This window comes from Cheilinus undulatus, linkage group 8 (assembly GCF_018320785.1).
Source record: "Cheilinus undulatus linkage group 8, ASM1832078v1, whole genome shotgun sequence".
In the NCBI taxonomy this organism is placed as follows: Eukaryota; Metazoa; Chordata; class Actinopteri; order Labriformes; family Labridae; genus Cheilinus; species Cheilinus undulatus.
In genome coordinates, this window is record NC_054872.1 from 39843558 (window position 1) to 39911005 (window position 67448).

Consider the following 67448-nt stretch of genomic DNA (forward strand, 5'->3'; position numbering starts at 1 on the left):
ACAGATTTGTTGAAGTTTTAAATCTAAACTTGTATTCAGATTGCTTGAAAATAGCGCATGCTACTTCCTAATGAGCAAATAAACCAAACCCTGGACCCTCTTAAGTTTGAGCTTATAGCCCCGGATATCAAACACTTCTAGCTCTGTCCCGTTTTCAACCTTGTTTCAGTTAATTTACGATGTAGTTTTCTACAGGTTTAAAATAAATATCCTCACACTGTCCTTTTTATTCACTAATTATTTATATATAATAAACAATACTTCAAGTCTCCAAGCATGACGGACAAAGTGAGGATTAATAATTATCAGAAAATTAGCGGTGGACTGACAGGACAACTGTCTACATCGCATGGTGCTTTGTTTTATTAAAATAAGATAACGGGACTTTAGAAATAGTATTGTTTTTAAAACCTCTCTTCATATGCCCCTTTAAAGGTATTTTTGCCTTCTTAGGACACAAATAAAGCAGGCACTGTTCTGTGAAATAAGATGAGGGGCGCGGCCTCACGTGCACAACCAAAGCCGGCACAGGTGAGCTACTCACGCGCCCTGCTGACAGTGGGCAGACTGCTGGAGAGAGGAGAGGAGGATACACAGGCAAGGACAGCAATTTAAAATCAGCTCCTGTACTCTGACGAACAATTCGTCTGTCGCTCTGTCTCACTAAAATGACGTGGCTTCATGAAAATAAGCGATTAAACGCTATTTTTCTGCTAACTTTATTTGCCTCTGCTTTTCAAGGTAAGATATACGCCTCATATCTGGGTTTAAGTGAGATAAACGTCTCCTATTGTGCTTTGTGTTGTTTAGGATGAATTTAGGTATATTGGGGATCTTCTGAATGTTTATCTTCCATTAGCTCTCATGCTATGAACTTGAGAAAAGGTCCAACACGTTTCTGTAACACCGTCAAAGATAGGGTTATCTATTTCAAGAGAAAGGAAAATTCCATCTGTTATTAAGAGGAATTGCCAACACTTTTGAGGAAACTGGTGTAATATTTTTCTGGTAATATTCAGTTGGTTGGGACACAGTTAAATACTGATGAAGGCTATTTTAAGCCTCATATAAGATACTGTATGCCACTGAGGCAAAGCCAGGTTCCTGTATTATAACAAGCTGTATTGTGAAAATAGACAAGATTTTATGCAACATTTTAATGCAAGCTAGCAGCAAGCAAAAAGGCAAAATCCAGGGTTTCCATCACTGTTTCGTAGTTATTAAAGGGTCTCGCTTTAGATGTTTGGAACCACTTATTAGGAGAATAACAAGCAAACACAAATGTTTTTTAATTCAATGTTGATAATTTTATTCATATGATAAAGATTTTAGTGCTGTCCCAAATTAGTCAAAATGATGCTGTCCCATTCACCTATGCCATATTTGGCTGGATGGGACATTATTAAAGCAACCTTAATGCAAAAATAAACATGGACATGAACATTTTTTAATGGTTTTGCTGCAGAACTACATCCGTTTAAAGCTAGATCCTTGCTCCATCCACTAATAATTCCCATGAATAAGGTTCTGTAATTTTTATGATGTTATATCTCAGCTAGAGTTTTGGGGTTAAACAGTTTACATCCTCATTTATTAAGGAAATTGGGAAAACCATCCCATTTTGTTTACCTGTCCCAATCAAGCTGAATTTACCCTGTCCCATTACAGCATTTGTCACAAATACCCATTAATAACAGAGTTTTAAGACATGTTATTTCCTCTTTAATTTCCCTTCTCCACACTGATAGGTGCACACTCTCAGCTGACTGTCTCTCCTGCTGGTCCCACTCTGGTGAATGCCATTGCTGGCAGAAATGTGACTCTGGCTGTGTCCTTCACTGGGGCCTCTGACCCTGCAGTTGCTTGGTCCATGATAAACCAGCAGAACAATCTACAGGTTGTCACATGGGTTATAAACTCAACTTTTCCTCCAGACATCCCAGAAAGCAGAAGGAATGTGCTGAAGCTTGAGCAAGATGGATCTCTTACATTTATGAAGGTGCCACTGGAATACACCACTAACTACACCTTTGAAATCACAAAGTCTGGAGTGGGAAGAGTCTCGACTACCTTTATTCTGAGGGTATTTGGTAAGTTCCTGGGCAAGCTGTGAATATGATGGTTTATTGTTGTAGAACTCTGGATTTATGGCTTCTTAAAATTATACATTTTCATACTGCATCTTTTTGCTTTGTATTTTTGAGCACACTGGTGCAAAATTGGAAAACAATAGCTGAATTTTGTATTGTGGGATCAGGGCTAAAATATCCACATATCAACATCATGCCATTTTGATATGACACGATATGACAGAGCTGCAGTAACTCTGCAAAATCTGTGTCAAGATGGATTTCCTCTGGCAAGAACAAAGCAGAGGGTCAACCATATTGCACAGCATTGCATACAGATGAAGAATATGTCCTATGTATCTTTTAGGAGCACCTAAAGTCACAGTTGGGTGCTCTAACTCGGTGGATAACTTTACTCATGGTGCAAATGTATCTCACATCAAAAACAACAACAATCCACTGGAAACATGAGGGGAAGAACCCCAACAAGGGTCCCTGCACAACAGGCAACATTCAACCACATCTTAACATTCTGCCCAAGGGCATGATGGGAAACTCCACCCACATATCACAGCAGATTGAAATCACAGTGGTCAAACCTTTGATCGATCGACTCTTTCAGAAGTTGATCTAACACTGGTGGAGCAATGCTGTCTATAACTCCATAACAGACAACCATTTCTCTCAGTTAAAGGTACACTTTGGGAGTTAAGATCACCTCTGAAATTTTTAACCCTGGGATATCAACACTCCAGTTTCTGCTGTTTTGGGATGTGATGCAGAGTCATTCTCTCAATGCGCTACTGTGTTGTCAAAAGAGCTGGAAAAAGTACAAGAGTGTTAACCTGACACACCAGATGGATTTGTTTCACACATCCATCTGGGAAAGCTTCAATCGGAAACGTTTGAAAAAAGGCAGAGGCTTTGAAAAAAACTCGGAGTATGATTGGGTGAACGTTCTGTCTGTCACATCTCTATGGGCCAATCAGAGCAACAAAACACGTGACGTAGCAGTTATCAAGCTGCGTGTGCGCAGCTACTGACAAATAACGCGACACATGGCGACTACAGACATGTAAGTACTTGACTTTTGTCGTTTTTGAAAGGAAAACATCTCACTGCTGATCTTTGTTCTTCTTTTAACGAAGAAATGTCGTCAAGTTCTGATAGAACTGGCGCTTTAGCAGCATCCACGCCAATCTCTTCCTCCATAACTGCACCAGCTCTTGCTGCTGCTTGTTTACGTCAGGACTCTGCTGTGCCTAAAAGTACTGCCCCTTGTCGCTGATTGGTCCTGTCACTTTCTTACCGGGCCCAAACGGTTCAGATGGGAGCTTTGCGAGATAAATTCGCCAGTGAAAAACAAGGAAACGGGCGTATCCACCTGCTTTGCAAGGTTACAAGAGTATTGTACTCAGGTGAAAGTACAGTGACTCTGGTTGGAGCTTACTTAAGAAGAAGTGAAAGTACTAATTTCAAAATGTACAAAAAAATGTGCAAGTACCCAAAAAGCTACTCATATTCAGTAATTTGAGTAAATGTAATTAGTTACTTTCCACCCTCTGGTTACCCTGTAATTTCCTCTAGATACTGTAAATATTACATCGTGTCTACAAAATAGAGATGGAGTTTGAAAAGAGTTTGTCTAAACTGTGAAGACAATTCACATGTAATGGACTTATGAAATATTTTTGGGAAACATTAAGAAGATGTTTAAGGAGGACATCCTCTTCAGAGTACATAGATTCAAACAATGATTTGGCATTATTCATCAGAAATCCTTTAACTGTTATTAGGAATTCAGGCATTGCAGTTTCTTTATATTGAGTGAGAGCATAAAGAAAAATAGGAAACGTGATAATCTCAAGATGATGCCTTACTGTTTTCTGATGTCTACAGGAACCATCCATAAACCAGTTACACAGTTGTCGCTTCAGTCCTGAGTAACATGGGTTAAAAAAGGCAAAATAAATTACTTTGGCATCTTTCATGTAGAGTTGTTCTGATCCATGTTCCTCTATTGGTGCCAGATATCAACAAGAAGTTAATTCACCAATCTGACACATTAACCAGCTAGCCATTAAATATAAGACAAAGTCAATATGTGACAGTAACCAAACTAGAATTTTGATTCTATCAGTAAGAGCACTGTTGGAAAGAAAGCAAAAACCTTAGCAGCTACAAATATTATGCATCTTTTTAATTTCAGCATTGTCTGAAGGTTTACTGTTATTTTTCAAAACCAATGTTGAATTATTCAGAGGGAGAAAACTTCATTTGTACATCTCAGCTTTTCTGTATAAGAAAATGAGTGCATTTAGTAGGTAAACTGGGCAATTGGGTTTTCCCCCACACTCTAATTTTTAGACATTTCTGGTCTCTCTTCTGCTGTCCTATGAAAAAAAAACCCTCAAAATTAATTTTTATGGTAAATTAGGTAAATAACATCATGGCTTATGTTGTTAATTCTGCTGTCCTCTCACACCATGTCCTCTTCCCTCACAGAAATCATCCAGAATGTGACTCTCAGTGCAGATAGAGATCCGGTCATTGAGGGGACCGATCGCTTCACACTGGAGTACAACATGCTGCAGGGAGTGGTTGAGCAGCAGACATGGCTCTTCAATGGCAGAGAGATAAAAACTAATTCACACTACTCTGCAGTGAACAACAGTCTTGTTATTTGGGGTCCGACCAGAGGAGACACAGGGCAGTACTCGGTGCTACTGACCAATCCCTTCAGTAATGTGACAACTCACATCAACATCAGAGTTCTGTGTAAGTCTAAAATAATTTTTGCAGGCTTTATCTTTTGCATTTTTTCCTTGTTTGATTTTTGTTGTTGTCTGTAATAGATGGACCAGATGAACCCAAGGTCGTGGCCCATCCTGCTCAGCCATTCTACGTCTCAGGAGACTCTCTGAACCTCTCCTGTCAGGGCGAGGGGTTCCCAAAGCCAGTTGCTCAGTGGCTCTTTGGTGGTCAGAACATTTCAGGCTCAGAAGTCCTAAATCTGACAAATGTACGGACTACTCAAGGAGGTGTTTATACATGCAGGCTGCTTAATGAGCAGACCAAGAAAGAGCAGCAGAAGAACATCACTTTAAATATTTATAGTAAGTAGAAAGCCGGGGTGTTCTTCATGGGGATATGCCAAAGGATTTTTTAATCAATTTGTTGATTGATTTTTTTTCTTTTTATTTATACCAAAATTTTAATGAATCAACCAAATTATTGAAGCAAAACAAGTGGAAACAAAATCAAAGAAGCAAAATAGATTTATAGAAACATCTTACAAAATTACACAGGAGGTCACTGGAAGTTGTCCATTAAGCAGAAATGTCACAGGTTGCAATTTGAAGGTCAGTGGGTTTTTAAGTCTCTGCTTTGACCAACCTTTTTATCTCCTTTTTAAAAGATCTTTTTGTAAAAAAATCCAAAAATGTCTCTGTATACTCCCCAACCTTCTTCCATACATGTTTGTAAAACATGTAGAGGCATTACAGTCAGTGCAGCCCTGTGCAGCTGTAAAAGCTAAAAATAGCCGCATGAATGCTTTTCCTCCCACACATTTTTCTGAATATTAAATATGAACTCGAAAAGCACTCAGAGAGCACAGACCTCCGCCATTAGCCCTATCTCCCAATAGTAAAGAATCCTTTAAAAAATTCCTGGATCCAGACGGTGATCCAGATCACTCCCAAAATCTAATCAGTTCTTCCTTATGCCATTTCTGACATTTCCTGAAAATTTCAGGAAAATCCGTCCATAACGATTTGCATTATGTTGCAAACAAACAAACCAACAAACTAGCAAAACCTGCCGAGCACATAACCTCCTTGGCGGAGGTAATAATATAGGTCCATTATTAATAACTGAGCAGTCTGCTTGTTTCTTAATTTCTGACTGATCTTCTTTTTGAACAGAGAGGCCATCAGGTAGCCCGGTGTGCTCTGTCCAGTCTGTGAATAACAACAATGGCCTGCAGTACCTCTGCCAGTGGTCAGGGGGGACTCCACAAGCAAATCTTTATTTCCCTGTGCTCAGCAATAGCAGCAGTGGATCAGAAAACTTCAGCCTGACTGTCAGTGCTTCAGAAAACCTTGATGGAAAAACTGTCACATGTTTAGCTGAGCACCCAATTGAAAAGAATAAATGCAACATCACTGCAAGTAAGGTTAAGAACTTTCACGAATTATTTTATAACAAAGGGACTTGTGAATTCTCATTAACCTGTCCTTTAAAACCTCATAATGCTGAAGTTTTCTTTCCCAGGCAGTCCCAGGAAGTTCCTCCCCTCTGTGAGAACCATGGTTGGCTCTGAGGGCAAAATAGTGGTAAGCATCCACTGCGTCAGTGAGGCGTCTCCTAAAGCTGTGGTGTCGTGGTTCAGAGGCAGCCAGGGTGTCACCAACGGGACGACACACCAGATCAGCAATGACACATCACAAATCCAGACACGTGATTTCAACGTCAGCAACTTAATCTCTGAAAACTACACCTGTACCAGCAGAAACCCCCTGGGCAGCCAGAGGAGAGAAGTTCAGTTAACAGGTATAAAACCATGAAGCAGAGGTGGAATTTGCTAGCCGTCAAATGTATTTTGCCCATCAGCAATAAGATAGATTATTTCCATAATGTTTTAGTAAATTTAACTATTTAATTTTTCTCCACAATAAGGATTTATTCTAAGGTGAACATGAAAAATTTTAAACCAATACAGAGCAATTATTTTGCTGAAGAGCACAACTTTCATTAGAATCAGGAAGAGAAGAGGGACAGGAGAAACAACAAAAAAACAACTTGAGACAAATTTATAGCAGACCCGTAAAGTAAACGGAAAGAATCCATGAAGTTTTATGAAAAAGTTACAATACTTTATAATGTATTAAAATTATGAGAACTCCATCTCAGATTTTTGTTTGTTTTTTAGAGTAGCCCAAATATAATTTCATACAATTCAATTAGAGAGCGTTCTGATTTTAAAGGATCATTCATATGCTCTAGCTTTATGATTAAAATACTGCTGATAGATAATAACCTGTTACCCTGAATGGGATAACTATTAATTAATTTAGTATTTGTATAATCAATTAAACAGTTACCTCCTGATTTGTCCTATCAACAGTGAGGATTTCTCTCCTCATATCCTTTATTATCCAGTGCATTTATCTGTTTTTACTTTGTGTTTGGGTCCTTTTTAAGTCACAACATGAAACTTTGAGAAGTGCTGGGATACGCTTTTGAATTTAAGGTTAGCATCTTTGACGTCTGCTTATATATGAAAAATCAGGAGCTCCTTTTTTTACTGATATCATCCATTTTCTCACTTAACCAATTTAGAGGGAGTTCTTTGATTTAAGTAACTTTTAAGTAACCACTTTTCTTTGTTTATTTCCATATTAAATATGAATTAACAAAGACACTTTTTCATTAGAAATATTTTAACAGGCTCTTAATACTTACTCATCAGAATATGTGGTATCCATCAGCCCTACAGTACAGTACTGTGATTATTTTTGCCTTCTTGTAACCCCTCTGGGCTCTGCTAGCATTACCTAAAATAACTGGCCCTTTAGACACAGAGTTAAGTATGCCTATGCCTACTTTCCCTTTAAACAAAGCTCTCCAGTCTTGGTGTACTCTCGCCCCCCTGGCCTTCTCTTGATCTCTCCCTCACTCCCAATCCCTCTCTTTCCAGGACCATCCATCTCAGATTCCAGTTTGTTCCCTAATCAAGATGGAACCATCGTCACGTTGACCTGGGAGGTCCCGCCTTACTCTCTCGTTACAGGTAAAAAAAGACATTAACAAACGCTCTGCAGAACTCCTGGTTGGGTTATTCTATTATCACAAGAATGTTTTTAAAGATCACACCCAACCGTCTTGTTTTGAATTTGACGTCTCAGCAGAAAGCGGACCGTGTTGAAAACAGAAACTCAGCTCAGCAGATAGGGGCGTAAATATTGTGTAATATGTAGACTCTGTAGGTCAGCACCACTGTGTTTTGCAAAATAGATGGTAGAGTTTATTGAAATGTAAATGTTTTGCTGTTATGTTTCTTTTGTCATTTTCTGAATTCATAATCCAGCTTGACCATAATATGATCAGTCTTAATAAGACATCTAGAGCTGCACTGAGAGCTGTATCATACCACAACAACAAAAATAGGAGTCCTAGACACCCAATGCTGGGATTTTTTTGTCTCCAGTTGTCACAAATTTGCAGACAGACTCACACAGTGTCTGAATTGTACAAAAACACTGACAACATTTCTGTATATTACTGTTGTCAAATTTGTCTTTACTCTTAAATGCATTGCACTTCAAAATGATAACATCTCCACTATTTAGATGATCTGTTGTTTGAAAAAAGTTAATGAAACTTGAGTACAATTTGCACGGGAGTACACCGCGTTCCAAATTATTATGCAAATGATATTTTTCTCCGATTTTCCTAAAGAGTCGATGCAAATGACGGTCAGTATAATTTTCAAGTCATCAACCATTAGAGCATAATTAAGATGTTATTGAACAAACCTCCAAATGATAAATATTTTCTTTAAAAAGAACAAAACAAAATAAAACAAACTCAAAATGCACTGTTCCAAATTATTATGCACAACAGAGTTTCAAAACATTTTATAGGTTGTAAAGAACTGAAAATGGTCATTTGTTGAATTTGCAGTATTAGGAGGTCATATTTACCGAAATCAAAAGCTATTTCAATCAAAAACATCTTAACAGGCCAAGTTACATGTTAACAAAGTACCTCTTCTTTGATATCACCTTCACTATTTTTGCATCTATTGATCTTGTGAGTTTTTGAAGAGTTTCTGCTGGAATTTCTTCGCTCTAAACGTTCTTAACGGGGTTAAGGTCAGGGGAAGATGGGGGCCACACCATGAGTTTCTCTCCTTTTGTGTGTTGTCATGCATGAAGATAATTTTGCTGCGGAAGGCACAGTTCTTCTTTTTGTACCATGGAAGAAAGTGGTCAGTCAGAAATTCTGTATACTTTGGGGAGGTCTTTTTCATACCTTCAGGGACCCTAAAAGGGCCTACCAGCTCCATCTCCTTATGATGAGTAGGTTTATGCACAACTGCAAACATCTGGAGGATCCTACACCTTGAGGTTCGTGGGACTCCAGAGGCACCAGCAGCTTCAAATACCTGTTTGCTGCTTCGTAATGGCATTTTAGTAGCTTATCTCTTAATCTGATGAATTTGTCTGGCAGAAACCTTCCTCATTGTGCCTTTATGTGCATGAGACAGTCTTGCTCTGAATCAGCCACAGATTTCTTCACAGTACAATGATCACACTTAATTTCTTATGTTTTCATACCTTGTCCAAGGCATTGCACTATTTGATGCTTTGATGCAGCAGAGAGATCCTTTTTCTTTCCCATATTGCTTGAAACCTGTGGCCTGCTTCATAATGTGGAACAGGATCACCTGGCAAGCTAATTATCACAGGTGTCAGAGTTTGATTTCAGCGATCCAAAGAGCCGGTGCAGTGCATTCGCACAGGATAAGAGAAGTCTATATGTACAGGAAAACATCAGCAGCAATGAAAAGGCACAATACTTTTTTATTTCTAAATTCTATACAAAAATGCAGTGTTGTTTACATTATGTTTTATAGGGGACGTTTCCCTCATTTAGCTTATACAAATGCTGTTTTTGAAAATATTTTTTATTAGCTGTACATATGCACTAAACAATCTCTCCTTGCTCTCCCATTTTGCATTGATGTCACGTCATTTACCTGTGTGTATCTGCAGGAAGAGGACTCAAAAAGAGCGAATTAACATCCCTAATGTTACTGCATAAGAGAGTGAGACGTCTCATGTTAAATATGAACTGCTCTTGTAAAACGTTTTCTGCAGTTGACGCTGTTGATGTTATTCTGCACCCTATTAATTTGAGATCATTACACACCAAAAACAAAACCAAAAACATAAATTGTTTTATGCATGAAATGCTCAGCTAAATAATACTGATACAAGATCAGGCACAGTAGACAAGAAGCTGCAGGAGGCAGAGGAGAAGTGCTGTACGAGAGGCAATGCTTGATGCTGTGCTTGTAAATGTTAGTGGGTGGAACAGGTGGAACACTTAAAACTAAGTGTTGTGCTTAAGAAAACACAACTTGCCTTACTAAACAATGAAATCAGAATAAGAGACTATCTTCACCCTTTATCTCACTGAAAATAAAACAGTATAGCTTAAAAATCTTGTGTATTTTGCCATTGTTTGACTCAGTAAATTTTGTGAAGGGTTTGATATCCAGATGAAAGGACCAGACCTCCTGAGTGAAAACCAAAATGGCACAAGAACTAAAGGAAACTCAGACAGATTTAAAACCATTCAGCAGAAACCTGGCCCTGCCCGGAGTGCCGACATCTTCGTCCTCGATCCCAAGTTGACCTACAGGTTTCGGGTAATCCCTAAAGCTCGTTTGACTGAAGGAGAGCCATCAGAAGTCCACAGGATCGGTCCAGGTAAGGTCAATTCCTGGATTACGTGAGAAGGAGTGTTATTTTATTTTAGGGTCAGTTATGGTGCCACAGCCTTAAAACAAGACCATACTGCTTGTCTTTGTCATACCAGGTGAAGGGCTGAGTGGTCCGGCTATTGCTGGAATTGCAGCAGGAATTCCCTGCAGCATCCTCTTCCTGATCCTGCTGGCTGTCTTGATCTACCTCTGTGTCGACTGGCACAGAAAGAGAAGTAAGTGAAGCATACTTGTTGGATCAGTTCAGTCAATTCTAGTTTAACTGGCACCACATCACAGTTGAAGAAATCTGATACTGTCTGGGACTTAATACTAAGGCTTCTGCCATCAGTGTGTGAATGTGGTGCGAATGGATGTGAGTAGTCAGCAGTCTATGCAAGTTTAAGTCTGTTTACTATTCATGGCACCTAATTTAAGCCTTTTTCACATGTGGTTACCTGGGAACTTCTGGTAGTAGGCAATAATCATGCAGGACAAACATGAACTTGATGTTTTCACTCTAGTTGATCATTATAAATGTAGCGTTATGGTTAAGTGGTTGTAAAGGATGGCAAGTGTATTTTTCACTACCAGTAGCAGTTTTAACATTTTAATTTTGTTTTGTAGGTCGACAGACCAGATATCCTGTTTCCAGAGCTGTTGAAAAGGTAATAAAATAAATGTTAGTGAATTTTCAGAGTGGTTGTGCTGTTTATAGTTGATAAATAGCTTACTGAGAAAATTAAACAACATAATTGTCATACCATCCTTCAGATAAAGTGTATCTTATTCCTTATATTTCACAGATATATACATGAGGTTGATGGTTTTAGCTTTTTCTTGTCACAGGCAATAACAACCCAGATAGATTCAACTCCCCAGAACCTGCTGACAGGAAGGCTGAAGTCCCCACCAGACTACAACAAATTAAATCTGGTATTCTTTCTTTAAAACCATACCTTTAATAAGGACTACTTCTTTGATAACCTACATCAAATTATTTCCCTTGTTCGTGTTTTATTTCAGACTCCCTCTGAAAGATCAGTGGCTCTCCCATCCTTCGTCCCTCCACCACCAACCAGAGTCGCTACAACTGTCTAAATCTGATTTGATGTTTGATAAATTATATTCTCTGTTTTGGTGTTTTATTTTAATGAGATTTCTATATTTTTACCAGTTTCAACTACTAGTTTGGTGTCATATTTATTTAAACTTTATCACTTTCCCTGATGATCTATATCTTATTACTCCATCATTTTACAAGACTATTTATTCATAATAAATCCAAGACAAACAATTTCTAATAGTGTCTGTGAGAGCTCTATAAAGTTGTTTAAACACACATGAAGCCCTGTTTTCCCTGGGTTGTTGTGGTGCATTGTTTGAAAGTAGTGTACAGTTGTCCCTCTAGGTGGCAGTGAAGATGTGCACGACTGCCACCCAGGGTGTCTTCAAAGATGAAAGGGCCCTAAGAGGTGGTTTTCCAGTGAAGTTCACACATTACTACGGTATACCTGATGTCCTTTAGTTTTTTTTCCTCATTCTTCAAACAATGTGAATCTGCTGCTGATCGGAGCTCACCATTATCCTGCAAAGTGCTTGATGCTGTATAGGAGCAGCACAGTAAATGACAGCAGCATCCGCATATGAATAAAATTTTGCATTTGGAAAATTTTGACATATACTGTTGATATAAATAACAGCAGTCCCATGACTGAGCCTTGAGGCAGTCCATTTTTAACTTAAATATGTAGAAGTGAAGCCTTCAGTTTGTAAACTACAAGTGTGCTTTTTTCTAAAACCTGACTGATAATCAGATAAAATATAGTTGGTCATCAAAAATTCTTAAATTTGGTCACTCATGAGTGATCAAAGTATCTTGGCAAAGGCGGACAGTTCTGGTTCAAAGCTGTTTGAAAGAATGGGGTCTCCTGTAAACAGAGGCAGCATGAAGAAAGATTTCCAAACTTGTAGAATTAAATTTGAGATCAAAGACAGATCAAGTAGACATGTTAAAGGTTCAGCAATAAAATCAGCAGCAAGATTTAAAAAGACAAGGCTCTGAGTTATACTTGTTTATTTACAGAATTAGCATAAGAGGTACAATACAATAAAGCACAAGCTTCATGCACTAATGTGGGCCATATTTCATTTTGTTTTCAGAATTTGCTGCAGTCCAATCAACCCTGTATAATCTGGCCCCCAGGCCATAGTTTGGACACCCCTGACATAGAGGAGTGTAAAGTGTAGATAAGCAAGCAAGTAAATCCAGTGGAATAGAGTCAAAGAGAAAATTAAATAAAATGTTTAAGACTAACATGGACCTGTTTAGTGTATACTGGTGCAGCAGATGGTGCTACTGTGCAGCAGGTGGCATGAAGATTTTGACCAGTGGTTGATACAATGTAAGCAAGGAGTATCTTAGAGTCACACTGCAATGAAAGAGTCTGTTTTTCTGTCTTCCTTCAAATGCAGAATTTCCCTCCTATCAGAGATGAAAAGACACAGGACTGGAGAATGGTCCCCTAACATTCAAACTGATTGGTTTAAAGGTAACTGTGGACAAAAGCTCAACAAAAGGTCATCTTCTGTTCAGCTTCCACTTTGAGGAAGCGGCCTTATCATGATGAAAAGAAGAAGCTCACGTATGCATGGAGCAAGGTGTGAAGTAACAGATAAAGAGTTGAATACCCCGCAAAAAAATGCTAACCTTCTCTGCAGGATATGTTATCATTGCTTTTGCACCATTTGGGTTATTTTTTCCTCTTTCATCCCTCTGATACATGCTGCACATTAGGGAAGAGCCTCAACAGGGTAGACAGTGCAGAGTATGAATACTCTCTTATTGACTTTATGAGCCTTTATGTAAAGCTCATTGCATGTTTCCATATTTAAATGCACACCCAAGCTATTGTAGATTATGTAACATTTCTGCATGTGTGAGTGCTCTAGCTCTGACAATGTAGCTCTGAATGTCTAAATGCAGCTCTCTCTCTCTCTTTCTATCTTTTGACACAGTCTCACTCAGAGACGAGCATCTTTAGTACTTCATGTAAGTTTGTTACACTTCCTATAAGCTGCTGATGTTGAGGTATTAAGCCTTAAATGGAAGAGTTTTGTACATTAATATTTATCTCTATACTCTCTGGTGTAGATGCCCAGTATTGTTGAAGAGACAAGCTCATTTTTGGTTATAGCTTTGATTGAGACTCATAGCACATTTATGGTAGATTAAACTAATGCCAGAGACAGCGGACAGCGCACAAATACTCTGTATGCTGAGGTCACACAACATAACTTTTTTTCAAAGATGCCCACTGTATCAGATTTGGCAATTTGCTGAAGTGTGAGGGGCTGAGCTAGATGACACCCAGAAAGAAGACTGTAAACTGTTTTTCCAAAAGCCCATCCATCCATACATACATCCATCTATCCATCCATCTTCTTCCGCTTATCCGAGGTTGGGTTGCAGTGGCAGAAGGCAAAGTAAGTCAACTCAGACATCCCATTCCAAGCAACGTTTTCCAGGTCCTCCTGAGGGATTCCAAGGTACTCCCAGGTCAGATGTGACATATAACCCCTCCAGCAAGTTTTTAGTCTTCCCTGGGGTGTACTCCAAGTTGGAAGTGCCCAGAGGCAAAAGCTCAAACCACTTCAACTCAACGGCTCCACTTCAAGATCCCTCAAGTTGTCTGAGCTCCTCACCTTATCTCTAAGGCTGAGCCCAGTGACCCTCCTAAGGAATCTAATATTGACCTCTTGAATCCGCTATCTCATTCTTTTGATCTTAATCCAGATCTCATGACCAGAGGTGAGGGTCTAGACGTAGATTGACCGGTAAATTGAAAGCTTTGCCTTCCAGCTCAGCTCATTCTTCACCGCAACTGTCTGGTATGTTGCCCAAATGTTATGGTATGATAGGACAGGGGTTCTCAAACTTTTCAGCCTGCGACCCCCCCCCAAAATATGGTGCCAGAGACTGTGGACCCCCACTGTACCTAGAAGTGGTTTAAGTATACTTTAACACAGTTGTGCACATTCAAATCTATTTCTATGTATCTTTGTAAAAATGGGTAAAATATGCTATTTAAAATCATTTAAAAATGTTCTTTTCGAAGGCATCTGCGACCCCATTTCAGTGTCACATGACCCCCACGCTGAGAACCATTGTGGTTGCATAAGGTATGATGTGTTATGTCCAAATGTTACGATGGATGATCCTTTAGCTTGATGCTAAACTGAAAGAAGTGACTCATTTGTTGCTTTTTCTCACGACTTTTATCTTTTATCCATCTGTTGTGGTTGTTTGATGCATCACAAAGCCGGGGGATGTTGTCAGAGCTCATAAAACTTTTCTGTCTCATCGTCTTATCTTTCAACGCCAGCTTCATCATTCTTCCTTTCTTTCACATCTGCTTTGTTTAAATGTGACTGCTGCGTGTGCAGAGCACTGTGCTCTTATTGGTCAACTCCTCTGACATCACAGAGCAAACTGTAGAGGTCAGGACTAAGATCAAGCATGCCAGACTTTGTGTCTGTAGGTGGTGTGTGGTGTCTCAGACATGTTGTTCATTATGATGCACTAGATGAGGTGAAACTACAGATTTTTGGGGCCAACAGGTTTATGAATAGACCATAATCATTCTGAAACATATGGTCTGACCTCTGCTTTAGGGCTTTCCTACCTGGAGGACAGTTGCTCAGCCTGTGAGGACTTGGGTTGGGAACCTTGGGGTAGCTAGAATGTAAAGGATTGCCTGTGAGGTGCCAATTCACTTCATGTGACTTTATACGAGGACTGAACTCACAACCACCTCACTGACTCTCCATCAGCGCATGCCCATAGGGTCTCGGCTGTGCATATGGGTTTGTGTTTCCCAAAAGTATTCCTTAACCCTTCCTGAAAAGCCTTTCTAAAAAAAGCCTAAAGGTCTGGGTAACAAAATTTGATTAAATTTCAGAGCAAATTACCACCAATATTTCTAGTCAAATTCCCCAAAAATGAGAAATAAATTCCTATGAAAATTATGGAAAAATTCCAAAAAACTTCCCCCCAAACTTCTAAACAATCCTAAAAAAATCCATGAAAATTCTGAAAAAAATCTAAGGTAATTCCTCACCCCAATTTTCAATCAGTTTCCCTAAAATTTACAGATTACCCAAATTGCCATGATTTTTTATTTTTATTTTTGGGCTTCTTATGTCGTTATTGGCAGAGGAGGATGGTGGATAGAATCAGAAACAGGGATGAGAGAGCTGGGGAGAGACATGCGGGAAAGTGCCACAGGCTGGATTCGATTGTGGACAGACTGCGAACATGGGGCGTCCCTTAAACCACTAGGTCACCTGCGCCCCAAAAGTACCTCAACTTTAAAAGCCCCCCCCCACCCATTTTTAATAAATCAAATTTAAGAATTTTAATAGCAGAATTGTGAGAATGCCAAAATGTAAAGTCCTCATGTGCATGCAGGGTCTCATGAGGTCAACAGGCAGTAAAAGATGTTCAACCATCGCCTGCCACTTTCAGCTTCACCGGTTACAAAACAGTCTTTGTAATATCTCTGATCTCTTCATTGTAGGAAGTCTCGATAACACAAACGAGAAAGCTGAAGTGAAGGCTTTCCTGAAATTTGATTGTGTAAATAGCAACCAGATAAACATAGTGACATGTCAGCGTATTTCTTCAGGTTTGCTACCACTACAGTGTTAATGGAAACCTCAACATCTATGTGAGGTTTGAAGGCAATGCTGATAAAATCATAGTGACACAAGATATTCAAAATGGAAACTTTGGGGTTTTTTATCTTGTGAAGGGGCAGGTTGAACTGAGGTCAATCCAGAAATGGGTAATCAAATATAAGATAAAGGCAATTTCGTTTCAAATAAACACTTTTATGGTCCTAATGGGGGTTGGGCGTGTGCCTCATGAAGGGGCAACCTGTGGGGATACCTGAAGAGATGGGGGATAGTCATCAGGAGGCCAGAGCAAGACAGGGCCAAGGTTGATGTGGTGAAGTACCAAACCAGCATGCTTCCGTACCATGACAGTGACCTTTTGAACTTTTTAACTCAAGTTCTACTCAGCTTCTACCACTCCTGTTAAAAAATGTGTTTTGTCTTTCCAACAAAAAGTACCAATAAGGACTCAGATCAATAAAGAGTATAGATTAAGATATTATTATCAATAAAGCTTAACAATCTCCATCCTTTCTTTTGACTTGTCCTCTGAGCTGTCTGTGAGTATTTTAGAGTGAAATGGGATGTTAAGGCACAATGGTGGACTTATTTTTCATGACTGTGGCTGCAGTGGTTTAACCAAAGTGTGCTGAAATATGGACTTCAGTATTTTTCCCTTAATTTATCAATGTTTTGTTGCAGCTGGGAATATTCAGACAAAATGTCTAACCCTTGTGCACATTATGAAAGCATCCTCCATATTTGCCGTACCTAATATTCTGAACACTTATTTTCTCTTGTGTTCTATCAGACAGCCTTCACTGCAGTGTCTCACGGTGTCATTACCTATTAAAAGCTGAACATCTATAGCTCTCTGTGTATGCAGGGTTTAATTTTATTAGGCATCTCTATGGTTAAGTGTCTGCTCTGAGCATGTGCGTCTGTCTGTGAGTGAGTGCCCCCCCCAACCACACCCCAGCCATACTGAAAGAAAGTGTGCGCTTCAGCATGTTCCATTGACCGCGGCAGTACTGCAAGCCTTTGCACATCCACAGTTCCAGAACGCCTCATAGAACAACAGACGTGGACTGTAGCGCAGCGGCCTCTCATCCCCATCCCCCAACACCATCACCCCTCCCTGCGCTCTCCCCTGACCCCCCAAAAATACTCCCATGCAGCCCAGTGTGAAAGAATCACGTGGCTTGTTGCCCACCAGCTCAAGTTCATTTGTTCTGTGTCGATTGTTTTAAAGGATTTTGCCTCCATCGACAGAAAAGTGGAGGGGATAACTTTTTGGAATTCAGCCTAGGGCTTCCTCTTTGACGCTCACTCCTGGCTTGCACTCTCTCTCACTCTTTCCCTGAGGAAAGCTTGATACTTAAGAGGGTTGACCTGTCCTGAGGAATTCAGGTAAGATGATGTCAGAGCTTTTGGTAATTGCTGATGCCACTCAGAGCGAAGGGCTTAGTGGTAAAAATGGTTGTGTTGGCATGCATATCATGGTGTGGTAACCAAACCATCTCACAGCTGGATCGAGGAGGCCCTGCTGAAGCTTTTAGCATTTTAACCTATCGTTTGGACCAATGTGACTGCAAATCAACAATGTCAAGCTAAAGTTGTAGTACTTCCAAGGCCCCAGTCTGTCATAGGTCAGTGGAATCATCTTAACTTTCTCAAGCAAATGTCTTTGTAGTTTTTTCTCTTTTATCACAGCTCTACCGTGTACTGGTTTTCACTTCACAGAAAAATATGTATCACCATCTCAGAAGATTTCTAGCTAAACTCTAGATTCAGGCTTTGTCAGCTTCCTGTCATATGTGCATGAAAAGTGTGTTGCTCAGTCTCCACCTGAAAGAGTATGATGTGCTTACAGCAGCATTTACTCTGCTTGCTTTGCATGCTCTACGCTGACATGCTGGTAACTTTCTATCAATTTTTTGTCAGGGAAAGCAGATTGCGGCTGATTACACACTTTTCCACCAGAAACGCGGTTAAAATTAAAATCTTGGCATCTGTATTTGTTTGATTGCATGTCTAAATGATCTTAAACCACTCATCTTAAGCTACAAGTCAAAATATAAATCTTATCTTAAGATATTGCATGCAAAAATGAGGCCTGACTTGCTGAGTTTTGGTTCAAAGTAGGTCACTTAAATAATTAGAATTTTCAATCAGTTTCAGAGTGTCTAGATCAGTGGTTCTCAACAGGTGGGTTGGGACCCAAAAGTAGCAAAAGGTCTGTACAAAAGCCCTAATTGGACATACAGTAAATTTCACTATTTGTCTTGCGATTTCTTCTTATTAATGTGATTTTCTTTGGATAACACAGCTGTTATTTCTAAGATAACTAGAACATTCCTTGAGAAATTTCCTAGTCTCCATGCAGTCTGAGAAAAAAACGGTGAAAATACAAGCATGTCTTTCTGTAATGACATGTCTGTTTCTCCTGTCTCTTTGTGTAAATTATCAATTTTTTTCTGAAGGACCCAAACTGCAACATTTTTTATTAAATGGTTGAACATTTCCAAAAATTTGGGTTGCCATTTCTCTTAAGAGAGTGGTGGTGGGTCTTGATGCCTTGACCAATTAAGGACCACTGATCTAGACAATCACAATTAATTGCATCCCTTTTATTGCACTTTGAAATTCCTCTATTTTGCATTCAAAACTGTTTTTTTTCTTTTTTTTTTGTCATTTTGGATTTTTCTACCATCATAAACTAAGGGCAATTCACTTCCTGTTTGGATACAGACCTAGATCGAAGATTCTGGCATGAACTGAACCAAGAAAAAGGAACTTGTTATGGATTGGAAAGGGAGCATTTTTTTTTTTTATAACACAGTGTGCAGATGATGTTTGTGAGCTGTCTGAGTTTTTTAAACTGTAATGAGACATTAAGGAGCAGTGGTGGACTTCTTGTTCATCACTGTGGCTGCAGGGAGACGCTGCAGTGGCTCAAAGTGTGCTGAAAGGTACATTAAAGCATGCGATTAATCAAGATTTAAAAACTGAATGCACTCAAGTAGATCTTAGCTGGTGAAGATTAATGCATAAACCCTCTGAGACTGATGTTGTTGTATACAACAAGAGGTGACCCGGTTTATAACACTGGAATAACTTTTGAACTATAGCCTCTTACTTTTTTCCATTGGGGGTCAACATTGTGCCGTTCTAATGATGGTATCCATGCCTTTGTAGCCCTTATCTAAGCTTTTTAGGGAGCCTGGTGGTTTGGTGGCTTTCTGGGGTCTCTGTAGATTAAATTCACACCATTAAGTCTGATACTTGACATATTTTAATGCACTTTAATCATTGTCTAAAATTGTTTCTGCTACTTGCAGCTTTGATAAGCAGTATTTTGTGTATTTTGTATCCCAAAATGCTTTGTGAATGAACTGCGACAACCGATTGCAGGCTGTGTGTCACGTCATAGTTTGTCCGACTGCACAGATCATGCAGGAGATGTCCTGAATAGCTCATAATGGAGAGAAAGAGAGATGGGAGCCTGCAATGTGGCCCTCTGTGTCACTGCAGACAGGAACTGCTTTGAATACTAGCACAAAAAGAGCAAAGACAAAAAGCACAATGATTTTTGTGAATTTGCAAATACTTTGAAGACTTTTTGTCACAGAATGATCCTTTTTTTCAATTTTTGGTCCCCAAGAGATGGGCAAACAAGTTTATCCAAAAAACTTAGTCTTTATTGTTTCCTGTGTGCCACCCATTAGCCCCTTAAAGGCAGATCAGATTGTATTCAGAAGTTTTTTATTGAGTAATTTATTAAGCATATTGATTGGATAGAGGTATCATAAAAGTATGTATTAAATATGAAACAACAGGCTTTAAAGGTTAAAATCTTTGAATTTTCATTTCCATTTACTTTTGTTTTTATAGTCCAATAACTTTTTTTTTTTACTCAAGTGACATTACTGCGGCAAACAAATACTTAAAGTCCAGACTGTCCTGAAAAAAAAAACAAAACAGACGTTTAGACTGTGTGTGACTGTGCAACACAGGGATGATGTTTTACAAGCTTTTTAATACAGTAAGTCCAGGCAAGACTAAAAGGTTAGAAAATTGCTGATGGCTCAGAGGGTTAATGCTGACAGGCTGAGTTAAAATGTGTTTATATGCAAGCTGGGCCCCTGAAAGTCTCAGTAAATAAGCCCTCCCTGATGTCATTTAAGAAAATCAACACATGGACATTTGATCTGCTGTGTTAGCTCTAGCTTCTTGGTCAACATTTGCTGTCTGGACCTGGCTTCAGCAGCTGTTGGGTTAATGCAAAGAAAAAAAACAAAGGATAATTGAATTAAATGTTAAAAATCACCCCATTTACAGTCTTTGCATGGCTATATACAATGACATTGCTGTTCTAGTCCAATTGGCCCACTACAATGCTGATATGGCAAGAATAAAGGATCATACCATTTTAGGGAGAAGTGTTTGACATTTTGAAATGAGCAACAGTGTGTAAAATGTGTAATTGTTGATGTTTTGGTCAGTAATAAGGCCGTTTAGGTCAAAGTTAAAGGTAATCCTTTCTATATTTGCTATGGACCATGTCTTTGCTGATCTCTATGGACCCCTCCATGACTTTGAGCACCTTAAAGCTTTACCCTATTTCCCCCCTTATGGGCAGCCTTGTGTACATGCTTATAGAGCATGCAGGATTTGCTTGTGTCTTGAAATGACATGTCTATATCTGTATTAGTACACATCGCTGTTGTGTTGAAGGTTATTTTTAAACATAGGTGTGTGGTCAGGTTAGCAAATGCACTCATGGGTTCATGGGCTACTCATTTATTAGCAGCAGATAAACAGACATGTTCAAATGGAGAGATAGCATTTGTCGCTATCATCTGATCATACTGTGGTTAGTATGAGGTCGTTGAGGTATCTGTTGGGTCCAGTAGCTTTCATGTTGAATCATGCGCTTTGCATTTGCAGCTAATAGCAAGAAAGCATTTACAGGCAGTCAGTAAGTTGAATGCCTCATTATGTATTTGTAACTTTGCTGCTCTTTTTGTAGTATTCATCAGCAGTGGTGTAGTGCAGGGTTTATGCAGAAGTATGGAGAATACCCATTTATTTTTTTGCCTCCATATAGTATCCCCGTTTCTTTGATTCAGATTCAGCATGCTGCATTTTTCTTCTTTGGATGGAGAAAGCATGAACACCTCACTCTGCTTCTAACTGGCTAGGACTCATTCATCAGTGCTTTCATTGACTGGCTGAATAAGATCATCAGGAGAAGCCAACCAGAGGCAGAGCAGGGCTCATCATAATTTGCTGATCTCTGGGATATCTAGCGTTGCATACAGAGCTGATGGCACTGTTTTCAGTCAGCTTTATCAACATTTCAAATCAACCCTTACTACCTTAAGTCAAGATGTAGAAATTGGCAGTGAGTGTGGAGGATTTATGTGCAAGAGCAGTGTGGCACAGGCTTTTTCATGCATCACACCACTGTTCATCAGCGGCATGCTGCATAATCACGATCTAAAAACATCAACGCCTTTTGAAATATTTCACTTGATTCTGTTATCATAGCATGTGAGTTGTATTTGCTTTGGCTTATTGATAAGGTAAGGTAACACAGCCTTCATGCTTGAGTGCAAGAGAACATCAGCAGCAAGAAGCTGCAGAAAAATGTTAATACAGCCTGTGAAGCCTCTTTAACATGAGATATAGCACCATCAACAGTGCATTTACAGGAGGGACGTGCTAGGAGATGTCTCTTGCTTGCCACCTGTGATGGCCATCTATCTTTAGGGCTTGCTGTTGTGGTGTGTGTTGCCCCTGTGCTGGTGTCAGGTTTGTCTTGTCTTTCCCTGCAGGTTAGTAGTTGGTTTTTACCAAACCTGGGCAGATCTGGCCAATCCACCAGTGGCAAGAGGCCTGGCAATCGATCTCTACACTCTCTCTGCTCTGGGCTGCTCTAATCCCAATTTCTTGTTACACAATGTTTTTATTTTTTCATGTTTTATGTTTGTTGAGTCTCTATTTTATTTACTTGTTAATCCTTTCATTCATAACAAGGGCAGAGCCAGATGTTTTAAATATCCAGGGCTGAGCCCAAACAAAGTTTGGCCCAGGGGCCCACTCCCCTAGAATCTTTTGCTTATAGGACACTTCTTTTTTTTTACCCAATTTTAAAGAAAAAATGAATTTAAAATGCCTACAAATCCATACAATCCTACAAAGTGATGCTCTTCCACCTAAAAAAATAATTACTGAAATCTTTTTTTTTTTCCATGATTTAAATCCACTGAAAGTGTCATTATTGTCTTATAATCATGATAGAACATGTTGAAGTTCAATGATTTTCACTTTTGCCTTTAAAAATTCCTGAAGACTAGTTTATGGTTGAGTCTATGCATTTTCAAACAAAAAAATGAAAGCAACATTTGGGATTACAGATACGGATATGTTTACAAAATGCTGAAAATTGTATTTTCAGAACAATGTAAAAACACTTTTTATACTGCAGTGAAAAAGTAAATAAGTTCTGACAGGTAAAAAGATCAGATTTTTTAGCTTGGCTTTAAGAATAAGGTCTTTATGCTGCGATCACAAAGGCTGTGCAGTTATTTGCTTGTTTCTTTCTGCATTTATCTACGCTAACACTCATCAGTAACACAACTCTAATAAACCTGAAAGATTTGGAGCTTTAAGAAAGCTTTCAGGGCTTAAGCCTCATAAGCCACCCCTCACTCCGCTTTTGTTTTGTAACAAAACCTGTTCACTTTTTAGTTGAAAGCGTACGTCTGCCTTTTTTTTTGTCATGTCTTTTTAAGCGGTGGTCAGGACAAAGCATGGTGTCCATAAATATACCTGGGAGTCAGCCCACAAAAGTATTGTCTATACCACTGGTTCCCGAACCCCCAGGGGGTTGCCAAAGAACTTAGGGGGGTGGCGTGACGCTTTGTCTGCCCTGAGGCTGGCAAAGTTAGATTTGCAACTATTAACTTAAACCATGATAAAGCAGTTATTAAGCAGTTTATACAATGGTCTTTTGTTAAGTAAAGCATGCATAGGCCTTTTTGGGGTTTTATCAGTGAAACAATTAAAATCTTTGTTAATTTTTGATGACAGGGTGCCACTTTTTCTCCTCTCTTGGGCCCTGGGGGTCTTTGCTTTTCGGTACATGTAGGAGGGGTTCCAAGGAAAAAGGGTTGGGAAACACAGGGGTCCAACTGTAACTGGAATTTTAAAATGCCTGACTGAAACCGTGCTAAATCCAATTTCTTCATGTTGTAATATCTAGATAATGCTGTTAGAGTTTAATTTTCTCTCACACATATGCACCTCAGTTGGACCTTAAAACAAGGTGTTCTGCACATGCTCTACAGCCTTTGTGCTGGCCCAAAAGTCTAAACAGTGAAACTGCTGTATAGAAGAAGATGTCATTATTACTATTCGCATGGGATTACTATTACCTGTGGACCTCTGTGTGCACTGACATATGGTAGGTAATTTGCCCTGGAATTTTTACTCTGCAAATTACAGACGTGGTCGATTCACATGGGATTAAAAACACAGAATCCCTGCGCGATTATTACAAATGACCAGAGGTCCCTAGGTAATACTAATCTGATGTGGACTGGGCTGTTGGTTTCATTTGGATATTCACATAAACCAGAGGGATAACATGCTTCATATTTGCACAAAAAGTAAAGTGCATGTACAAAATGTACAAACCAGAGTTTGCATTGATACATTGATTCCCCCTGATGCTTGTTTAATAGGACAAGGACAGCAGTCCAGTTAAAGAGCTCGCTGCAGCAGAAGCTCAACTTCACCTACTAAATGATTTGTATGAATTCATAAAAACAGTGACTGTTGCAGCCTCATGTACATTCAGATGTCTCCTTCCTCAGAAGAGGAACTACAGGTTTCCTGGTTCAAAGAGGCTAAAAGAGAAGTTGCCTTTGTTTATGGGAAATTGTAGTTTCAAAGTTTTTTCTCTAAGTAGTGGTGTAACGTTAGTCTTTTAGTCTGAAAAGGAAGTGTCAAGAATCATCAGATGACGAAATCATCGTTCCCTAACTTTAGCACAGTGAAGCTATGTTTCAGCTTGAGCTGATGTTTGCCAACAAGGCAGACTGCCTGAACTGATCTCCTTTAGCTATGCCCTTAATACAACCTGAACCATGTATACACAGTATGACTGCTCCTACTCTCTTTTACTCAAAAATCTGACTCCCTTTTTCTTGTCTTTCTGCACAGTGCATAAAGCCTAAGCTGCAGTCATAGTGTCACTCATGATGTACAGCTTCATGGGAGGGGGCCTATTCTGTGCCATCGTGGGGAACATCCTGCTGGTGGTCTCCACAGCCACAGACTACTGGATGCAGTACCGTCTGTCGGGGAGCTTTGCCCATCAGGGCCTGTGGAGGTACTGCATGTCCGGAAAGTGCTACATGCAGACTGACAGCATTGGTAAGTGGAAAGACGGGTGAATATGTCCCTGAAACACAGTTCCCCTGAAGTCTAGATCTAGATTACTGCCCTGTTGGATTGCTGTCTGCTTGGCCACTTCAGAACATTCACCTTGTTGTCTTTAAACCATTTCTGTATAGCTTTCGCTGTATGCCTCGGGTCATTGTCTTGCTGGAAAATAAATCTTCTCCAATGCTGTAGTTGTCTTACAGCCTGAATGAGATTATCCTCCAGGATTTTTCTATATTTTGTTGTATTCATTTCATCCTTTACTTTTACAAGGGCCAGCTGCCTAGGAGCATCCCCACAGCATGATGCTGCCACCATGGTACTTCACATTGGAGGATGGTGTGTTTGTGGTGATGTGCAGTGTTTGGTGCTCACCAAACATAGCATCTTATCTGATGACCTGAAAGCACCATTTCAGTCTCATCAGACCAGAGGATTTTCTTCCACTTGACCACAGAGTCTCCTACATGCCGTTTTGCAAACTCTAGTCAGGGTTTAATCTGAGTTTTCTTCAGCAGTGGGCGTATCTTTGCCACTCTCCCATAAAGCTTTGGCTCATGAAGAACCCAGGCAACAGGTTATAGGCACTGTGTTTAAGCCTATAGAAATGTGACTGCGTGTATCTGGAGTAACTTCCTTTATCACATTGCAATACACAGCATAGCACAGAAAGAAAATATATTTCACAGGCAAGGCTTGAACCCAGGCCCCCTGCTAGGACTATGACCTCAGTATGCAGGGTGCTACCTAACCTCTAGGTGATCTGCTCCAAAGCTGCATTTTTTGACAAACACAAACGTCTTCAAATAGTCGAGTGAAACCCTCACTTAGAGTATTTGCAGTGTAAACTTGAACTGTTTTAGTAGTTTGCAGCGATTTACTTTCTACCTATCCTGTAGGTGTTACAGGCAAAAAATAACAGTGAGGATTGAATGAGTTTTTCACTGATAATCATGACTGCTTTTGTAGTCATTTAGAAACATCAGTGTTCATTTCAGCCTGTTTCATAAAAAGTAAAATTGCCTCATGGTGGTGTTAAAATGGCAGAAAAAAATCATAGAAATACACTGAAATCTCTCTCTCCATCAGTCTGCTGACATTGCAGTACCTGTATGTATTTACAACTGTGCCTAAGACCAAATAGCAATGCTAGCATGCTAAGATGTTCACACTTACAATGCTAACATGAAGTGAACCATGTGAGCATGCTAAAGTTGGATCCAAATAAGTATCATGAGAGGCAGACTGATTCTTTTCAGGCCTGTGTGTAAGCCACTGAGTTATCTCTGTTCATCATTACAGTGGAAGAGCAGCTGTGTGTACGCATGTAAAGAGCCCAGTTAGCAATGCTAACACCAGCACAAGTTTACTGTACACCACTGCATGTAAACAAAGGTGATAACGTGGCACAACAGAGCAGAAACTGCTGCATGGTGTGACGTTACAAGCCCTAAAACTGTGATTTCCTCATCCACTTATTAACTCTGTAAATGGAGTTTCTAAAAATCTTCACTGTGGTGAGTTTTCCTAAAGGTGCATTTTCACCAACCCAAGAGTGGACTAGGCCTTAGGAGCACTGATCATCAACTGGCGGCCTGGGGGCCAAGTCAGGCCCCCCAAAGCTTTCTGTCTGGCCCCTAGAAGATCATTAAATTCAAAAAAGGAGGAAAAGAAGATGTTGGCTTTCAGTGCCTGTAGCCGTTAAATCCACCCCAAAAACGATCAATATTGAAATAGTTTTACAATGACTTGATATTTCATCGTTTTTTATAGAAATTTGCTCGCCAGCCATTATTAGTAAAACATGTTTAAAATAGGGTAAAGGTGGCAGAAATGTTCCAAAAATGGACAGATGAGGAGATGAAAAGGGGTTAGAGAGTGGCAAAAGTGGGTGATAAGTGGCAAACAAATTGCAGAGTGGCACAAAGGGACAAAAAATTGACAGGAAAAGTGGTGAAAAGAGGTTAAAAAGGGGCAAAACATTGATTGGTAAAAGGGAAAGAAGTATCAAAAATGGGTTAAAACTGGAAAAAATACAAGAAACGTTGCAAAAATGGACAAAAGAGTTGCACAAAGTGCAAAAAAATGTGCAGGAAAAGTGGTTTAAAAGGGGTTAAAGAATGGCAAAAATTTGGTTGATGTGTCAAAAAGGGGCAAAAAGTGGCAAACATATAGCAAAAATAGCCCAGCAAAATAGTGAAAAGAGGTTAAAGAGTGGCACACAGGGCCAACCATTTGCAAGAAAGTTTCAAAAAAGGGTTTAATGAGTGGCAAAATGGGTGAAAAGTGGCAAAAATTGGTTTAAAAGTGGCAAAATGGTGCAAAAAAAGTGATGAAAAGGGGTTTAAAAGTAGCAAAATGGATAAAAGAGCAACAGAGGGGATAAAACATGCAGGAAAGGTGGTTCAAAAGGGGTTAAAGATCATCATAAAATGGGTTGAAGAGGCAAAAGGGGCAAAAAGTACAAAAAAATGTGTTAATGCTGGTGCTAAATCACAACTGGGGAGGGCTAATTCTCTAGGATTTTCAGGAGCCAAGCCTATTCTGTAGGCAGGCCTGTAAATATTTACTTAACTTTTGTTTATTTGAAAGTCCAGCCCCAGAGTTTCTGCCAAGACTAAATATGGCCCTTGTGCAAATGTAGTTGACGACCCCTGCCTTAGAGTTTAAAAGAATAAGGAGGTACCCTCACTCCATGAATGGACTGCTGAAGTTGTCTGAGTTGCAGCATTTGAAAAGATGTCATATAATTTGAAAGGTGGGGAAAATGTTCCGCCTATATTATAGGGTGATGCACCTTCACATCTATGTTGGAGTGTATAGTTTCTTGATAGACAATGACATGTATGGAGTTAGCGTTTCCTAGATTTTGAAGTGACATCTTAAGATTTTTTTCCTTATAATTAAACTTTAATATGTGTCCAATGGGGAAGATGACAAATCAATAAGGCTTACAATCAAGACTGGTCGTGTATGTGTTCCCCTCCCTAATACCTACAGTATCAGTATGAGGGGAAGTTGTATTTGTGACTGAAAAGCAATTAAAACTGTTCATCACAATAAAGGCATGTGAGCTTCCTTAAGGTTGCTTGTTTGGATTGAGCACAAAACACAGCTGAAACTGATGAGAGTACCATTGTGTATATTTATTATTTTCCAATCAGCCTTTCAGAAACACAAGACACTGATGGTAGGGATGCATGATATTGGTATCAGCATATATCGTCTTAAAAGTTAAATGTCATACTGTATTGGCAGATATGTAAACATCACAACTTTTACAACTATTGTACAGTACTAAGATCTTTAAGGCATGTTTGAGGCTGAAGTAAGGGGTAGATGTGGCGAATAAGTCCACCTGAGAGCACCATCAGTTGGGAGGGGGATTAATGCAACCCCAGTCATGGTCTGGATGTCCTTGCATATTACCAGGGGCATGGTTTAAAAATCTGTTGAAAAAATAAAAAAGTCCACACTTTCAGGTAGCAGTAAGGGGTGGATGTGGTGAGTAAGCATGGCCTAGAGCATTGTTTCCCAACCCGGGGTCTGGGAACCCCCTTGGGGGGGGGGATCTTTGGTCATTTGATGAGAAAAACATGCACAGGCCTTTTTAGGGTGTTAGCAGTGAAACAATTACAATCTATATTGATTTTAGATGGCAATGTCTTACTTTTTTTTCTCTCTTGGGTTTTGAGGGGGGCTTGGCTTTTCTTAGGTACATGAAGGGGGGGCTTCAAGGAACACTGGCCTAGAGCAGCGGTTCCACACCTTTTTTCTTGGAGCACCCTCTTCTTGTATCATAAAAAATGGGGAGTCCCTCCAGGTCCAACACAGAAAGAGAATAATGCATTGCTATCAAAGATTTCAACTTTGATTGTTTTCAGTGGTAAAATCCTAACAAAACAGGCCCATACACGTTTGTTCAGCACCAACAAATCTTTTTATGAACCATCCAGGAACGCGCTACATTGATTTTAGTTCATGCAAATCTAATTTTGACAACCTCAGAGCAAAGAAAGCCTCACACTCCTCCTGAAATCTCTGACGTGCAGGGGGCCTAGATCTTAGGTACCTTCCAGGTCAGTAGTAGGGTTGCCAAGAGCCCCTAGTCATGCCGAGGATGTCCTAAGGGCCTGAAAACAGCTGCCAGTCTCCTGGCATATCACCAGGGGTGAAAAGACCCAGATAAAAGAAAAGCTGTTGAGATTGACCTTAGCTATAGACCAACACGTGTGTGTTGACATGTGCCAAGCTAGCCTGACTGTGACACCAGAACACAAGTCAAGAGATGAAAAAAAAAAACATAAAACAACACTCCACGGAGATCTATCCTGCTGCACAGATACTTTGGCTTGTGGGCTGATTGATGTGAAAACCATCCCTACCTTTTTGCAAACATGGCTGACAAAATGAAAACAAGGCAAAGCTTACAATAGGAAAATGTTCATCTTTCCAGTAAGTTTAAGTAACTGCTATGATTCAAGCTCCCTTTAAGTCCTCATTTCCTATTTCTCTGTGTGCAGAATTACTATGTAATGTCAAACAGACAGCAGCTAATCTGCTCTGCTATATTAGAGTCCCTCCAGGAATAAAAGGCCAGGTTGTAGGACTATTGAGCTGTTTCTGTTGCTGTGGCGACCAAACAGGAATAAAAAACAGAGAAATTAATTTAAATGAAGGGAGCAACACATGTGAAACAGGAACATGTTCTGTTATCACCAATGGTATGTTTACAAGCATGACTCCTGAATGTAACTGTTCTGAGCTGTGGCTGGTTTTCCCTTCTTGTGAAATTTCCTGTTACTTGTAATTACTTCAGCTTTTGGTTTGTTGTTTATTGTTTGTATTTGCTCTGTTAAGGCTTTTGAAGTTATTGTAGAGATATAGCAAAGAATCATCAGCATATGTTAAAATAAATGTACTAGATTTAGGTTTTTGTGTTATTGCATGTTTAAACTAATCTTAACTAACATGTTTATATTGTATGATCTCTCCTCTGTTACTCATCCACAGCCTACTGGAATGCCACTCGAGCCTTCATGATCCTCTCTGCCATGTCATGCTTTGCTGGCATCATCGCAGGAATCCTCTCCTTCGCCCACTTCTCGGCCTTCGAGAGGTTCAACCGCTCCTTTGCTGCTGGGATCATGTTCTTTGTTTCGAGTAAGTCATTCATACTTGAGCAAACACGAGTATTTGTTTTCTTTCCTTGGTATCATCTTTTTTAAATGATGTAATACAGGGTAAATTTGCATGCCATGTAAATATGTGATGACACTGTTGCCACATCACTTCTATGGAAGATGACTTTTTTTTATTACAGTTATTCATTCAAACCTCTGTCCCTCTCTACCAACCATGCCAGCTCTCTTTGTTCTGCTTGCAATGGCCATTTACACCGGAGTGACCGTGAACTTCCTGGGCAAGCGTTTTGGCGACTGGCGCTTCTCATGGTCCTACATACTAGGCTGGGTGGCTCTGCTCATGACCTTCTTTGCAGGTTTGTTCCAGTTAAGATGAGCAGGAGTGTTAATACTCTGTAGTAGAATAATAGTAGAATAAATCTGCCCTTAGCACAAGATCTTACAACAGCTCAGTCAAAACTTCAATTCAAAAGATAAAATCACTACTATTCTGAAGTAGAAACATGTTTATTTACAGTGTTTAAACTGTTAGCCGTTTGTAATGGATCAATGCAATCTCATCAGAGTAAAACTCATTAAAATGACAGCTTCATGTTACAAAACTAACAAGAACTATACACAAAATAATCTAAAAGTATATATAACCTTTATTTTTCTGCAGAATGGTTGGTTAATGCCCCATATTGTCTTCTCTTTTTCAGGTATATTCTACATGTGTGCCTACAGAATGCATGAGTGCAGGAGAGTGGCAGGCCCTCGTTAAACAGGAAATAATGTGCAAAGGCTGCAAAGGATATCAATTCCCCTCTGAAAAATTGGAGAATAGTTTTCTGTAAAATAATAAAAATTGGAAATTTGCATATGCATAGACCATGTGTTGTTGTTTATTACTGAAGTATTTTTAAATTTTGATCTAAAAGCATGTCAAACAGTTTTATAAATGAACATACATGCTAAAGTTTATAATATTCAACATATCATGATAATTAAAGGGATATTTAGATATTTTTTAAGTTGAGTCATATAACGTACTTGGGAAGAGAAGTGGCATTAGCCTCCAGTGATTTCAGTAAGAGGGTGATGGGGCATTGGCAAGGAAGCCAAGCTTCACAGCAAAAACCAGAGTGTTAAACTCTCTGTGTCAAAGTTTAAGAGTTGATTTTAACACTCAAAGTGTAATTTTAACTCCATTCAGTGCTGAAGTTATTTAAAAGTGTCAGTCCATTCAGTGTTAATCTAACTCTACAGAGTGTCAGCTGACCGAAGCTCTGTCCATTGCTATTTTAAATCTGATTTAACTCTGTCATAGTGTAAACTGTTTTATGTTTTAACTTTATGTTGTTTGGACCAACATAGACACTTTTATAGTGCTCAGTTCAACTCTGTATTGAAAATTTGTAAAGTGTTTTATTTTTCACCCAGAAAGCCTCTGTGTTTTGCACTTTTTTGAAGCCTGTAGCGCTATCTCCTGTTCAGCTGTTAGGGGCTTTGTCAGAGGAAACAACGACAAAACTAAACTAAAATGAAACTAAAAAAGCGATTACAACTCAGGTGGCGATGACATGCCATTTACTGAGGATACGAGGGAATACTTTTATGACTTGGCGTAGATAAGGGAACAACTTCTACAGATAGAGACTAAGTTGCCATAAGAGAATAGTTGGCTGGAGAGATCCCAAGTTTTCTGGTGTAGGTGAGAAAACCATTAGCTCCTGCGGATAAACCCAGAGAGCGATTACTGTTATGAATGGGTCTTCTATGGGACATTTCTTATCGAGATAAGCAGCTCACAAATGCCTGCAGCCTGCATCACTCTCCCTACAGAGTTCCCTCCCTGAACACTAATGTTTTACGGACCTTCTTAAGTTTGACTTCATCGAAGCCAGCATGCCCAAACAGCTGATCAGGAGATGACCATACACTGTGGTGGAAGAAAACGTAGCTGAGTGTTGCATTGCAAAATAATGCCAGACACAGGATTTCTAAGGCTTCAAAAATTTTGATAAAGTGCAAATTTTAGCCAACATTTTAACCTAAACTTAGTAAGTGATGCATGGCAACTTTACCAATCTGCACTGCTGCATAGCCTAGCATCCCTGCAGGTACCCTTAGCTCAGTCTGCTTAAAGGGACAACACAGACTGAAATCATAGAGGCTAATGCCACAACTATTACCAAATTATCCCTTTAAGGCTTGGTATGCATATTGCATAAAAAATGCAACTCTTAGCTGGAGCTTGTAGGCTGATGGTGTTTTTTTGAAGCATGCCTCCTGAAAACGGATTTTTCACTTGTGCAGCGGAAGGCGGAGGAGGAAAAATAGTAGATGATGGGATCAATGCAGGTGTTGAAGGTGCAAAGCAGTAAAGTGTAATATCTCCATTCTGGACTCTTACCCTGAATATAGCCCACTAAATGGGAAGTATTATAAGGCAGTTCACAAATTACAAACACAGCTAGAGTCCCAAGGGCCATGCCGATGGCCTTCTGCTTCTGCATAACGGATATATTTGGGCGGCTGTACAGGATCAGGATGCAGCGCACATAACAGAAGATACAAACTAGAAAAGGTACAAGGAAGAGCACGAAGAAGAACTCCAAACGCACAGGAAGGACGACCTCCAGCTGCTTCTCTGTGAATTTCTCATAGCACCTGGAGCTGTTCCCCTCAGACAGAACTGGGTGGTGCTGGATGATGATTGTAATGCTGCAGTGTGCCGCTGATATGAGCCAAATCAAAACACAGGTAACTATCGCATATGCAGGTTTGCGTAGTTGTTGATAGGTGATGGGGTAAGCTACTGCAACGTAACGAACCACACTGACGGCCATCAGCAGCAAAGAGCTGGTGTAGATAGTGGAGAAGAAGGTGAAGGCGGTGATGGAGCACACAAAGTTAGGTAGATCCCATTCCATCTTTGAAGCAGCTTCGTGCATCTTTAAAGGAAGGATGATCAGGAAGAGAAGGTCAGAGATGGTCAGGTTGAGGAGCAGGATGTCACCAGGGAGAGGCTTGGAGCGGATCTTCACACTGAAGGCGTAGAGAGCCAGGACGTTGAGAGGTAGGCCGATGAGGAAGGTAATAATGTCAACTGAGAGAAGAACATTACTCTCTAACGTCATTTTGGCCCTAAAACAAATAAAAGAATTATAGATTAAAAGAAATACATAGGCAGGTGATTTGTGTTTAAAAAAGACTATATCCTATTCTATCCTATAAAAATGGTAATAAGTTTATGACTTCTATAGGTAGTGGTCCAAACAAATGGACAGACAAAAATGAACTAATTTAGGATACCTCATAGGCAGGGATGATGGGAAATTTTTTAAAAAGTTGAACCAAACAAGCTACAGTAACTAAATGTGGCTGAAATGTTGCCAGTTCTGGTATTTTATCAAAATGAGTTGAATGGAGTTGAAACAGACATTAGTAAAAATACATCTTCATAACTACGAACCCCAATTCCAAAAAGTTGATACACTGTCAAATGTGAATAGAAAAAAACAGTGACTTTAAAATATTCAACTGAACACAGCACAAAGAAGAGACAATGAATATTTAGACAAAAAAATGGGACGGGGGTGATAACTGCAGTGTTACAACAACTTCTACTCTAACGACACTCTGTCGACGTCTGAGGCACTAATTGTTGATGTTTTTAAAGTAGAACTCTCTCCCATTTCTGGTAAATGTACATCGGAAATTTCCAAACAGTGCAGGATTTCTATTGTTGTATTTTGCACATTTAAAATGCAGCACACATTTTCAATGGTATAAGTCTGGAGTACATGCAAGCCAGTCTAGTGCCCACCCTCTATTACTGTGAAGCTGAACTATCACACATCTGGATGGAAGCATATTATGTTGCTCCAAAACTTGCATGTGCCTCTCAACATTAATGGCGACTCCACAGATATGTGAGTCACACATGCCATGACCACAAATACACCCCATGCCATCACAGACGGTGGCTTTTTGAACTTTGCATTTAAAAGATTTGGATGGTGTTTTTCCTCTTTAGCACAAAGGACTCAACAGCCATCATTTCAAACACAATTTGAAATGTGGAATCATCAGATCAAAGCACACTTTTCACTTTAGTTCAGTCCATCTCCGATGAGCTCTGGCCCACCACTTTTCTGGGTGTTTAGGCTGTGTAACTTTTCTTTGCATTTTAGAATCTAAATACTTTTTTGTAGATGCAGTGACGTACTGTGTAAACTGACAGTGGTTTCTGAAGTGTTCCCAAGCTTGTTTTGATGCAGTGCTGCCTAAAGAATCCCAGCTCACAGGCATTCGATGTTGGTTTTAGCCTTGCCTCTGACAGATTTCTCCGGATTTTCTGAATCTTTTGATGATATATTGGACTATATGGTGAAATTTTGTAATTCCTTGCAACTGCAGATTGATTAATGTTCCTAAACTGTTAGACTCATGTCATGGCTTACGGTGACTTCATTTTGGAGCTGAATAGTGTGCCGGGCATTTAATGGGTTCTGTCCAAATTTTTTATTCATGCCACTTTTCATGACTTTTTTCCATTTTTTTCCACCCAATTTTGCCACATTTTTTCCCCACTTTAGGTTCATTTGTTGCCTTTATTTTCCCATTTTTGCAACTTAAAACTTTTTTTTTTTATCCCATTTTCATTACATTAGCTGCACATTTTTGTGGCTTATCAACTGTAGACCTATTTTTGCCCATTCTTTAATTGTATTCCAAACATGGGTCATTCAAGGTGCCACTCCGGTTCTGACTTGAGTAATGTACATCACTTCCTGCCCCATGAGTGAGGTCACCCCATTGTAGCTGTCAGCAACAGATGAGCCCAAAATGCCTTTCTATAGAGGTCTGAAGCCAGATCCTCTTGTTAAATTAGGTACAAACAGCTGAGTATAACCACGATACATTGATCTAACAGCAAGAAAGTAAATGATGATCTGGTTGCAGATTACAATCAGCTAAAGAAGCCTCTCAATGCTTACCATGTTCATAAGCTGTTGACTTTATATTCTGATAGCTTTGTTGGATTTGGCTTCCCAAAGACTTTAAAGACATCTTAATATAAGCCACATGTGCCACTGTGTTAAAAGCACACTTTGGACCTTCTACCTTCCATCAATTTCAACATGAGGTCTTTCCTAGCAGCACATAAACAGCCAGCCAAGCTATATAATTTTAATCTATTTTACTCTTTCTTTACTCTGAAACCTTGTATATACACTGTTAAAACTTCAGCTGTGTGTTTAGCCTCCTCTCCTTGGCAAAAGAGTGGTGAAGCTCATTACACATGTGGCTCCAGTTGCACCACAATTACCAAACAGCTGCACAAAGATCAGCTCTCAAGCTCCATTCCCCAACAAAGGATGCTGACATCAATTCATAAAAAGGATATGCAATGTGAGAACTGATAAGATAAACACAGTAACTTACCCAGCAGGATGTAGATGTTTTGAAAAAGGCTTCAAAAGTATCTAAAGCTTCTTTGTTGTTTGTCTTTCAGTGGCTTTCCAACCACTTTATAACGTGTGAGTTCAAAGATGAGCTGATATAAAATGTGACAAGCCGGAAACAGCAAGTCATATTCAAGTCCTGCATAATGCACTGCTTTATCTCTTCTTTACTGGCCAGAAAAGCAAACACCAGCGGGTTCATTATGAATAAAATGCAAAACTGAAGCTATATTAAGTTAATAAAGGACCCCCTGCCACTAGATTTCTGCTGGAGGACACTCCAAACATGATAATCAGGATTGGATTGGGTCTGTTTTCTCTGCAAAGTTTCCTCTGCACAATAATAATGTTTTCATTCGATTTAGCACTTCCTCATCCAAGCTTGATCCCAGAGTGGTTTTATTGGTAGAATTCACTCAGCACAGCATGTTTGCAGTGTTTATCAGTGTATCCAGCAAAAGAGCAAAGAACAGCAACACACAGTCCACAGTAGATCTCTTCTCTGTAAACTGGAGACATTGTTAACATTGTGTGCCTTCGTACCTCAATTTGCATTGGCATTTGTTTACACTTAGTCAGGATAAAAATATTGACTGCCATATTTAAAATAGCACAGGCTGCACTTTAACGCAGTTTATCTTATTTTGATATCTCAGGATTACATGAAAGACTGCATGCGACTGACCAAGAATGGAATAATCTTACACAATCTGCTCAAGAAATTAACATTTAAAGACTACTTTAATAAACTTACCTCTTCCTGTTATCAGTAGTTTTGATAATCCTTCATGTAGCTGGGCACATTCTGTGGGAAGTCAACATTTACTTTCATCAATATTTTTATTTAATCCTAGCACCATAAAACACAGCTTTAAACATTTATATGAAGATAGAAATACTGCTTATACCCACAAAACAGAACAAAAAATCAATAAACAAAACAAAATATGTCTCTCTACTCATACAAAATGGTAAAATGTGGAATATACTGTTTAACTGCAATAAATGCTAAAAATAAAAGTTATACTAGTCATGAAAAAATGATTACATAAAAACTGTTTCAAAAACTGTATTGCCAAAAAACAATAAGGCATTCACTTGAAAATCTGTCAGCTTTAGATCCTCCATATATGCTTATACATCTAGAGGAAACAGGCAGGTAACATGTCTGCAGACACAACACACCCCAGACACAAACTGTTAAAACTCCTTCATTCTGGTAGGCATTACAGGACACTGCATGACAACACAATTCAACAGAGAAATTGTTGTGGCCATCTGCTCTAAACAGTTTCTTTCCCTAGATTGTCCCTGTGATGACCACTCAACAGTCACTGAGTTACTCTGATGACCCTTAGCAGTCGCAGTTACTCTGATAGCCACTCAACAGCCACAGATTTAATCTGATGACCAGTCAAAGGTCACAGAGTCACTCACATCACCACTTAGCAGTCACAGAGTCACTCTGATGTCCACTCAACAGTCACAGTGTCAGAAAACAAGCATCTTAGTCCTGCTTACTGTAAAATATTCTGCACTGTCTCTTACTCCTTTACAGTATCTCAAATACTGTAAGAAGGCTCACTGTGTAAAAAGCCTTGCCTCAAAAGCAAATTTGTACTGAATAATCTATCTACTATAACTTAAATTGCTGTGGTTAAATGCCTTACCTCAAATGCGTATTTGCACAAACAAATCTACTTACCCCACTAATAACTAATTTCCTCTATTTACCATACTCAAATGCTGGAAATAATAAATCTATTTTCTGTAAGTAAATGCTGTAAGAAGGCTCTCTGGGGTAAACTGACTCATCTCATATGCACATTGCACTGATCAACTATCTTATATTATCTTATCTAAATTATTATTTCATGTAAATCTGCCGACATACTTGCATGTTCTATACTCTGATCATGTCTAGTCAGCACCTTGCACCCTTTCCATATCTTGCAACCATACTATCTATGCACACAGAATTTAATATACTAGAAATAAAAACTTCAACAGTTTGTACATCTCTAAATCTTAATTTTTGTACTTTTTTGTTTATTCATATTTTTGTATTAAATGTTAAATTCCTGTACACTTTGAGCAAAGCTAACTGGCGTATAATTTCTTGTTGTGTAAGGAAACTTCCGATAAAGCATCTGGCCTTGGCGGCAAAAAGGGGCACGTCACTAACAGGATGCATGTGCTGAATAAAACTCTATAAAATGAAAACTAAATAAAAATGCAAGGTACAACATTTTTTAATATCTGTAAATCTGATGCAGATGTCTGATATGTTTTTGTGGTAGTGATGTAGAATACTTGGTGTCATACAGGTCTACATTAACTATTTATAGTGTAGGAGCTCAAGACAGTTTATTTGTCTAATGCATTGATTTGATTGACTGACTGAACTTCTGAGTTGAAATTACAGTACTAAAAGAGGTTTTTCCAAGTATGGTTACACTTAAAATTGTATTTTTTTACAAATTTTCTGATACATGACTTAAAATGCAAATAGCATAACAATCTCTGACACTGTTACAAAAAGGTATTTGATTCTACAATGATGATTTATACTCTATAATTACAATCCTATATTTTAAGGGTAAACACTTCTCACTTTTCCCAGTCGCTCTTCTTCACTTTCTTCTTGGGGGGCTGTTGTTTTGTTCTGGTGCTGCTCAGCTTTGGCCTGTCGAACTTCTTCAACTATATCATTGTCATAAACGCAGGAAAGTCTGTCCTCCTCTGGGTCACTTCCTGGTCGGGATGCACTTAATTGTGGGTCATTATTACTGACTTGTACTCTAAGAAAAAGGGAGGGAGAAGTGTGGGATACGAAGGGATCCATTCAGATGTAAAATGAGACACGTCATTTGGACACTTGTAAAATTGTTTTCACCCCAAAGCATGGCTTATTTTGGAGACAGAGATTAATTTTGCAACTGTGATGTCAAAAATAATGACTAAAGTTTTCTGTACCTTTCAGGACTGTTATATCGTTGTTCTTCTTCAATGTGCTCCTCTAAACTCATTGGTCTGCCAAAAGATGCATGAATATCATTTGAATTTTGTACATTTAGAATCAAAAACATTCAAGTTTAGACCTAAATTTTTAAGTTTCATACCTTAAACAAATTGTAGTATTGCACACGTAGCCTTGTGAAGATCTGTGGGTGATATATAACCACCGTAACAAGGGTATTAAAAGCAGCATAGTCAAAACATATAACAAGAAATGTATTTTACTAACCTGCGTCGATAGTATTTTCTGTATATTAACACTGCAAATCCTAATACCAAGGCAATTCCAAGAAGCATCGGAGCAACCCACCACATGGCCACAAAAGCTTTAAAACGAAAATGAATGCATTAGTACATATAATTAATAAAATCAACTACTGATCAGCTAATGGGTGCAGTTAAAGAAAATTAAAGATCACCAAGACTCTTCAGTGGGCCTGACTTACATGATTTTTGCAACATATCTTCATAAAGTTGTCTGGTGTCATTGCCCAGGGAGTTTGAGGCTGTGCAAGTTACATTAGCCTGACTTTGAGTAGGCCAACTCATTTCCCCAGTGATTTCATGTTTCTTTGTTGTGTAAACTAAGCTGAAGAGAGGTGAGAGAGTGTCATTGCCATCAATGCTCCAGTGGATTGAGGCATCAGGGGACGACTTGGCCCGACAGATGCACTTCAGAGCCTCTGGTGTCAGGTGGCAGGAGGACTCAGGCAGGATTTTGGGGGCATCTAAATGGGGAAAAATATATCATTCAGCAAGTAAAACACCTGGATGATGTCTTTGATTTATTGCATGAGTTTCACAGTAAAGATAAATAGTGGTCAAGCCAAATAATGATGCTTTGTGTACATAGTTTTTCCTATTCAGAGCAAAAAAGCTTCACTAAAATTTTACCAGAATATGTTTGTAAGCCAATGTGATGTTTCTTACTGCCCATTGCCTAATTTGTACAAGTTTGTTTTCTGAAATATAGTGCAGTTGTTATATTGCACTGCAGTCCACTAAATAAAATGGCAGAAATACAGTTTAAGCCTACCCTTTTGCTCAGGATTATGGTTTGCAAACCCTTCTGATTTGTAGATTAGCCCCTTAGAAATTCCAACAAACTCTAAACAACAGACGCCATCATAAAAGAAATTTGGAATCTGATTTGTTTGTATCTACTGTTTAATATTCCAGGTGAATAAATATTCTGCCAAAAAGAAAAAAAACGGAGAAACAACAAAAAGTCAATACTCCTGCAGAGGGCACTAACCTATCACGGGAGCGGAAGGATACAGTCCAATGCTCTAAGTCTGTTAAACAGATTTTAAATTGGACACACTTTGCTTAAATTGGCCAGACATCAGTAGAAGACTTTCAAATCATTATTACAGAGCTGAAGTGTTTACCTCTGATAGGAATGCCAGGTTTAAAGCCAAAATAACACCTGAACAGGTGTATCAGTGAAGAAAATCGACCGGGATGCGTAAACAGACCGCGCTTTGAACGTCGGCACTTACTAGAGCTACTGGCTCGACCGCCATTTTTATAAACTAAAGGTAATTCTCCATGGAAACATCACATTTAAGATTTCCTGGGTAAGCTGCTCGACTAAATTTAAATGTTTAGAGCAATTTCCTTTCACTTGCAAGAAAAAAAAATGTTTTAAGCCGTAGAGTAAGAAGAAGGACTGGATATAGTTTTCTTTCTGAAGGTGGCTAGCCAGCTAGCTTCTTTCTGCGCAGAAGCACATAGCAACCACCGACCTTTGAATGACCTGAGCAGGCGAACGAGCAGAGGAATGCTTACCAAGGCTGACTGCACGTCTTTGTAAGTCAAGTTTATTTTTATCTTAACCACTATCATCTCTCGTCTGTGCTGCATACATGAGAAATATCAGCGCTGTGGTTAGGTAAACACAGGCACTGGGGCCTCACGCTGTTTGTTGTGTTTGTGCCTAGCTATTTATGAAAGTAACAGTTATAACTGGGCTTGTTGAATGTCAGTGTTGTACTGCTGTTTCATTTTTCAGTTTTCTTTGCTGTTGTTACAGACATAATTTCAAGTTCTTTGGGTCACCTATATTTCTGTACTGTCCTGTCCTTACTTCATAAATAAGAATGAAAATTAGTTTATGATAATTAGCTGCTCATACAGCAACACAATCATGCCCTTCATTGCCAGATAGATGGGTATTTCCATGAAGTAATAACAGTTTTTTTCATGATTGAATGCATAACAACAGATAAGAAAAGTCCATTTTGAATAAATTTTCCTAGTCTTGTCAAGTGTATTTTTATTTGCCACAACATCATTCAGGCCAACTCATGTAGGTAAAAAGACTAAATTTTCTCTGTTTGCTGTTGTTCAAAAAGTGACGTCATTTAACAAACATCAAGTATACTTTGAATATTGCAATATGTTTAAAAAAGGACCATAGGTGTGCATTAGGCTTGAAAATATACACTTTGGCTCAAGTGTTTGCTATCCCAGTTCAGGCCCAAGATTCGCGACGTAACAGTCTTAAAACATCGCTGGCAAACGTCACAGCAGTCTGACCTGAGCCGTTGCAGCTCAAGTCGTCTGATGTAGTCACCAGTGATTCAGCCTGTCAAGCTGCAGACAGCTGGTATTAGAATATTGCCAGCACATAAGTATTAAAAAAGGAAATGTAAATCTCATTTTGAAAGGCTAATTTTGTTCGATAATGTCATGCCAATAATTTTGGATATAATTACATCTCTTTTCTCATCTATCCTCATGATAATCACTTGTCATTACCATTGCGGTGTGGCAGAAGAATTTCACAGGATATACATTTATCTGCCTCTTGGAAATGATTAGGCCTACATCTATCTTTCTTAAGTTTTAACACAGAAACTTCTGCCCGTCAAACTCTTGTGCCCCCGATCTCCTCCATACAGTTTTGAAAAGGTTTTCCTTTTTCCTGCTGTGTGAAGCTATGTGAGATGATGTATTAGAAATTCAAGGCTGTAGGAGCTAAATTTGTCAGTGGAAAATTGAATTTTCTCAGCAGATACCTTTGTTTTAGCAAGACTGATCTAGCAATGCATTTTTGTGAGTATGTGTCATGAAATTTGCTGCCGAGCCTCGATGTTGACAAGGGGAGGATTAATGATGAATTACTTTCATGTACCATATGTGATATAAGTTTACACATTATCATGGCAATAGAAATGCATGAAAACAGTAAATGTGCAGTACTGTCCCTGTTGAGGAGACAGATTTATTGTGCAGTAACTTCTAGGACTAGGTTAAAAAAATTGTTTCTTTGATTCAGGGAGATTCTTTTTAAAATATTATCATATTGATTCATATTATCCAAAGATTGATCTTTCAGAGCGCATTCACACCAGAGCAGTTTGATCCACTTTGAACGAACTCTGATCCATTTTCCCGGATAGTCTGGTTCGTTTGGAGTGATGTGAAAGCTCACACGAACTCTGGTGCGGACAACATGGACTTACTCAAACTAAATAGCTATGAGTTGTCAAATTGACCTGTTTTTTTTTTTTTAATCTTTATTACTTTAACAATAAAAGTTTCATCTTGGACTAGCAATAGGTGACTTATCTCAACCTTAAAACAAACAGGTACAAGCCGGGCAGCTCTGCTCCACTGATGGCACAGCCAAACTTACAAGAGGATATCGGGCTGTACTTTGGATTTAAAAACTATAAAGACAGAGGAAAGCTGGATGAAAGAAAGGCCATATGCAAAACATGCCACAGGGAGGTAAAATAGTAATGTAAATACTACTAATGATAATAATAATAATAGTTTGGGGCCAATCTTCAATGCAAACGCTGATATTTTTAAAAATGTGCCTGGTCGGAACAGTCTTTGTTGTATTGCCAATTTTAGTTCTAAGAATCTCTTAAATGTTGAAACAACACAGGTTTTGTTACAAAAGTATCCTAAAATGACTTGATATCAAATCAGATACGAGCAGAGGAATGCTTACCAAGGCTGACTGCACGTCTTTGTAAGTCAAGTTTATTTTTATCTTAACCACTATCATCTCTCGTCTGTGCTGCATACATGAGAAATATCAGCGCTGTGGTTAGGTAAACACAGGCACTGGGGCCTCACGCTGTTTGTTGTGAATCGGAATAGAACCGATTCAGGCAATCAGTGGCAATACCCAGCCCTTGTAACTTCAGAAATAAATCACTTTAAAGTAGCCTAAGTGACAGTGAGTCTTTGCCATGGAAACAATGCATCATCCCTGTCTGTCTCACCTGGTCACAGCAGTGTGAACAAAAAGGTGTTCAGAATGTTGCAGAGTGGAATGTTGCAAGCAGCCGTGAGTTTCAGCTGTTTCATCATGAATCTTTGGTCTGAACTGCCCTTTAAACCTTGTTGTCCACCACTGAAAACAGGTGTGGATGTTTGGTAATATAGCTAGTTGTAGATAAACCTTGTGATCTGTTGAGCCCTCGCACTGTTATGGGGGAAGTGAGAATGTGAACGCTTTCTTTAGAGTCTGTTGGCCTGGAAGGATTCTGCTCCTTGCATCTTCGCACATCTTTTCAAAGTGATGATTTGCAAAATGGCTCTGTATGTTTCTCGTATCCCCCATCAAGTGTGTCACCGAGGTCTGGCAGTGTCTGCATATTGTTTTTGTTTGTCCGTCACCTTTTCTCCGCTCTCATTTCTTGACAGCGGGAAACCAAACTGCTTTCACACGTCAGAATTAAAAGTTGCTGGAGCCCTCACACTCTCAGAATCTTAGTCACTCTCCCTCAGCCCTTATAGCATTCACTACTTATGCACAGTTTGATTAAGCCAGTGAGAGGAGTGCAAAGGATGATGGGTATGCAAGGGCCAATGTTAATTGTAGTTCCCACTTTCCTTGGCTCTGCTCCACTAAAAACTACACTTTCTGCCTTGAAGGCCTATCATTTGATACAGTCACATGTCCACGACAGTACTGAGTTGCTTCTGTCACTGTGATGCTGTGAAATTGATGATATTATTACATCTCCATTATTCAGGCTTATAACTGACACATTTCTTAAAGCTTAATCCTGGCATGACTTTTCAATGTATTTATCTTTGAAAAATGGTATGTCTACAAATATATCACGTTAAATTTTATAGGCTTAAACAGGTTTTGACTGTAAAACAAGAAACTGTAATAACTGACATACGTGTAGGCTTAAGGTGTTGCTATGAAGACGCTTTAGAAACGTTATAGGCTTTATATTTAGCTCTGTTTTCTCTTGAAAACTAGTGTCAAATGCACAAAAGGATATAGAATTTGTTTTTATACACAGAACATCCAGGTCGATCCAGACAGACTGCTGTGCTCCGATGTCATTGTGAGCGATGCAGGAGAAAGACGTTTGTTGTGCGATGTTGTTGAAGAGCAGTTTTCCCTCTGTTGTATTAATCTTGGTGATCTGACCCCTCTGTCTGCTGAACCATGAGTACGTGTGTGGTTGTGGGTTAGAGTTGGCAGCACACTTCATGAAGACACTGCCCCCTTCTATGACAGACTCATTTTCCACTACCAGTGTTACAGTCACAGGTTTATCTGTAGATAAAAAAGATCATCATGTAATTAGAATAATAATCTGCATCAAGCACAGTAGTTTTAACAGGCTAATTGTATCTCTTACAAAAAACATGGAGAGTTGTTGGTTGACTGTCTACAGTGGAACTGCTGAACAGTGCAGAACAGCTTATTTTGCTCTTATGCATTTCATATGTTGCTAGTGATTCAAGTGTTTCTTTGTACATCCATAGTGAGTTGTCTTTCTTGTTGTTAGCCGTCAAAGTGGAGTTTATAAGAAGTGGACTTCTGGTCCATCTCAAGGATGGAGTTGACGAAGGACAGGAGTGGCTAATGCTGCAGTTGGCCTGGAAAACCATCCCTGCTTCTATGTGAGTCTGAATGGAGATTATTGGAGCTTTTTTCTCTGAGGAAAAAAAACAAAAAAATAAATGGCATTTTTTCATTTTGATATACAGGTTTTAATGTATTAACAAAAAAATCTAATGTTCAATATAAGCATCTCTAATTGTCCTCTGAGCAGATCAGACACACACACTACAAGAAAAACTGGTTTGTAGGGGTGTAACTCTCTCTTTCTCAAGATGAATGGATTTGAATCTCGAGTCACAGGCTATGATACGATTTAGTAAAATACAGAATGATCCAGTCTGATCCGATTCCATTCAGTTGGTTTTAGTTTGATCTGGCGACTGATTATGGAATCCAAATAACTGTTTGCTTTAATAAAACTGGGCAAAAAAAAAGTAAAACAAGCTAATTTCATGATAGCCTGAAGGATGGCTCAGACTACACAATTTCAGCTAGATTTTTGTCCTGACTGCAACTTTGCAGCTTATCATCAAAACTCCGGCCCAGCTTTGCACGTTGGGAAGTTGCAGATGGTTGATGTTTATCTAAACAGCCGATACTGGCCAATACCAGTATTAAACCAATGCGCCTCTGCATCCCTGGGAAAATCGAGCCCAAAATCAGCCTGATTATCTTGTAGTTTGTGTCAGTCCTTTGATGACTGTGGTACCATGCTGATTCTAATGATTGGACACATTAACACTATTTGGATGCCACTGTTCTCCTCTGTGCTGTCTTACTGATGACCTTTTTAAAGAGAAAGAAAAATTTGAATAAGGTAAAGTTCACACTTACCAACATGGATAGTAACGGTTTTATCGTAGAATCTCTGGGTTGCTTTTGAGTCTGGGTCGATCCAAACATAAACTTTAAGGTTGTTGTCAGCTCTTCTCACATTTTGGATTAAAAGGGTGCAGTTACCCTCTTCAGCTTTACCTGGCACTGAGGTGCGTTCTCTGAACCGTTGTTCCACTATACGAGAATTTTTGTCATATACAACAGGCCAGTTCGTCTTATGATATTGATACCAAGTGACCCGAACATGAGGCTGTGTCTGACATGGCACCATAACACAGCTCCCCTCCACTGCAGTTACTGTTTTAGGTACACGGATGTCCCAGCTTCTCACCATCTGCAGCACGGAGAGGCCTTTAGGGAGGAAGAGTAGGAAAAGAAAGGAGGTGTGAACGGGTTAGCCCAAATCAGAACAAATGTGATTTCATGCCTGTACCTGACAGAAATGTTATTTTAGATAGTGCTGTTTTTAGTAATGATTTAGAGAGTATGTGACATTTAACAGGAAACTTATGCACAAAGACATCTTAAAATGAAAGTTCATTGACCTCATCCCCATGTTTGCTGCAGTAGAAAGTAGGCCTATAAATTGTCTTATCTCTTGATTGTCTTGTCCTGCTGGCACGAACTGAGTTAACAGGAGGTTATAGAGTCTTAAATACCCCGTACCAGTTGCTGGCCAAGCACATTTTAAAACCTCAGTTTGTATTAGCTTGGATTTCCGTGGTCTAATATTAACATTTTTTCACTGATCTGGCACATTTAAGTGTGACAAGTAGGCAAAAAAAAAAAAAAAAAAAAAGAAATCAGGAAGGGTGTAAATCCTTTTTACAGCATTATGGGGTTTGAGGTCAAATCCATATTTTAACTTAATGCTTGCTGTTCCATAGGGTCTTTGCATAGTACACATCAGTGTAAACAGAATAAAAGTGAAAAGCGATCAGCATCATATATTTAAATTTAATTTGTAAGACAACCAAAATGCACAAAAGGACAGAGCTGTGTGATGTTTTGTGTAAGGGTTGAACTCAGGTGCGGAGACGGAAGCAGTTTTAACAGTTTTATTGTGAGGATAAGTGCACCAGGGAAGGGGATTCCAAGAGTCCAGGAGGGAGTGAGGGAGTGCTGGAGCTGGCTGTGGTGAATTGAGCAGGAGGCACTGGAAAAAAGGAGGAGAGGCACGTTAGCGACAATGTACACAAAATGCAAACACTAGAGATCACGGGAATCATCAAAAGCACAAAGAACTTCTCTGAAGGATCACGAGAAGGAGCCCGGAGACGACGTTTACCGTGAGGTAATGTAGACAAGACTCAGGCGCTGTAGAGAGCTGCAGCCAGTCTTAAATAGCAGGTGTGATTAGAGGATTCGCTGCAGGTGTGCCTCTCCACAGCACCAGGGGGGCAGGGTGAACGCCTCAGGAGAAACAGAGTCAAGTTAACAGCCAGCAACCAGCTCCGGAAACCGGAAGTACCACAAAGTAAAATATTCAATACAAAATAAACACCACAGTACCCCCCTCTCAACGGACGCCTCCTGGCGTCCTGCCAGGCTTGTCCGGGTGCGCCTTGTAGAAATCCCGAAGAAGGTTGTCGTCTAAAATTAGTTTTCTGGAAATCCAGGAGCGCTCCTCCGGGCCGTACCCCTCCCAATCTACCAGAAACTGGTAACCCCGGCCTCGAGGTCTAACGTCCAGGATCTTGGAAACGGTGAAGGCGGGATGGTCATCGATGATCCGGGGGGGAGGAGGGGCGACGGTAGGAGGGCTCAGATCACTGGAGGAGACCGGCTTGAGTAGTGACACATGAAAGGTGGGATGGATCTTCATGGATTCAGGAAGTTTGAGCTGTACTGCCGAGGGGTTGATGATTTTGGTGATCTCAAAAGGTCCAACGTAGCGGGGGGTCAATTTCTTGGATTCTGTCTCGAGGGGTAGATCTCTGGAGGAGAGCCAGACCTTCTGGCCAGGGAGATATTCCGGGGCAGGAGTGCGGTGGGCGTCAGCCAGTCTTTTATTGCGCTCGGCCGTGCGCGAGAGTGCCGCCTTGGCTGTCCGCCACACCTCTCTGACGCGCTGGAGATGGTGCTGCACGGAAGGGACGGAGACCGAGATCTCCTGTTCGGGAAACAGGGGGGGTTGATACCCGAGGCAACACATGAACGGAGACATGCCGGTAGCAGCGCAGGTGAGAGAGTTGTGGGCATATTCAATCCAGGGGAGGTGAGAGCTCCAGGTAGAGGGATGATGGGCAGCAACACAACGTAAGGCCGCCTCCAGACTCTGATTGGCCCTTTCAGTCTGGCCGTTGCTCTGTGGGTGGTACCCCGAGGATAGGCTGACTGTGGCCCCCAGCTCCTTGCAGAACTCTTTCCATACACGTGATACAAACTGGGGTCCGCGGTCCGACACGAGGTCGCTAGGAATTCCATGGATACGGAAGACATGGAGGACCAACAGGTGAGCCGTCTCCAAGGCAGAGGAGCTTGGGGAGAGGACGTAATGGACGCTTTGGAGAACCGGTCCACTATAGTCAGGATGACTGTGTTTCCCTCAGAAGGTGGGAGACCGGTGACGAAGTCCAAGGCTATGTGCGACCAGGGACGACCAGGAGTGGACAGGGGACGCAGAAGGCCAGCAGGGGGTTGATGAGAGGATTTTCCTCTGGCACAGGTGGAGCAAGCAGCCACGAATTCACGGGTGTCTCTGGTCATGCCCGGCCACCAGAAACTCTGCTGTAGGAACCCGAGGGTCCTCTGGAAACCGGGGTGGCAGGTGAGTTTTGATGCGTGAGCCCAATGGAGCACTGGAGAGCGAGCTGAGTCCGGGACGAAGAGACGGTCTGGGGGTCCAGTTCCGGGGTCCGGTTGGGCTTTCTGGGCGTCTTTGACTGCCTGGATGATGTCCCATGTGGCAGCACCGACGATACAGGAGGGGGGGAAGAATCAGGTCCGGCTCAACACTCTCACGAGAAGGGGAGTCCAAACGAGAAAGGGCATCAGGTTTAGTGTTTCTGGAGCCTGGCCTGTAGGAGAGGGTGAAGTGGAAACGACTGAGAAAAAGAGCCCACCGGGCTTGACGGAGTTGAGTCTGCGCGCCGCGCAGATAGGCGAGGTTCTTGTGGTCAGTCCAAATGATGAAGGGCTGTCGCGTGCCCTCCAGCCAGTGCCTCCATTCTTGTAGTGCCCACACCACAGCCAGCAGCTCGGTTTCCCACGTCGTAATTGCTCTCCGACGGGGACAAACGACGAGAGAAGAAGGCACAAGGGTGAAGCTTCTTCGTAACGGGGTCTCTTTGCGACAGAACAGCCCCGGCTCCGGTCTCCGAGGCGTCCACCTCCACCACGAATTGGAGGGAGGAGTCAGGGTGCTTGAGGACGGGAGCTGACGTGAACAGAGTCTTGAGCCTGGTGAATGCCTCAGCAGCCTCAGGTGACCACCGGTAGGGGGAACTAGGGGAGGTGAGCCTAGTGAGGGGAGCAGCCACCCTACTGTAATCTCTAATGAACCTTCTATAAAAGTTTGCGAAGCCTAGAAATCGCTGGAGTTCCTTACGGTTACCTGGGACGGGCCAATCAGTGACTGCTCTGATCTTAGCAGGATCGGGTTGTAATTGGCCCTGGGCAATGATAAAACCTAGAAAACTGACTGATGGGGTGTGAAACTCACATTTCTCGGGTTTGACATAAAGTCTGTTCTCTAGTAGCCTCTGGAGGACTAAACGAACATGTTGCTGGTGTTCCTGGAGTGACCTGGAGAAGATAAGTATATCATCAAGATATACGAACACGAAGCGATTGAGCATGTCCCTGAGCACATCATTAATGAGAGCCTGAAAAACTGCAGGGGCGTTAGTGAGACCAAAAGGCATGACCTGGTATTCGAAGTGGCCAATGGGGGTCTTCAAGGCTGTTGTCCATTCGTCTCTCTTTAACTCTGATGAGGTGATAGGCATTTCTTAAATCTAGCTTGGAGAAGACCTGGGCTGAACAGAGAGGCTCGAAAGAGGGGTCAATGAGGGGAAGTGAGTATTTGTTTTTTACCGTGATGTCATTAAGTCCTCTGAAATCGATACAGGGGCGGAGGTGGAGTCTTTCTTTTGACAAAAAAAAAACCAGCTCCTAGAGGAGACGAGGAGGGACGGATGAGACCTGTGGCTAACGAATCATGGATGTAAGTCTCCATGGCCTCCCTCTCCGGGGCGGAGAGGTTGTATAGGCGACTACTGGGCAGGGACGCGCCAGGGAGCAAATCGATCGCACAGTCATAGGGACGGTGAGGAGGGAGAGAGACGGCTAGGTCCTTGCTGAAGACCGGGGCTAAATCATGGTATTCCTGAGGGACATTGGATAAATCAGGAGGAGTGGGAGTGACGGAAGGACGACTGACCGGTGGATTGGCTGAACGCAAGCAGTGAGAGTGGCAGTGTACGCTCCAATTGGTTATGGTAGTGGTTTTCCAATTGATCTGAGGATTATGTAATTGGAGCCAGGGGAGACCTAAAACAACGGGAGCGTGAGGGGACGGAATAACAAACAGCTGAATTTTTTCACTGTGATTACCCGAGATAATGAGGGTTATGGGGGCTGTCCGGTGAGTAACCTTAGCAAGCAACCTGCCGTCTAAGGCCGTAACGTTCTTAGGAGTCGGTAAGGGTTCAAGGGGGAGTTGGAGCTGTTGAGCTAACGTGTCCTGAATAAAGTTGTCGTCAGCTCCGGAGTCAACAAGCGCACTAATGGGCACGGAATCGCGCCCCCAGAGGACACTAGCGGAACGGCTATGCGCAGGGGAGGGCTAGAGGAGGAAGAGGTCTGGCTCACCCGAGTGCCCTGCTCACGGGTGAGCCCTGTCTTTTGGCGTCCTGGGGACAAGTAGCGAGAAAGTGACCTGTCTGACCACAGTAGATACACAGTCTAAGGTTAAAGCGTCTTTGGCGCTCACTGGGGTTAGTCGGTGCGGCCTAACTGCATGGGTTCATCAACAGGAGTGGGGAAAAGTCACGGGAAGACCTAGTGTGTTCAGGAGACTGAAGAGCAGACTGACCAGAGGGGGAGCTACGGACGGAGCTGGAGGGCCTTTGCTGACTCCTCTCTCGCGTCTTTCTCTCAAACGGTTGTCAATGCGAATGGCTAGTGAAATTAAACCCTCAAGGGAGTCAGGTTCATCCCGGGAAGCGAGTTCATCCTTAAGCTCACTAGAAAGACTCTTAAGAAAAACCCCTTTGAGCTCGGTCTCCCCCCACCCGCTCTCAGAGGCTACAATGAAAAATCAATGGAGAAATCAGCTACTGATTGGTTACCTTGGTAGAGGGAAAATAAACGTTTGGCTGCTTCTTGGCCCTGGAGGGGATGATCAAAAATCCGACATAGTTCACTAGAAAATAACGAGTAAGAAGCTAACACTGGGGATTCTCTCTCCCAAACAGAAGTGGCCCAGCGGGAGGCTTTCCCACGTAACAAATTAATTACAAAAGCTATCTTGGCCCTGTCCGTGGGGTAACTCAGGGGCTGCTGGTCAAACACAAGGGAACATCTTAACAAAAACCCACTAGCGCTACCTATTTCTCCTGAGAAGAAATCAGGGTGAGGTACATGAGGCTCTCTATAGTGGGGGAGGGGAGGAGAAGGTGAGGGATCTACTGAGGGTGGCTGAACACTGACAGGTGGAGGCTCAGGAGTGGGGTGGTGAGGCTGAGTGGCTGAGAGTAACTGCTCGGATATGGTGGAGACCTGGGTGTTGAGAGTCTGAAGAGATTGCATGATACCTTTTAACATGGACTCGTGATGTCCTAGGCGTTGTCCTTGGTGGGTGATGGCCGTTTTGAGGGTGTCTGATTCCGCTGAGTCCATTTCTGGCCTGAGTCTTCTGTGATGTTTTGTGTAAGGGTTGAACTCAGGTGCGGAGACGGAAGCAGTTTTAACAGTTTTATTGTGAGGATAAGTGCACCAGGGAAGGGGATTCCAAGAGTCCAGGAGGGAGTGAGGGAGTGCTGGAGCTGGCTGTGGTGAATTGAGCAGGAGGCACTGGAAAAAAGGAGGAGAGGCACGTTAGCGACAATGTACACAAAATGCAAACACTAGAGATCACGGGAATCATCAAAAGCACAAAGAACTTCTCTGAAGGATCACGAGAAGGAGCCCGGAGACGACGTTTACCGTGAGGTAATGTAGACAAGACTCAGGCGCTGTAGAGAGCTGCAGCCAGTCTTAAATAGCAGGTGTGATTAGAGGATTCGCTGCAGGTGTGCCTCTCCACAGCACCAGGGGGGCAGGGTGAACGCCTCAGGAGAAACAGAGTCAAGTTAACAGCCAGCAACCAGCTCCGGAAACCGGAAGTACCACAAAGTAAAATATTCAATACAAAATAAACACCACAAGCTGTGTATTACCTGTTATCAAGCTAAGAAGTTTAAGCAGGTAGGCAGTGCCCATGATGAAAGCCATCACTGTGCATCATTCAGTGAGCCACCTTTTGACCTTTTTGATTTCTGAAACACAGCAGTAATTTCAATAATATGAGATTAAATGTTTATATAGAAACCTTTTAATATGAAACAATTTAAATGACATCAAAGTAAACAGTATTGAAAATGATAATTTTTTACTGATGAGTCTTGTTGCTCTTGTCTGAATCTCAGAGCAATATGTTACTTTATCGAAAAATTTCATCAAGTTTGTTCAGTGTTCACATAGGGGCATTTATAAGCAAACCTAAATATTTGATGTGATGAAAACTGAATCAAATTGTGCAGGGTTTCTGCAATTGAAAATAATGGCTGCCATGCCTTCAGGATTATAATCTTTTCAATCAGATGTTAAAAATGTATATTATACTATATGAATTTTGTTTAGTTTAGTACTTCCCTGATTATAATAATATAATGATAATAATGATGATGATTAGCAGTAAACTAGAGTAGTTTATTCATCATCAACTTTGTCTCATGATGAAGATGAGACACTAGTGATATAAAAATAGCTTGTTGTTGTAAAAACTCCGAACTTTCGTTCCATTTCTGTTACAAGACAAGACTGGACAAAAACAATAGCAATTGACTGTCAGGCGTTCATCTAATCCATGATATTTTCCTCATGGAGAGAGGAAGGAGAAGCGCAAGCTTCACAGTCACAGGGTGAGTAACAGTTTTATCGTAGAATTTCTGCGTTGCTTTTGAGTCTGGGTCTACAATTGACTGGCGACCAGTCCAAGGTGTGCCCTGTCTCTTGCCCAGTGACAGCTGGGATAGGCTTCAACTCCCTGTGACCCCTTACGGGATAAGCAGTGTAGAAAATGTATGGGTATTTACACAGCATCCTGATGAGTGAATGACAATAAAGACTTTTGCATTTGTTTCTGAAGCTCACTCAGCTATTCCTGCAGTTTGTGACATTCTGTCAGCAGTAGCTGGTTGAATTCAAAAACAAAGGGCAATGCTTCCAGCTGTTAGGGTGGACAGAGATTGGTTCATGTTCTAACTACAAACCAATAACACTAGAGTCTGAATTAAAGGAGACTGACACACCTTTTCAGTCAGTCTCATTTCAGCTGTTAAGTCTGCACCAGGGTTTGGTTGAACACTTTTACTCCAGCGAAAACAAGCCGAAATAACTTTGCAAACAGACTCTAGTGTGTTTACACCAAATCAAACAAGTCAGATATGAAAGCACCCCGAAGATGAGCATACACTGTGCAATTTTCAGGCAATTCAGACTCAAATTTTGAAATGCACGACACTCCTGGAAGTCATGCTTCTCAGCTTTCAGGAAACTCCATCAGCCGTACAGTGTGAGGACTGAGGTTGTGCACAGCCATTGGACCATGAGGTGTCAGCACATAAATTGTGCATGATGATCATGTGTCATAAACAATGTAGTCACACAGCATGAGCTGGCATTCCACCATGAATGTAAGTCAGCTGAAGACTGCATAATGTGTACATTAGATCCTTAAATACCTGAAGTAGTAGTTTATCAGTGTGCAGGGAGATCCTATTAACAGAACTTATAAATGTTTTCATCATCACATTGTTTAAATGTCATTCTAGGAACATGAACAGAAAATATTCTGTAGATTTATATATTGTTTTGAGTGATAAAGAGGTGAGGGCTTACCTTACCAGAGGAGCTGCTGCCTGAATGTGTCTGTGAGGATCCACTGATCTGTTACAGCACTCAAGTCCACCACTTAACCAATACCTCATCCCCTCGACACCCCTTTTGTTCTATTCAGTCTGACACAGGAAACTTGCTGAGCTTATGTAAAGCGATTGACCTGAACGATGAGAAAGCCTCAAAGAGAGAGTGTCTTGCCTATTTTTAAAAGCAGGTTTACGTGAACACAAACCCACTATTTTAACTACTGTGGTAAGTGTAAGATGCATTAAGATATAAATTAAGAATAAAGAGAAAACTGTTCTGCACTTGGCTTGAAAGAATAATCCAGCTTTTATTAACAACAGGAAGAATGTAGAGGTTATTACTTTTTCAAACTAAGCTTAGACAGTTCAGTTATTATACATAATTGGAAATGAGGATTAAAAAACAGAATCTTTTCAAGTTTACATTCCCAAAACCAGGCAAAAACTGAGAGTATGCAGTATTTGTCTTTCAGAGTGCAAATTATGACTTTATTTGACATTTATTGATTGATAATACACTGTAAGAAAAAATTAGTTGAGCTTACTAAAAAAAATATGGAAAGTCGTTGCCTCAAAAATAACAAGTAAACTACACTTGACTTTTGTGAGTTTAACAAACTTGTTTGTTAGTAGTGTGCAGTACTTGTTCTACTTGAACTATTTAGGTATTCACTAATAGTTTAAAATCAATTATTTTAAGTTCTCACAACTGAGATTCTAATGTTAATTTAAGTTTGCAGGACTTAGCCTAAATCATCTACTTAGAGTGTGCAATACTTAACATTTTTAGTGCATTGTAAACACTGATAAGTTCATAGCACTCAAAACATCGTAGGCAACTGTTTACCTTAGAACATCAGCTAGTACTCTCTGTAAAAGTTTTGTATGTTATCATTCCACCTAAGGTGGATTATCTTGTGCCACCAATTGCAGCAATGGCTGTTGGTGATCCACTTCATTAATGACAGTGTGCTATACAACTTTTATTGATGCTGATAACAGTGACAATGCCTCCTATGGACGGGACGTCTTTAATTGAGACAGTAACTTCACTCGTGGTGCATTTTATTTATTCATCTTATTTCACCTTTTTTTAACCAGGAGAAAACCTCTTTGAGATTAAAAATCTCTTTTTCAAAAGTGTCCTGGCCAAGACAGCTGCAGTAAATAGAGTGCATAAAGGCTTAGTGCCCAAAGGCATTCTGGGAAAACTGCAGATTTGCCATAACTCAAATAATATGAGTTATAACAAAAAAAACTTAAATTGTTTGAGTACTGTTCACTTAAAATTGAAATAAGTTCTATCAGCTCATAAAAATAGAGTTCAAATCGCTGTTTTGGATTTTTAAGTTAACACAACTTAATTATACCCCCTTTTTACTTAATTTTTTTAAACTAAGTAAACTTAAGTAAATTGAGCCCTTTTGCTGTTATGGCCAAGAAGTACAATTAACTTGTTTATAATAAGTATTTAGAACAGGTTAAGAAGAACTGAGTAATTTCAACTCAATGTTTATGAGTAAAATGGATGTTGCTTTTTACAGTGTACAGCCTGGGAAGTAAAATGTGAGCAATGTTAAAGTTATTATAACAATAGACTTACAACTAAATTCCTGTGTTTCAAAGATTTTTTCATGATCTTAAAAAACTTGAACCCAAGACCTTTTCTGTGTTCCAATAGCACTTAAGAAAGCTTGGTAACACAGACTTTTGTCAATTTCTTGTCATAACTTTATGTGCTTATAATGTTTATAATAAAAAGATTTGTATTTTAGAGTTGGTTTATAGATGCAAGGGGATTTGAGAGTAAAAGCATTGAGAAACATGTTGGCTTTAGCTCTGTGCTGCAGTGTTTATTTGTCAGTATATTATTAAGCACATTAAGCACAGTATCCTATAAGAGACAAACTACAGCTCTTGCAGACCCAGGAAGAGTAAAATGCACAGCAGTTAACCTTAGTCTTAGAATAAACCAAAATTTGAGCCCTCAACAATAAAACATATCCTTATCTTATATGTCATGTGCCATTAGCATCTCCAGGAATGTCTTAATTTTTGTTGATAATGAAGTGACTTGGAACTTTTCATTAAGTCCTGTCAGTAAGACTCAACTTTTGTTTAAAATGTTGGCTGTGCACTATAAACTGGTAGGGCTAATATAAATAGTAGTAGTGCCATCTAACAGCACCATCTTCATCACCTTTTTTTCCTTAGCCATTTTGTTTGTTTAAATTTATGACTGCTATGTAAATGTTACTGATGTTGGGTTGTAGTGAGGTGTCCCAGACATGTTCTTGTCATTCACTCTGACATACTACACGAGATAAAAATTACAGGTGTTTGGGGCCGATGGGCCTTAATTTTGAGTTGTGACTATGCTGAAAACGTATAATCTGAGCCCCAATTACAAACAAGAAGACATGTAGAATTTGTATGTACAACAGAAAATGGCATTAAAACACTTTTCTGGATTCAGCAAAGTAATACACCAGTTAACTATTTCTGTAAATCACCTTTGTCTTTAAATTTGACCTGGGCATATTCACATTGAGTTTCCTTTCTAATACTCCCAGGCTCCACGTTGTCATAAATATTTCCCATCTCCACTGCGTTGCTCACAGAATCTCTGCATATCCCCCCCTCTGTGCACTTCACCTCTTGCTGTTTGGAACTACCGGACAGATTTGTGTCCCCAGGGTCTTTTATTTCCTTCTGTCCCTTGCCTCTCCAAGTTACGGTTGTATAAACCAGATCTTTGCTTTTCTCGTTTTTCTCTTCTGAGCTTTTACCGGCATCTTCTTTCCCGTTTTTGGCAGAGCTTGGTAGGTTGGTGCTGTTTGTTGCAGAGGTGTTTGAAGGTTTAGTGACATGTGGCTTCTTCAGCATGTTGGAGTTAGCGTAAATGGCCTCTTCTGCTTTGATAGGCTCCTACAATTTAAAGGAAAATGGTGGTGGTAAGAATGATTTGCACTGAAGTCATATAAATAGAAAACTGCCTGACTCCAAGATAAAATACCTCATTTCCTTCTCCACTAGGTGGAAGCTGGTCTTCAGCCACTGTGCTGGTGTTATCTGAGGCCTGAAGCAGATTGTGAGGAATCTTCTGAGCCCTGAAAATATGGAAAAATATTTAACTAACATGGATATACTTAAAACACATTTGTGTATTTTTTTCCAGTGCCAGTTTATCAATCAGCAAGTTAAAATCACTAATAAGGAAACAGCAGTACCCCTACCACCACCAAAAGCCTGCTTATAGTGGTTCTAGGAACAAAAACAACGAATGCAAAATGCCAAATTGAGCAGAGGTTGAATACCGAAACCAGCTGATGTGTGTATGATGTCTAGCAAAAAAAAAAAAAAAAAAAAAAAAGTTTGAAAACCTGATTGGTACTATTGCAGCAATTACTGATGCTTCTAGTGTATTATTTCCTATCTGATCAGACACAAAACACACTTGCATTTAGCTGACTAGTTTTTAATAAAATAAACTCATCATGTAAACCACTTTCACGCTGCAGCAGTGAAACAATGTTGAAACACACAGTGCTGTTACCCTACCTGATTACACGGAGAAGAATACACACTAGCACTAGTAGTGCACATACTAGCACTAGTAGTCCAACAATCGTGGCAATGAAGACTGGCAAGATTACATGCCCTGAAACATAGAAAAGACAATGTGGGCTCATTGTTAAATCTGTTATTCAGAGGAGATGATCATATAAAGCTCCTTTGAGGATTTCTTTGGGACCAGGAATCGGTCCTGCAACCAGTATGTCGAGGACTATAGTCTCTGTATATGGATGCTTGCTCTGTCCATTAGGCTGAACCAGCACCCAGCTCCATTTAGGAATTTTATTTGGTTATTAACATTAGGTAAATATGATAAATATTTCTCTTCAAAACATTTAAAAGCAAACAAGACCATAAATAACAAGACAATAGGGGTGCACAGATGCCACATTTTTCCAGACCAAGTACGTACAAGTATTTAGATTTGGATGGTCCCTGATAAAAGGTACAAATATGGATAATTAATGATACCATAACTTTTGATAATAACTTTAATAACTTAAATTATTTTAACATAAATTTTTTTCATCAGATGTGCTTGATCTGTGTCCTTGAAGATTTATGAGTGCATGTATTCATCCCTCTCTACTTTCCTCTTCCTCAGTTATGGCTCTGACTTAAACTACCAACTCACTTAATGAGAGACTAAAATCACGCTTTAAATTATACCAAGTACAGAATATGCACTGTTTATGAGTACAAGTAGGAGTACTCTGATTTGATATTGGCACCGATACCTGACACTAGTATTGGTATCTGTGCATCCCTACTACATAGGACGTATTTTCACTATTTATCTCAGAGAGACCAACCTTGACTTTCCACGGCTGTTTCAGCTTCAAGACTATAGAAGAGAAATCTCTGAGAATCAGATCCCAGAGAGTTTGAGCTGCCACAAAGCAAAGTGAACTGATCCTTCCATTGTGTTTGACTCATGGTAATGAAGCTCACGCATATGCCATTAAGATGTCCATTTTTGATTGTAGATTTATCTGAGTGATTGATGGGTAACCCATCCAAAGTCCATTGTAAAGATGGTGCAGGATTCCCTATAGCCTCACAGGAACAGTTAACCTGGTTCACAGTTCTGGTGCAGTCAGATGAGGACAGGATCTGCGGAGCAACTGTTTTGGGGGTAGAGGAGATTGAAAAGTAACGTGTCAACTGAAGCCATGCGTTATCAAATCTGCAAAAAAACATTAAGAGAGGAACACTGCTGTAAAATAAATGGCAACAGGCTGTGAGTAAAAGATGCTCTTTCATCAATGAATTTTGAATCCACTGTAGGTAAATCAGTAGCTTTTTTTTTTTTTTTTTTTGCGAATTTCTAATTTTTTCACCCTCTGTTGGGATGAGATATTTTTCTGACATGAACCGAATGTGGCAACGCATATCAGTCAATATTAAAAATGGTATCAAAAGACTTGATGAAAGAGGCTATGATCACAGCCTGGATTGGGAATAGGTAAAAAATTATTGTCTTAAGTCAGCAAAATGATGTAGAGAGATTATGCACTCATTCATATCAGACAAGACTATACTTGATCAGTAATGTGCATGCTTGTGATTGTGAGTTAGACAAACCCCTCTGTGGTGGACAGAATATTTCTTGTCTTTTAATAGAAAAGTATCGGGAGATAACACTTTAATTCATAGTGCATGTTTAAGTTAATGAGGCAGGTAAGATGACCAAATTTAGAACTTTTCTCTCTTCTGAAAGAAGAACACATAAATGATACCTACATTGTACTTCAATTTGACTAATGTTTGATTGCCCAGATCCCATCTCATTTTCAGCCTTGCAGAAAAAAGAGGGACTGTCTCTAGAGGCTTTCATGTTTAAAACACGTCCAGTTCCAATAAAAGACTCCTGCCCCCCATGAGCTCTGTACCAGGTGTAGTTCTTTACAGCTGGGTTTGCACTACTACTGCATGCCAGAGTCAGAATGCTGCCTTCTTGAACTGGACCAGTGGGACTGACTGACACAGTGGTGTCTTTGGGTGAATCTGAAAAAATAGTACACAACATAAATGTTATTGATAGACTGTCCCAGATGAAATGCTATCTTCAGATGTCAGACTTTTCAAGATTTGGTTGTTGATTTGGACTGTGATTCTGCAAGTACGACTGTTTTCTTTGTGCCTTATACTAAGCTTTCACTGCCACCTTTCAAAAAAATTCTTGAAAGGTTCTTGGCAGAATGTTCTGTCTATACACTACAGGCAAATCAGACTAAGAAGACATAAAATGTTGGCGGCATTTGCAGCGCAGAAGTCGAAGACAATTGCATAAGAACAGGAGTGTGTGAAGTGGGCAGAGCTACATAAGGTGAATAGCTTCATCTGAGCTCATCGTTTCACTGGCAGCAGCCATTGCTAATTGCTTTTCAGTAAATCTAAACCATGCCTGTGGCTACTGCCTTGTTCTCCTCAAACACTGCTAATTTGGTCCAGTAATATTTCAGACTGAACACAAACATTTCTGATTGAAGCTTTGCAAGATTGATTTGTCTGATGACAGACATGGAAACTGGCAAGTATCTGCTTTGCATGGTTATATGTGCACAGTTAAACACAGTTCTTAGCTTCAATGAACTATAATGACAGCTAACCCACTCTGGTGATTGCCTTCATCATCCTAAGGGAATAATTCTATGTAATCCGTAGGCAAAACCACCTATGGGAGATAAAGAGGAGGGCTTTCTGGGGCCCCACCAAATGGGGGGCCTATTCTAAAGTTAAGCTGTGCTAACCATATTTATTTTTACCTGAATAACAAAAACTCTGATCAGTGACATTTATTTGTATTTATTCATGTCGTAATATATAGCCTTCTTCAAAATGTAACCCTTTTCTTGAAACAGATTTAAAATGGATAGAAAGAGGCAAAAGTTGGTAAAAATGGCAAAAATGTCTTTAAAGTGGAAGAAATTAGTTAACAGAGGCTAACAAAATAGGCAGAGAGTGGCAAAAATGTTTTAAAAGAGGCAAAAATATGTTTAAGGGGGTAAAAGTGGGCAGGAAAGGAGGTGAATTAGGATTTGAAAGTGGCAAAAATATTTTAAAAGTGCGAAATAGATTCACATAGGCAAAAAATAGTCAAAATGTGGCCAAAATTGGATAAAAGTGGCATTAATGGGCAAAAAAGTGGTGGCAAGGTTTTGAAAAGTGGCAAAATGACTTTCATGGGCAAAGATGGCAGAAAAGGTGGCGAAAATGGGTTTAACCCTTTTTTGCTGTTTTTCGCAAATTTGCTACATACTTTTATGATACCTTTATCTGATCAAAATTAAAATTACAATCCGATAAACGGTAAAAAATGCCCTCAAATGGATTATCAAAAAAGTTGCACCAATATTTGCATTAATGCTACTGATCCAACTTAACATGCATTGATACCATCATCAAAACAAAACTGGGGAGGGCCCATTCTCTGGGTTTGTCAGAGGCCCAGCCAAATCTGTGGGCAGGCCTATACCCAGGAACATCTGCATCAACCCTACAATGCAATATCTGTGCATTATTTAAACTATAAGTATGATCCTTCTCTTAAACTAGCCAGCTGACGTAAATCTAGAGTTTCTTCTTAGTCATGATAAAATTTCCATTTGTAGTCCAACTGAGCTGATTTGAGAAAAAGCTGTGAGCAAGTGGGAGGGGTGGTGATGTTTATTCCCTGCGATCAGAGCAAGACTACAGAAAGAATGCATGCAACTGGTGTGACCCCCTTGTATGCAACTCAACTTCTGTATTACTTTTTCTGTTTATCAGCATGTTCTTCTCTGCTCTTTCTGATTTTATGTATCTGTTGAAATAGATAATGCACTGAAAAAAGGGCAAGTATTCAAATTGCAGCATTGTATTGCTGATGTTCTTGCTTTAGCTGCCTCTTCTTTTTTATGATGTCACATCTAGCCTCAGAAGACTCCCACAGGAGGTAACCTCCCACTGTGAGATACCTGTGTGAACAACAATCAGGGGGATTTTAGTAGCAGACTGCTGAAATTCTTTTGCAAGTTTCAAGAATGCATTCATGAAAACACCAGTTGTCTGTTGTAATCTATCAAAAAAGTTTATCTATCATGACACACTCCATTTTTTGCATCTGCGACAACTGATTTTTGCTATGCCTTTCATTGATTTAGCTTTAACTATAAGATTCAGTGTTGAAAATGTAAAACCATCAGTGAAGTGACATGGAGCTTCTGTAAAGACTGAAGTTGTTAATTATTAACTCTTATGAGTTACATTGTTTTATTATATGTAGAACACTGCACAAAGGAAGCTTGACATACCTGCGCTGATGCAAATGTGTGCAAAGATACCTACACTGAACATCTATCTGTGTGCTGTTTGAACATCCTGCTCCCTCTTCATTTTCAGCCTGGCAGACAAAAGGACCGCTGTCTTTCGAAGCTTTAAAGTGTAAGACAGGTCCAGTCCCCACTAAAGTCTCCTGGCCTTCATCAGCTCTGTACCAGGTGTAGTTCTTTACAGCTGGGTTGGCTCTGCTGCTGCATGTCAGAGTCACATTGCTGTCTTCTTGTACTGGACCAGAGGGACTGACTGACACAGTGGTGTCTTTGGGTGAATCTGAAAACAGAGGACAGTTTTTTTTATTATTTCAATGTGTAATTGTATTAAGATATGTGAATTTAACATGTTTTCAATTGTCATATATAGAGTTGCTGACCATTTGTAGGTGAATGGATGCCTTTGGAGGTTATGTTGATCATTGAGCGCAGGCGGCAGACAGGCTAAACATCAATAACTTCTAGCTTTCATTCAGGTTTATTCCAGAAGTCATAGAAATGATTTGTTCTGATTTTACCCTGTGATATTTACAACCTCTGACCATACCTGGAATGTAAGGTTAGGTAATATTGCAATAATGTAACATTTTGAAAGCCATTACTGATCTACTATTTAAAGGGACAGATCATCATATCTTTACCTTTTAGCTAGTCTGTATTAAAGACCGTCTGTGTCTGTTGAAATTCTCACCAAACCAAAGTCATCAAGACTAGAGAAATCAATTTAAATGTTAACTTAAAAGAATCCAACTTCGGCACGCAGATAGCCTAGCGGTCTAAGGCGCTACCCATGTATGCGGTTCAAATCCAGCCTGTGGCCCTTTGCCGCGGGTCTCTCCCCACTCTCTGTCCCGTTTCCGACTCTATCCACTGTCCTCCTCTATAGAATAAAGGCACAAAAAACCCAAAATAAATCTTAGAAAAAAAGAAAGAGTTCAACTCAAGACTCACATGTAATCTCAGCTGTTAAACTGGTGTTCACAGATGACTCAGTGCTGCCATCTTGTTTGCCGTAGACAGCAGTACAGGAGATTTCCTGTCCATCATGGAGGTGTGATGCTGTGAAGTTCAGCACTGAGATCTTGACTTTAGTTTTGTCCTGGTTCTCCTGCAGCGTCTCCTGAGCTTCACCCAGACCGGGGGTCCATGTCAGGTTTGGAGGAAGGAACAGACAGGTAGCTGGAGCAGAGCACTCCAGACTCACTGAGGTTCCCTCTTTCACCTTCAGTGTGGGCGGAGTCAGAGTGGGTCTGTGAGGATTATCTGGATGGAAAGGTATACTATAAGACGTCAGTTCTCTCTTTAATCAGAGGATCATTGATTGATTTTAAATGATTTGAAGACAAGGTCAGATCAACAGTAAAATATAGGACTTTCAAACCTACCTTCAACTGAAATTTCAGATGTTTGATGGTCAAAATTCCATCTCAGCACATCACAGTTCAGTCTGAACCTATAACCTCTGCTGTTTTGAGATTGCAGGTTATACAGGGTTGTGGTGCAGTCTTTTTTCAACAAGTTACCTGTAAAATTTCCCTTTATTTCACTGTTTTGTGGATCACTGCTACGAAACACTTCTGTAAAAGCGCCATTCTTCCTGTAATACCATATTGCTATACATGTGCCATCTAAGTCTGGATTTTCATTATTTGGTATTTGAAAGGAGCAGGGGATGGTCACACAGGATCCCTTCAGAACTTTTAACGTTGATGGCATAAAGGTCTGATGCTCTTGACACAGAGCGCCTGAAACACAAGAAACAAATCTGTGCATGAGATCCAGTGCTCAGTTCTGTTCAGCCATGTTCAAATGAAGCCAAAAACTCAGCTGTGTACTTAAAATAATTTAAAATGAAACTTAGAGGTAGGGATGTAACGATATGAAAATTTCATATAATGGTTATTGTGGCCAAAATTATCATGGTTATTATTATCACGGTATTGTTGAAATGTGCTCAAAATGCTCAGAAAGTACTTATACACACACTGAAATCATTTAACCAAGTTTTTGAAAATAAAATAAAGTAACACACACAATGTACTTTGTTGGCAGAACATTAAAATATTATCAAACATACAAATGTGCATTAAAGATGGCACCTTATGGCCATGAGAGGTAGCTGCACTTTGTGCAAATTGTATATTAGATCCAAGAATACTTTTCTTTACATTCAGTGCTCAAGACTAGATCTAGTCTTACAGATCTAAGAAAAACTGGTACAGAAAAGAACACTTTCACTGTTTCATGTACCTTTGTGTACAATCTCTCACTCTGTCGCTCTCGCTCTCTCGCTTTTTCGCTCTCGCGCGCTCTCTCTCGCCATGTTTTCAAACTGCACACGCACACCAGAGTCTCATGCCCGTTTCAGACTGGGAGTGTGTTTTGCTGCTTATGTATATCGTGCGTGTCAGCCCTGGCTCCTGCCAGTCCTTCTTCACGAGTTTTAACTGAACAAACCCCCCTACAAGCTTATTGATTCAGTGTTTAGAGGAAGTATGTCGGGAACTTTTACAAATAAAAGCATTCTGTACAAGTGAATTGTCACAGAGTTCAGGCAGGCAAAATCCAAAAACAAAAGGAGAAGGACCCAAATTGCAGATAACTCAAAGAAACTGATTTCATTAAACAAACAAAAGAACTTACTTAAACTAATCCACAAAACCAAAAGTCCATGAAACAAAGCAAAAGGCACAGGAGGCACGAGGAGCATGAGGAGTAACACGGGGAATGACATATAGATGAACTGACACAGACACAGGGAGACAGAGCTTAAATGCACAGGGAGTGATTAACAATGGAGGACAAGTGTGGACAATCAGACACAGGTGGAACTGGTGAAGGTAATCACAGTGGATGGAAACTGAGGCAGGAAGCAAAACTGGAATCACACACAAGGGAAGGCAAACTACAAAGTAAAACAGGAAACATGGAACCTAACACAAGAAGCACACGAGGACTGAATGACAAAACTAAACACTAGAAGCTGAACAAAAGAAACACAGGAGGATACAAAGAACCAAGAACCAGGGAGGACAAGTGAACATGAAACACAGGGAGTAATTCTAAACATGGAATAACTAAACAAGAAGCACAGGGAATAAACTACACAAGAAACACAGGGAGTAAAACTAAAAATGAGGCACAGGAATCAACTAAACATGAAACACGAGGAGTAAAACTAGACATGAAACAAGGAATAAACTAGACATGAAATACAAGGAGTAACTAAACATAAGACACGGAATAAACTAAACATGGAACACAGGGAATTACTAAACATGGAAATCACAGAACAAGGAAAACACGAGGACTCAAGAACTAAACTTAACTATACAGAATAAACACAGGAAAACACTAGAGAATCTCAAAAACATAAATCAGAACCTGGATCACGACATGAATGGAGTTTCTCTACAGAAATACTAGACCAGGATTTTAATTTGAAAAGCACAAACCAGAAAAGCATTCATAGGTGTTTATCTTTCCTGTGACATATTCAACCAGTGTGGGGACATAAAGTTTCATTAATAGTTGCTCTTTAGGGAACAACTTTATGAAACAGGCACATTTAAGCTTGTGACCTTCCTCAGGGTTATCAAGAAACACATTGTAAACATATTTTATGTGCATATTTGCCACAACGATGAAAATATGGCTCTCCATTTATCATTTTCCTGTCTAATATGGTCCACGGCCACATGCGGTGCACGGAAAAAATAGGCGAGACTTCGAATCTCTCAACCCTCCGCGCCTGTGCCGGGCATACCAGCAGCACCAGACGCGGCGCACATGCAGGCAGTCTGAAAGCCCTGACTTGTTAACATGCAACCAAATTGAAAATCCACGCGTGTCGCGGTCGAGACACGCACGTCACGCTCCTGGTCTGAAAGGGCGTCAGAGAGCGCTGCTCCTTCTTCTTCTATGGAGTTCAACGGCAGCTGGCATCCATGAAGTTGCATTACTGCCACAGAGCGCTGCGGTTTCTCCAGGAATAGTATCACCGTGAGTTTTAGAAGTGCGGTAATCAAACACAGTTTTAACGGTAATTAAAATTTGAAACGGTAATACTAACCGTCTCGAATTTTACCACGGTTTATAGTGATACTGGTTATCATTACATCCCTACTTAGAGGATTCAGCTTCTTTACAGCATTGTTTAAGTACAAATTTTATGTTTTAAACAAAATTCCAGCATGATGTTCAAATTTTAAGGAAGCAAAGCACTTTTTGTTGCTCATTGCATTTATTTGTTACATCATATACTCTATTATAGATACTTTTGTACCATGGAGTGAATTTTTTGACTTTACACTTTGCAACTATAGTTCAGTTGTTTTGTTTTTACAACAAAAATGAGTTGTTTTTAAGTATTAAATGTGAGTGAATGTTTCACCTTGCAGTAGACCGACAGTGAGGAGGAGGGTCAAAGCTGCAGTCATCTTTGAATTTCAGAAGTGGCTGAAAGTCTGGAGAGTTCACATGGAAAGATTTACATGTTTAGTATTCTATCTCCATATAACCTCTGCTTTAAAGAGTGAGTCCATTTGAAGGTAGTAATTGAATGCAATATTTGCAACAGAAACATACTTGGGAAATTTCATAAGGGCTCAACCTGTCCTAATGCAACAAAAAGCCTTTTAGGTGTGCCAGCCGCTAATTCAAAGAGATAAATGTAGATCTTTCTCAGCATGTAAATACTTGTATTTTTTTTAAATAATTTTTTGATGCAGCCATACAACATAAATAAAAAATAATATATTTTGATTGTAATAAGATTAAAGTAATAAACACTTACATCTTTGTCAGGTGTTGTTGAGCAGAGAGGTGAGAAATGTTGAAGGACGTGAAGTTCCTCATTGTTTGTGCTGTATTTCTAAACAGAGTGTAATATTTGACTTGTAAATGGGGAAGTCATGAAAGTAAACAGTCATGTAATCATGAAATATACTGTATACCTCTTTCTATCAGAGGGGGTTTTATCCATCAGTGACCTCAGTGGCATGATTCATTAACCATTGATCTCCAATATTTACTTTATTTAAAGAATCTTTAAATTACATAAACCATTCAGGTAATGGGGATGTCTGCAATACTTTTTCCACTCTGCACTGTTAATGTTTACATGTTTTGTTCAATAAAAACATGAAAACATAGCATTTTTTGTGCGGTATTAATTTAAGCAGACTGTGTTAGTCTATTGTTGTGACTTACATGAAGATCATAACACATTTTATGACGCATTTTTATGCAGAAATCCAAGAAATCCCAAAGGGTTCACATACTTTTTCTTGCAACTGTATATACACATAAGGCTTGTCATGTGATGTATACAGTCAGCATTGGACAATAATGCATTAACATCTTAGTGTGTTTTGATAAGCTTTGATCAGCTTTATGGTGACGGCAACCAGTCTAAATGTGAAACAGTAAAAAGCAGGCTCCCTGTCATGACACAAGCACTTTTATCTTAGTCAGAAGTCCCTTTTCCACATGTAGCCATAAATTTTCTAGATAGTTTATGGATGACCTGCCCAGACATTTTCCTGACTTGTTTTCCTCACTTCTCTTTCACATAAGGAAGTTTTCCTGCAGTGTCAACATGCTAAGATCAGCAATTAGAAGTGAATAGACATCAAGTGACATATTCAAATGTAATTTCGGAGGTACACACACTTACATTTAAACACACGTATGTATTTGTCATGGTATTCATTCTGATTTTACATATGAACCACAGGGTGTCTGAGAACTATTCACTAATTTGATTCTAAATGTGGAAGAAGTTGTTGAAAAGTTGTTTAAAATATATGGATTTGTTCACTGAGTAGGCTTCATTTTACTGTCTTTAACTGTCGGTCTGTGTGTTTTGTACATATTGTATGTATTGTATATATTTGTTGTGAATTATGTTCACATATTCCTGTGTGGAATAGATGGCTAGACATGAGTGCTCTCCCAGTATTGGTCCACTGCAGGCAGATGTCCCACTCTAAACAACCAGTCAGTGTTGTAACTCTTTATTCAGGAGGGTATTTAAGGTTTTCAAACTGCACCATTACTGTTTGACTCTGATGAAGATGCAGTACGTGTCAAAACGTTAGCCCTCTGCACCTGATTAAACATCATCAAGTGATTTGTGTGCTCCAGTTTCTTCTTTGGGTTTACCTGCTAGATCCTTTGAAACACTTCTGTTTGTTGCTGGTCCTTCTGTGAGCCCCAATCTCCATTTTGTGGAGTGGCTGAAGCGCAAGGGACTCTCTCATGAAAAACCTCAAGTTGACAGAAACATCTTTAAGAAAAACTGAATCAACAACAGACACCACCACTTCTTTAATGTGGGTCTGATCATAGTCATAAAACATTATGTTAATGTAAAACATAAAACCAAAAAATTAAGCATGAAAAATTGTTTATCTTTTGGTTTAGATCTGTTCTTAACCAGTGATCTC

The 67448-nt window shown here is 39.9% G+C and overlaps 4 protein-coding genes across 8 annotated transcripts; 2 read left to right on the forward strand and 2 right to left on the reverse strand.

Annotated features, from left to right (window-relative positions):
- The first annotated feature begins 634 nt into the window (after window positions 1-634).
- vsig10l (V-set and immunoglobulin domain containing 10 like) lies at window positions 635-11716 on the forward strand. Its single transcript, XM_041794141.1, has 12 exons — window positions 635-741; window positions 1749-2090; window positions 4575-4847; window positions 4925-5185; window positions 5996-6241; window positions 6345-6623; window positions 7771-7863; window positions 10346-10570; window positions 10680-10799; window positions 11191-11231; window positions 11413-11499; window positions 11590-11716. Exons 1-12 carry the CDS (start codon window positions 669-671, stop codon window positions 11662-11664), a joined length of 2115 nt encoding a protein of 704 aa, XP_041650075.1. The 5' UTR covers window positions 635-668; the 3' UTR covers window positions 11665-11716.
- A 12790-nt stretch (window positions 11717-24506) lies between these two features.
- Window positions 24507-30641, forward strand: LOC121513853 (lens fiber membrane intrinsic protein-like). The gene is made up of 4 exons (XM_041793858.1): window positions 24507-24684; window positions 29707-29856; window positions 30059-30193; window positions 30539-30641. Exons 1-4 carry the CDS (start codon window positions 24507-24509, stop codon window positions 30598-30600), a joined length of 525 nt encoding a protein of 174 aa, XP_041649792.1. The 3' UTR covers window positions 30601-30641.
- Window positions 30430-38031, reverse strand: LOC121513852 (free fatty acid receptor 2-like). Of its 2 annotated transcripts, XM_041793857.1 has the most exons (3): window positions 37905-38031; window positions 36045-36095; window positions 30430-32966 (listed from the first exon to the last, which is right to left on the reverse strand). In XM_041793857.1, exon 3 carries the CDS (start codon window positions 32957-32959, stop codon window positions 32063-32065), a length of 897 nt encoding a protein of 298 aa, XP_041649791.1. In that variant the 5' UTR covers window positions 32960-32966; window positions 36045-36095; window positions 37905-38031; the 3' UTR covers window positions 30430-32062. The 2 variants fall into 2 exon arrangements, with proteins under 2 accessions (XP_041649791.1, XP_041649790.1); XM_041793856.1 differs by lacking the exons at window positions 36045-36095; window positions 37905-38031 and adding an exon at window positions 35271-35377.
- A 16520-nt stretch (window positions 38032-54551) lies between these two features.
- Window positions 54552-65864, reverse strand: LOC121513421 (B-cell receptor CD22-like). Of its 4 annotated transcripts, XM_041793171.1 has the most exons (10): window positions 65795-65864; window positions 65393-65465; window positions 62385-62744; window positions 61951-62262; window positions 61016-61279; window positions 58430-58693; window positions 57499-57810; window positions 56672-56771; window positions 56127-56220; window positions 54552-56038 (listed from the first exon to the last, which is right to left on the reverse strand). In XM_041793171.1, the coding sequence occupies exons 2-10, from the start codon at window positions 65436-65438 to the stop codon at window positions 55607-55609; spliced, it is 2184 nt and encodes a 727-aa protein (XP_041649105.1). In that variant the 5' UTR covers window positions 65439-65465; window positions 65795-65864; the 3' UTR covers window positions 54552-55606. The 4 variants fall into 4 exon arrangements, with proteins under 4 accessions (XP_041649105.1, XP_041649107.1, XP_041649104.1 ...); XM_041793173.1 differs by lacking the exon at window positions 65393-65465 and having other exon boundaries at window positions 65795-65852; XM_041793170.1 differs by lacking the exons at window positions 65393-65465; window positions 65795-65864 and adding an exon at window positions 63643-63725.
- Window positions 65865-67448: the final 1584 nt, after the last annotated feature.

What these genes read in the sequence shown, in the direction of transcription:
- vsig10l (XM_041794141.1), top strand. Translation starts at nt 669, where the DNA reads ATGACGTGGCTTCATGAAAATAAGCGATTAAACGCTATTTTTCTGCTA. An exon ending in CTTTATTCTGAGGGTATTTG is followed by an intron (nt 2,091 to 4,574) that starts GTAAGTTCCTGG and finishes CTTCCCTCACAG; the next exon opens with AAATCATCCAGAATGTGACT. An exon ending in TTTCCAGAGCTGTTGAAAAG is followed by an intron (nt 11,232 to 11,412) that starts GTAATAAAATAA and finishes TTCTTGTCACAG; the next exon opens with GCAATAACAACCCAGATAGA.
- LOC121513853 (XM_041793858.1), top strand. Translation starts at nt 24,507, where the DNA reads ATGATGTACAGCTTCATGGGAGGGGGCCTATTCTGTGCCATCGTGGGG. An exon ending in CATGCAGACTGACAGCATTG is followed by an intron (nt 24,685 to 29,706) that starts GTAAGTGGAAAG and finishes ACTCATCCACAG; the next exon opens with CCTACTGGAATGCCACTCGA. An exon ending in GCTCATGACCTTCTTTGCAG is followed by an intron (nt 30,194 to 30,538) that starts GTTTGTTCCAGT and finishes TCTCTTTTTCAG; the next exon opens with GTATATTCTACATGTGTGCC.
- LOC121513852 (XM_041793857.1), bottom strand. Translation starts at nt 32,959, where the DNA reads ATGACGTTAGAGAGTAATGTTCTTCTCTCAGTTGACATTATTACCTTC.
- LOC121513421 (XM_041793170.1), bottom strand. Translation starts at nt 63,709, where the DNA reads ATGCTCCTCGTGCCTCCTGTGCCTTTTGCTTTGTTTCATGGACTTTTG. An exon ending in CACACAGATAGATGTTCAGT is followed by an intron (nt 58,694 to 61,015) that starts GTAGGTATCTTT and finishes CTATTTTTTCAG; the next exon opens with ATTCACCCAAAGACACCACT. An exon ending in ATTCTTCTCCGTGTAATCAG is followed by an intron (nt 56,221 to 56,671) that starts GTAGGGTAACAG and finishes CCATATTTTCAG; the next exon opens with GGCTCAGAAGATTCCTCACA.